Source organism: Carassius auratus, unplaced genomic scaffold (genome assembly GCF_003368295.1).
Source record: "Carassius auratus strain Wakin unplaced genomic scaffold, ASM336829v1 scaf_tig00029453, whole genome shotgun sequence".
Taxonomy (NCBI): Eukaryota; Metazoa; Chordata; class Actinopteri; order Cypriniformes; family Cyprinidae; genus Carassius; species Carassius auratus.
In genome coordinates this window covers 1-65,000 of record NW_020525768.1, presented here as the reverse complement: position 1 = coordinate 65,000, position 65,000 = coordinate 1, and the positions used below count along the sequence as shown (strand labels likewise).

The 65,000-nt window shown below is 38.5% G+C and overlaps 3 protein-coding genes and 1 long non-coding RNA gene across 4 annotated transcripts; 2 read left to right on the top strand and 2 right to left on the bottom strand.

Moving 5' to 3' along the window:
* Positions 1 to 11,743: 11,743 nt before the first annotated feature.
* On the bottom strand, positions 11,744 to 15,552 carry LOC113079846 (uncharacterized). Its single transcript, XR_003281766.1, has 2 exons — positions 14,965 to 15,552; positions 11,744 to 12,627 (listed from the first exon to the last, which is right to left on the bottom strand). It is a non-coding gene; the product is annotated as an uncharacterized LOC113079846 (long non-coding RNA).
* Positions 15,553 to 17,043: 1,491 nt separating this feature from the next.
* Positions 17,044 to 21,704, bottom strand: LOC113079847 (major histocompatibility complex class I-related gene protein-like). Its single transcript, XM_026252071.1, has 5 exons — positions 21,576 to 21,704; positions 20,583 to 20,849; positions 18,470 to 18,823; positions 18,172 to 18,297; positions 17,044 to 17,910 (listed from the first exon to the last, which is right to left on the bottom strand). Exons 1-5 carry the CDS (start codon positions 21,619 to 21,621, stop codon positions 17,708 to 17,710), a joined length of 996 nt encoding a protein of 331 aa, XP_026107856.1. The 5' UTR covers positions 21,622 to 21,704; the 3' UTR covers positions 17,044 to 17,707.
* A 154-nt stretch (positions 21,705 to 21,858) lies between these two features.
* On the top strand, positions 21,859 to 29,259 carry LOC113079848 (major histocompatibility complex class I-related gene protein-like). Its single transcript, XM_026252072.1, has 8 exons — positions 21,859 to 21,984; positions 22,379 to 22,584; positions 22,709 to 23,012; positions 23,176 to 23,276; positions 23,702 to 23,764; positions 26,335 to 26,641; positions 28,139 to 28,248; positions 28,713 to 29,259. The coding sequence occupies exons 1-8, from the start codon at positions 21,873 to 21,875 to the stop codon at positions 28,839 to 28,841; spliced, it is 1,332 nt and encodes a 443-aa protein (XP_026107857.1). The 5' UTR covers positions 21,859 to 21,872; the 3' UTR covers positions 28,842 to 29,259.
* Positions 29,260 to 32,661: 3,402 nt separating this feature from the next.
* Positions 32,662 to 36,555, top strand: LOC113079845 (major histocompatibility complex class I-related gene protein-like). The gene is made up of 5 exons (XM_026252069.1): positions 32,662 to 32,707; positions 34,752 to 35,015; positions 35,112 to 35,390; positions 35,883 to 36,176; positions 36,536 to 36,555. The coding sequence occupies exons 1-5, from the start codon at positions 32,662 to 32,664 to the stop codon at positions 36,553 to 36,555; spliced, it is 903 nt and encodes a 300-aa protein (XP_026107854.1).
* Positions 36,556 to 65,000: the final 28,445 nt, after the last annotated feature.

Here is a 65,000-nt window from a genome sequence, read left to right as displayed (position 1 = left end):
GTCTAAATTTAAACTCACCATCTCCTTGTGGTGCTAGCATTAGTCGCTAATGCTCTCCAGACCACCTTCCTGTCACGCTGCTGATTGTTTATATTTACAGGTTTCTGTTCTGCAGCATCTGAGCTAAAACCCTCCTGTCATCTCACGCTTTTAAATATAACATGAGAAATAGAGAGAAGGTAAAAACACATGTAGTTGGTTGTTTACTTTGAAAAACAGTGAAAAAAGGGGTGATTTTTAGCTGATAGATTTGGTCAACATTATTTTTATTAATTTTAATTGTTTATTGTTATTGATTATTGTTGTTCACTTATACAATTAAATTGTTGATTATTGTTATTATTATTACTATAGTATTAAAATAATATATACATCAATCAATAAATTATTAATTAAATTATTGACAATAATTTGTATAATTTAATTTTGGCATTTTTATTCTTCAAATAAAATAAAAATACTTGTTTACTTATATAATAAAGTTATACTTATAATTATTATTAATGTGGTAATTAATGAAATAATTTAAATTAATATATTTATTTAATTATTTATTATTTTATTAAAATGTTATTAAGGTAGGAAATAATGAAATAAAACTATGAAAGCTGGTTTTGGCATTAGCACTAGTTTGAAAACTGGAAAGGGAGACCAAACGATAACATGACTTTAAAAAAAGGACAAACCGTATACTCCTCAAACTTGCTGTTTCTATGTTCCTCATAGCTTGAAAGTCTTCTAGAAATCATGTGGCAAGCTCTTCAGGAATCTGCTAACGCTCGTCAGATCTTCTCCAGAAGGTGAATGATGGATTCCTGCTGGGTTTCCTCACCTGCTGGATCTGTAGAGGAGCGAAAGTCTCATTATATTTCCTTTCTTCTCTCCTGAAGCTTATAGCTGTGTTTGAAATGTATATATGCTTTCACAGGAGCTCTTAGTGGGAAATGTGTTCCTCTGAATGCCTGAAAGAAAATACTTCTTATGTCTGAAAGCTCAGCCTTTCTCACAGAGAAAAAGTTTGCACAAAAATAGATGCAGTCAGCTTAAAAAAAGTAATATAAAAAAGACTAGAAAGTGGAAAAAATAAGGCAACTGAAATACAACCATTATTTTAAATAAAGTTCTAATTTGCCCATTTTCTATGGTAATTTTTATTTCTTTTTTTTATACTGATATCATCAAGGCCATGCGGGCTATTGATTAAAGTTAATGATACTCATGTATTGTTTAATATTAAAGAAATACGACACGACTCCTTTCTTCCAGTGTCGTGGGGGTTTGCCGCGAGAACGTGGAGACTGGAGAATCTTGAGGCCAACCCCATGGTGGAGCCAACATTGGGAGGAACCAGGGGGGAGCTTTGACAGGAGGACTAGGCGACACCCCAAGGCCAGTTCCAAGGCAGAACCATGGTTTATGACGGAACCAGTGGAGCGGAGTGTTTGACGGACCAGGTCGACATTGCTGGCCTGGAAGCCCAAGGCGGAGCGGCTGGCTTGCATGCCTGAGGTGGAGCCAAGGACTCGGTTGACCAGGACGACGATGGGACGAGCGAGGATGACAGGGAAACTGAAGGAAGGGAGGAGCCAGGTGAAGCCAAAGTGGTCGAGGGTCGAGGCAAAGCCAGAGACCTGGAAGTCCATGGCGGAAGCTGAGCGACGACCGACCGAGGTTTATCTGGATGGATGACGGAGCCCGGTGGAGTCCTTGGGCAGATGGGCCTCAGTGGAGCCAAAGGGATGCAGAGCCTGCACGGAGCCAAAGGGATAAAGAGCCGGCACGGAGCCAAGGGGATGCAGAGCCAGCACGGAGCCTGCGGGCTGACGGGCCGAGGTGGAGACATGGGTCTAGAGGGCCGAAGTGGAGCAGGGGACTCTGCGCAATCCTGAGCTGGTGAACGGGACACCTCTTCAGGGCCTGACTGGACATCGGTAGCTTCTTCGGAGCCTAACGGGAGATCGGGAACCTCTTCGGAGCCTAACGGGAGATCAGGAGCCTCATCAGGGCCTGACAGGAGACCAGGAGCCCATGCTGGGCTTGAATGGGGATCGGGAGCATATCCTGGCCTTGACTGGGCATCTGGAGCCCATCCTGGGTTTGACTGGGGATTGGGAGCCCATCCTGGGCTTAACTGGGGATCTATTGGGCGAAGATCTGTGGACGGGACTGGAGGCTCTTGACACATTTTTTGGTCACTGTCAGAGTCATCGTCTATAGGTTCCCTAACACTTCTCTAAAATGGCGAAATTAAATTCTATAAGGATGAGGTGACCGTAGTCTCCTGAAACCAAAACACTTCGGCTCATCTCAAAGCAGCCCCAGATAATTGCAGGATAATTAACAAGATTTTTGATCTTTTTGTAGGGTATTGATGTGCGTGTTGTTCCAGGACAAGCAAGCATTGTGATAGGAATCCATTGCAGTCTTCCTCCCGGCTGGAGAAGGGCGCTGGTCGAGAGACTGAGTTTGCGATATAAACCAGCATGGAAACGGTGATTGCGGGAGCGTCGTCTTTTGGTTGTGCTGAATTTAACGGTTTGCGTCAAGCCTTCTGTCAGGATATTCACAAGAGGCAGAGGTAAGTGAATTCAAAGTAAAGTGTTTATTTACAAAGTCAAGCGCAAGGTGAATAGTTGGTGTTTCAGGTGTGGGCTAAGTGCAGATCAGATGGGTGCGGGGTTGAAGACAGGTGAGTACTTCCGTTTTTGGAATGTCAATGCCACACAGTCACAGATTGTTAATACTCTTTACCTTCCCTTTCAGACGCAGAAGCTATCGAGCCAACTCGGGGGAAACACAGGAGACTAGAGGGATCGTGGGATCTTTCGTAGCAGGAGAATGCTCAGGAGTCCTGGGGGTAGTAGAACAATGACACAGGTTAGTGTTTCAAAGGTGAGTATACTTTACGTCTTGATCGGGAGACAACAGCGTATGGTCTGTGCCTGTTGGAGACCGTGAACTGGAGTAAGCCGGGGCCTTTATTTACCTGAACTGCAGAAGGTAACAGGCTTTTATTTGAAGCAGGCTTTTATTAGAGACAGAATTCAAAGGTACAGCACGCACTTCCAAAACAATAAAACTGGGTGCTGGGCAGACAAGTAGTTGCAAAGGTAAACAATGAGTCTGCACACCAGAAAATGCTCCTAGCAATTTTAATGATTGCTCACCACGTGTAACATTTCGGGCCCAAGCCCTTCATCAGACATGAAAACAAGTGGGGAGACATACCTCCATATATACAGCCATGTATGTTCACATGATCACATACATCCATGATTAATCACATGACCAATCAAGTTAAAATGCAATTACATCAGGAAAACAGATAAAAATATATATATAAAAACCAACATTTGTAATACAAAAAATATATTAAGTGGCTAAGAGAAGGCCTGCAATGCTTAAAGCATAGCCTAGAAAGTTTTTTAAAAATGTCTCTACCACTGTAGGCAGTCGTGATAGATGAGCAAGAATGTACAGGTAGATACATAAGGGGTACCACAAAAGTGTGTTACATATATCATATATCAAGTCAGCAAAACGATAACACAACATTTACAATATTAACACAATTACAGGAGTTATTTACAGAAATGGCCTCAGGTCAAAGTCTTCATTCAGCCCTTTTGGAGCTAAAGTATCCAGGGTATAATCCAGAATGCTTCTCTTTTGAGTAGCAGACAATTAACATCTCCTCCGCAGGAGGGCTGTTTCACAAGTTCAATGCAGCAATATCTGAGAGAGGAAACGTTATGAGAGGCTTGTGTAAAATGCACCGCTACTGGACTTTTGACGTCATGGTTGCGAATATTTAGTCTGTGTTCTGAGTTTCTTGATTTCAGTGGCCTGGTCGTTTTACCAACATAGGCCAAGCCTCATGGGCATTTAAGTAAATAGATAACATTCTTTGTGTTACAGGTGATCACACCTTTGATGTCATAGAGTTGTCCAGTGCGTGAGTGATTGAAAGTGGATTTTATGTGTGAAGTTGCATTGAGGGCAATCACCACATCTGTAATTCCCAAAGGGAATAGACTGCAAAAAATGTGGTGGAGTCAATGGTGGAAGATGCACTCTCACCAACATGTTTTTTAGATTAGGTGCCCTCTTGTACACAGTGCGGGGTGATGTGGTGAAGCATTTAAGTGCTGGACCAGAGTCAATAATGTGGCAATGTTTTTTAATGATGGATTCGAAATCTCTGCTAAGAGGCGAGTATAGGGCTTGGGCGCCGCGTTGCATTCTGGGACGTGGCGGCCATGTTGATAGCCTCGCGAATGTAAACATACAGCAAGTCGAACGAGAAGAAGCAGAGTTGGGATAAAGAGAAATATGGTAAAATCGCGAAAAGGTTGTGTGATTTAAAAGGATACACAAAATAAGGATCTCAGGGACTGGTATGTGGACAAACTCTGCACTATTAACGGTTTGGATCAATATGAAATTCCTAACAAAGAATGGAGCACCAATGCATCTTTTGCATTACAGATATCCTCAGCTACATTGTTTGTTTCATGAGCGCCTACACTTCAGAACAAGTCCGAAGCTACAAGTCATTGAAGTCTCATGTGCAGTTCACAAATGGATAGGTTCAGGAGTTGCAGATCATAAAGCCGGTGTGGCAAACAGTATACATTAATCTGGACAAAGGTAAGCTGCGCTACACCTTGCTGCTAGTTTGGTAAACGTTAGTGCTAACAAGCATTCACACATGTACTTTTAACAAGAGTGTAGTTAGAAGCTGTCAATCCTCCCGTTTTTTCCGGGGTTCTCAGGTTTATTAGCTCTTTTCCCGCTGTCTTCCCGTTTTAGTATTTTCCTGTAAAATATCCTGTTAGCCCTTCTATCAGACCTGTCAGTCTCTGTACTGTTTTCAAAGCATCATTTTGCTTACTTGAAAGCAACCTTAGTGTGATGTTGGGCTTTTTAAGATAGCGTGGTTGTTGTGAGAGCACGATTTCACGCCAATCTGCAACTAAAGTCACGTTAGACCTAGCTTCACAAATCGCTTAACGTTAGTTAATGCAGCAGTTTTTATAGTACAAATTTTTGCTGTCAGCAGAGTGATAGCAAAAAAAGATGAATGCTGAAATTTCCCGTATTTTGGATGAGTAACTCGAGAAATTTCCCTTATTTTCAATGTTAACTTAAGCTAGATAAATTAATATTCAGATGTTATGGTCTCCGTGGTCGCGCCTCCAAGTAGGAAAGCGGTGTAAAGTTAATCCATTCTCATTTTATTTTCCCCATTATGTGTTGCGCTATTACACCCCACAATACAGCAACGTTTTACCATGGTTGAAATAGATTTTTAATTAATCAAATTAAGTCACACGGATGAGAGGGAGTATGTCTAAACACTGCCCAGTAGTAGAGTTGGGTCCGAGTCCACCTTTGTCGAGTACGAGTCAAGACCAAGTCCACAAACATCGAGTCCAAGTCCGAGTCCGAGTCCAAAAGGGGCCGAGTTCTTAAAGGCCGAGTCCGAGTCGAGTCCGTCCGAGTCCAGAAAGTAATTAAATTAAAAAAGATTATAAATTGGTATTGTAAATTTTTACATTCTATTAATATTTTAACCTTTCAACACATTAAACCAATGGCAATATAAAAATGTAATAAAAAAAAATACCACTGTTACATCTAGTCATTGCCATTGAACATTTTTATCTTATGTCAACAGAACTAGTTCAAAAAAGGTTTCAAAGGTTTTATTGTATTACAAGTGCATGAAAATACAAATGAACCTATTTTATTATTGTATCACACTATATTGTCCTCCAGTTAAAGATGACATTTCAGTTTGTAATGATTATGATTCTATTGATGGTGTGACGTCATTGCTACGGAAGGAACAATGTCTGTGAGTACACCTGTGGACAATGAACAATTTTGGGAGGCTTTTAAATACGGGGGCGGTGAAAGGTGAGGATGCGCTGATGCCTAATAATGAACTGTGAAAGAGACTGAGACGCTGTGTTTGTAAAGCCGGCCGGGTTCACAAAAGCAAGGGATCCGTTGCGTTCGTGGTTGGCTAGCACCACCAGCGTGAAGAAAACCGGGGTCCCACTTATTGGCCCGGAGGTAGACAGTGGGGGGTAAACTTAGATAGACAGGGAAGCGAGTGTAGGTGGACTTGGCAGGCTGTTTGAAAGAAACCTTCTCAGCATTTCCGCGGAGGGGAAGGTTGAGTCCTCACAGTGACGGCAGGGTGTCGTTGGACGTGGACAGGGAAGTCCAAAGTTATTTTATTATTACGGAGTTGTGTGGGTTATGGTTGTACTCAGTCGTTTGTGATTACTGTCCTCCTGAAGTATGTTGATTGCCTGTGCTGGTTGTTTCACAGAGCACGTGATTTAGGTTTGGAGTTTCTAATTAAGTGTGCTGTGTATGAGATTTCATCTAATTTATTGTGTGCTGTGAATTTTGGAGTGAGTACTTGGGTTCTCTTTTAAATGTGTGTCATGGTTTAATGAAATATTACCAGTGTGTGTAATCAGGATATTTAAGTGAGACAATGCCAAATGGCTGCTATTGTTAATAAAAAGTGTATTCTTTGATAATTCTTGGTCTTGAGTGTTTTGAGTGCTCCTCCCGGACCAGACCGGGGTGAAATTAAAGGTGGTGGCAGAATAGGTGTTAGTCTGCTTTACCAGTGGCCCCTAGCGGTGGCAAAATTCGTTACAAGTTAATTAATGCCACTCCCCCACATTTGACAGAGGTAAAGTGCAGCCAATGAGGAGATCCTTAATGATGACATTATGAATTTCTTGTTGTCTTGGAGAACTTGCATCATAAAGTTGCATTGCTTGTTTGGTCAATTGTGGTCTTGCAAATCCTGCAATGCTTAGCTGTGCATCATCTGTTGGTTGCTGCTGCTGTCTTTGGTAGTCGGTTGCATCGGTTTTCGGATCACCAGTACACTGAACCGAAAACCGTTTCTTTCGGAGGCGTCCGATTTGAGAACCGATGAACTGATGATACTGCGCATGCTTGTAATTTATATATATATATATATATATACGTTTTTTGTTAAGATAGGGGCTACATGTTTCTAATCTGTATATTGTAGATTATGTATGGGCCAAAGGGGTTTTCAGGGAAGTTGGACAATAATTAAGACTCTAAAGACTCTAAAGACTAATATGAATAAGGGATGATTTATGAAATATCTGTACTGTATTTATAGTTAATGATGACAGATTCACAAACTGAGTTTGTAGTAAACAGAACATGAACACGAGTAGAACAGCTGATGATACTGAACTGCAGCATGTGCCGGTGTCCTGACATTTTATCCTACCCAGTCAGATTTTCCTACCCGGGTTTTGAGCGATTCTCGTTCTCGAGTCAAGAACCGGTTGTATCAGTTTTCAGATCATCAGTACACTGAACCGAAAACCGTTTCTTTCGGACGCGTCCGATTCGAGAACCGAGGAGCTGATGATACTGCGCATTCGTGATTCAGCATGAAGCCGACTGACTCACAGCGCGTCTGAACCGAACTGATTCTTTTGGTGATTGAATCTGAACTGATTTTGTGCTAATGTAATGAGTGCGGGTAAACCGAGGGCTTGAATGAAGGGCAATCTGACGAAACGTAAGTTCATTTAATAACAAATACATCGCAATGGATTATGTATCCGGTGAACAGTTTTTTTTTTCAACTGGTTTATTGAATCAAACCGTCCGAAAGAACTGGTTCGCATAAAATAATCGAACTTCCCATCACTAATCCACATCGATATCCAGTGAGTGGTGCGTGTGTTTCGTCTGCAAGCATGAGACTTCTGCCTGCCGTTGTGGTGCAGTAATATGACAGAAGGGGAGACATTCATTAATTTATCATTTCAATTTTATGCTGGTTTTATTGTTAGACATGACGTGGACTCGACTGTACTCGGAATATTTTCCGAGTCCAAAATGTTCAAGTCCATGTCAAGTCCGAGTACAAATTCACCCGAGTGCGTGACAAGTCCGAGTTCATTCAAAATTGGACTCGAGTCCGGACTCGAGTCCGAGTCCAAGTTCGAGTACCCCAACTCTACCCAGTAGTCCGAGTAGCAGTCAAGGAGGCCGTCAACGTGGCAGCCACGCCAATGACATAACGACGCCCAAGCCCTATTGGACAATACAGTTAACTCTAGACTCAGAAGTTCTGGATATGATTTTGCTGAGACAATCAGTTTGCGATATATTTTCAAAGCGATAATGTGCTTGGGTAATCTATTCTTGTTTGTATTGCCTCTGTTGGAAAAGTTCTAAATCAGCTGCATGGGCAGAACTACAGATGTGACGAATGCGACTGAACTGAGACAAAGGCAGACTCCTCTTGAGTGGAATAGGGTGAAAAGACTGCCCATGAAGAATACAATTTCTGTCAGTGCTTTTTCGGTACAGGTTGGATCCCAGTCTATTCAAGTCTCTGTAAACAAGGATATCTAAAAAGTTCATCCTGTGCTTGTCACATTCCATTGTGAATTTCAAATGGCAACTGTTAGCATTGATAAACTCATGGAACTGTTTTAACTGAGTCTCAGAACCTGTCCAAATTAAAAAATATATCATCTATGTACCTCCTCCAGTTGGAAATTGAGGGTAGGTGTGGGTTGCATAGTTGATTCAGGATGATTTTATTAGAGACAGGCCTTTATTTCTAATTCCATCTTTTTGATAAGTAATTGTTTTAAATATTCCCGTTTTAAATTAAAGGCGATAGCGTTCCAGTGGACAGAGATCATCACATAAGCACAGAATCAGTTCAGAATCAATCACCAAAAGAACCAGTTCGGTTCAGACGCTCTGTGTCAGTCTGCTTCACGCTGAATAACGCATGCGCAGTATCATCAGCTCTTCGGTTCTCGAATCGGACGCGTCTGACAGAAACACTTCTCGGTTAAGTGTACAGGTGGTCTGAAAACCGATGCAACCAGTTCTTGACTCGAGAACGAGAAATGGTCTGGCAGTGGGCGTGTACGTTCGTTATCTGGCTCTGCTGCACAAATTTTCCCCCGGGCTTTATTTAAGACCGGCCTTTATTTGTCCGTGTTGACCACGCCCCCAGCCACTATAAGAGGCCCAGCGTTTATTTGACTACCGGTTTTTATTTGAGGAATAATGGTATTAAATGTTCCAAATGTTCACTCAAATTAATATATTGTTTGCAGTAAGATAATGTTTTATATTAGATGTAAATTTGACACATAATAAATAGCAATCATAATAATCGAATGCAGTTGTTGTTAAATAAATAACTTTAAATTACTTATTTTTTTTTACATTTAATTCAATCTTTTTTATGCTATAATTATTTTATTAATATATTTAATAATAAAGTATTAAAATAATTTATTATAATTTATTTACAATTTATAATTATTATTAATTAATTATTTTAAATTAAATTTGTAATTATATAAAAATAATTGGATTATTATTTTGGTGTTTTCTTTTTTTTATTGAGTATTTACATACTTAAATGTGAATATTTAAATATACCGATTAAATATGAAATTTTACAAATGTTCACTCAAGTTGTTAATATATTGTTTGTAATAAGATGTTTTACATTCGATGTTAATTTGCGATTAATAAAGCGAGATGAATCTAAGTGCAATTATTTTATGTACATTATATTACGATAACATAATAAATCTTTTTAATAATATATTTTTATTTAAAAATATATATCTAATTTTAAGCTTTAATTTAATTAATTTTTATTTTTACATTTTTACATAATTAATTGCATGTTTATTATGTAGGCTGTATCTGTATATAATTGTAAACATTAAGTTATTTAATTTTAAGTCGTGCAATAATGATAGCTCTATATTAATAATTAAATTAAATTAAATGAGTGCATTTAGCAGACGCTTTTATTCAAAGCGACTTACATTGAATTCAGGCTAACAATTTTCTCCTAACATGTGTTCCCTGTATGTGTTTGTACATTGTGATGTGATTGTAGCCTAATTGCAACCAAAATACAACATTTAGGAAATTTCTGTTTTTAAAACCCAAAGCAAAAAAGTGAGGCGTTCAGATTCGGGGGCTCATGGGAAATCAAGCCACCAGAGGTCAAAGGTCATGGCTCCCATCTGCCTTGATTGAGCTATGGATTGAAATTGATTTCTCTTTATTATAGTTTGTGTAATGAAAGTGCACAGGATTGATTCTCAATGGATTTCAAATGGTTTTCCTAATTTCCTAAACAAATATACAGTTCAGCTTTTTTATTAATGTATGTAATTTTACATTTGTATTTTTGTATGTATTATTTTGTATTATTAATTTATTGCGTTTATATTAAAAACATACTTCAGTTATATAATAATGATATTATTTTCACAATCTGACAGTTGAATATATTATTGAAATATTTTTTGTTATTGTAATTATATTTATTATTAATAATTATTTAAATGAATTGTATAATAAAGGTTTTCATTTTACAAATTGAAAGCTACACTGTTGATAAATTATTTATTAATTTGTTAATTTAATGATATATAATATTAAATACATATTTAATATATTAAATAATAATATATAATTATATTGTTATAATTAAATATATAACTATATATTCAATATAATTATACTTAAAAGCATTTGTGTTTTGTTACATTTGTCATTTAAATTAATATTATAATTAAATTAATTTACAATCTGACAGCTACATTGACGCTAAAATATGATTATTTAAATGTAGTTAATTGTTACATTTTAAATTATTAATGTAATTATGTAATTTATTAATGTTAATTTAGTGTACTTTTAGTCTAAAATGTGTACTTTTCAAATTACTGTTACTAAATAAAATAATTATTATTTCAATACAAATTGATTTAAATTAATTAATCATTTAGCTGAATTAGCTTGAGTTAGCTGTAGTTTGACTCCGTTAGCGTCAGTGATGTTCTGGATGATGCTAACAGTTCTTTGTGAGTTTATTGTAGCACAATCTTACTAAAGGTTTTCCTGCTCGTGAACACATTTGTGTTGCACAGAAACATCAGTGGCGTTCAGTAGAGTTTGGTTGGCATCGGGCGAATCTGCTGACTAGCGACTTTGACCTTTCTGCACCAAACGGGTTAGACATTGGTTATTTTCTCCTGTGATTTTCCCGCGTCTTTGTCGAGCAGCAAACCCTGTAGTTTAGCGCGAGTCAGCTCATTCGCCGTGACATCGGCTCGCGTTATTAAAAACCTTTTAGTTGTTTCAAATATTACTCTTTTTCTTACACGTCACTTTTATTTCTGCCTTTTGTCCCGGCTGGTATTTACAGCCATAATTGAACAGCGTGGGGTCCGCAAGTTCAGTTGCAATCAAAGGGGCTGTGGATATGAAAAATTTGGCTCTTTAAAATGCTAATCAGCGTGGTTAGCGCATAGCTCCTGCTTGGCTGACGAAGATAATTGTGCGAATCTCCATGAGAAAGTGCAGTGCTTGTGTGAAGATGCTGTGGCACGTCCCCAAGGCTCTCAGAAGCCCCAATCAGATGCTAAATATCCTGATTTCCTCTTAGCAAAGCGTCATGGGTGAGAAGTCAGATATCCATCATTCTGAGGAGTTTGGCTGGAGTTTGATCTCAAGCTCTGGTGAATCTGAGCACAGTTTGAGACTTTGTTGAGGTTCTCCTTAAACTCCAGAGGATACACGTGTGAGTTTACCCTGATTTTTTTCCTTTAAAGAGACATCGGTGTGTTGGGAACTCAGAAACGAAGACCAGGAGACTCTTGGGTAATCTTCAGCAGGATTCTTTTATTGAGAACGCTCTGCGTGGCGCTGTAGTCATCAATAGTCTAACTTGTCCTTAAGACATTGTAGTTTTTATACATTCAAGTGGGAGGGATCCATACAGTAGAGGTGGAGACCATTTTAACAAAGCATGCAAATGCAATCAGGAAGATTCCAGACACTGGCAACTTCCCAGCCTTGATCTTATCAGCATAACAGTGTCATTTAAATACAGAGGTGCCTGACAGTATCAGAGACAAAAGGCACATCTGTGTCTTGAGCTTAAAAAAACCAAATGGCAAGGAAGAGCACAAAGACAAAAGGTTAATGTCTCAGACACTTGATTTTCCTGATTTGAGCTTCTTGGATGTCAACTTTATTACCCCAAAAACTCTACTATTATATTGGAACCTAGATTTAACATTTTCTAAATTTGCAATCCCACAGTCCTCCCGTTGAGAGTTCTAATAACTCTCACATAATACAAATTTAAACTTTCATAAGTCCATTCTATGGCCTGTTTGTTAACATAAGCCCCATCTTCAGTCATGTGACTTGAAAAGGTTACAGGCACGTTTAACTTATTCTGTGTCTTGTACTAGATTTACTTAGGTGTATTTTTAGAACCATAACTGTTGACACATATGGTATGGATGGTAACACGTTGTAAAAACTACATGATGACACAGAAAAAATCATGTAGCATAGGAGTGGAAGTCTTGAAGTCCATGGCGTCCGAATAGCTGTGAAGTCTGTTTTCTGTAGTCCATTTCGCACGTAGATTCACTCAGATAACTCTTTGTCCTCATGAAGCTTGTTCACGGATGTCTGAAGTGATGCTTTACACTAGGATGTCACATATGGAAATGACTTCTCATGCGTGCATACCTGCAACACAAGAAAACAAAGAAACAGCAGACCAGCAGTATTCGTGCATAGACAATTTTAGACTTCTGTTGATCGTATAGTGGTTTAAAGTCTGGTGATTGTATAGTGTTTTTCTCAAACTAGTTTTAAGTAATTTGACACCTATGGACCAGTGAGGTGGGGATAAAACTATGGATAGGGGAAACCTATGAGGAAGTCTTCACCACAGGGTTGGCCCCCGAGGCCTGTTGCACTTCGGTTCTTCCCTGGGCTCCTCACTGGTCTGTGTGTGTCCTAGTCTGTCCCTGTAGCTGGTGTGAAAACTTTACTGGGTGACATCTCCATCCTCTAATGAAACATCAGTCATAACAAGACATCATAACCCAAAAAAGAATAGGAGTGACTGGAGTGTGCTTTAGTATAGCTTTGAAGGCTGTGAATGTACTTAACGTTCGCTCAATGAAAGGAAGTGACAGTCAACGTATTTATAAAGGAGGTTTCATCTTTGTTGTACATTACTGGGGAAGTTAAGCACTCACAGCCCTTACAGTTAACACCTGAGCAAGCTGCTCCAACAGTTAGGTGACGTGGGGAGGGGCAGATTCAGTGTGGTAAGTAGACTGAGTAGGAGCTGAGTAAAGCTGTTCATTTCTCTTAATGTCTTCTTGCTTTTTCTACACTCTTTCATCCAGTGTCCAGTTTTACCACAAAAATGACAACTACCCTCCTTCTTAGGACTTCTACGTTTCGGTCGGTTCTCTGTTTTGACCTGAAAAGATGCTGCTGCAATCTTTACTCTGGCTTTGACATCAGAGTTTCTTTCCCAAGTAGCTAAACTGTCTAGATTACTTCGGAGAGTTTTGTTAGACCAAGTTAGATCTAAGAATGGCAAAGCTTTTCTGTACTCAGCTACAAGGCCATCTGACCAGATGCGAACTAATGGTCCCTTGTCCTCTAACACACTTTCATTATCATCAATTATTCCACTGTAAGTTACTGCTGACTGACAAAATCTTTCAGTGTATTCACTCACAGTTTTAGCCTCCTTCTGTACACAACTAATGACCTTTGACCAATCCACTTTTGGTCCAACAATATTCTTTAACTCTCTCAGAACTCCCTCTCTCAATTCATCTTTACGTGCATGTTATAGTTCAGAAGTAACAGCAGACTCAAAACTGTTGAATTCAGATTCAGTTAGAATTTGTGACATCAGCTGTGTGACTTCAGCTAACGACATGTCATAGAGACGCATTTTGCTGATCAATGCTCTTCTGAATTCAGTAAAGTTTGTGCGTGCAGAGGGTAAGCTCTGGGATAGTCTCTCTATATCTTTAGGTCTTAGCCCTTTGGCAACAGTTTGTACTTGGACAACAGAGGAGTTGGCAGGAACACTTTCAGTTCCTTCAATCATCTGAGATCTCCTCCTCGCACCACATACCTTTACTGAATCTACAGTTACATCAGTTACTGACTGGATGGCTACATCTGTTTCAAAGAAAGTTTGTAAATCAGGATAATTGTTATCAGTCTGACTAACTTCTTCCACATCAGTTTTTGCTGCAGCTTTGTTGCGATTCAGTTTCTTAGTCAAAGAGGATACTCTGGCTCTGAGCTCTTTGTTCTGTTCCTCTAGTTCTGAGGTACTCTGAGAATGTTGCGTAGATAGTGCTAAACCAAATTCTCTGTGGCAGCAGATAATGCCTTTCGCATTGTTTTTGCGAATACATGATCCTAGTACCTTTTTACATTCTTCAATTGACCATACTTTTTCTGGATCAATACCAAATTCCTTTATCAACTCCAATCTGACTGACTCTGTCACTATTGAGTCCATGTGCTGTCCTAACAATGATTTGAACTCACTGTCTGTCCATGAAGGAGTAGCTAGTCCACCTTTCTTAGTTGTTGGAATCAGATTAGGATTTCTTCTCAACATTTTGTAATGTCTTTCTGACACAAAAGGACACTTCTAACACAAACTATTAGCACTTAATGCTAAACTTCCCTGTCAGACACAGAGGGTAGCACAATATTAGCATGTGATGCTAATCTTCCCTGCCTAACAGAGGATTATTTTCATCTCTAAAATATCCTTTTTAGAGGGTAACTTAACACAAACTTCTAGCACTTTACGCTAAACTTCCCTGTCGAGACACAGAGGGTAGCAAAATATTAGCATGTGATGCTAATCTTCCCTGGCTAAACAGAGGATTATTTTCATCTCTAAAGTATCCTTTTAGAGGGTCACTTAGTTAACCAAACCCTACAGCTGTCTGTTAACTCTTCTCTGATGGCGCAGAGGCTAACACATTTGTTCTGGTCTTAAAAGGTTCTTTTGGATAGAGGTACACTCACCAACCATTGGTTGTAAAGAAAGATTCAGTCTGGAATGAAGTCTGATATTTGTTGAGGTTGCAGTTTCAATCTGGATTCAGGTGAGAAGCTCTATCCGGGTCACGGCACCAAAAAATGTTGGGAACTCAGAAACGAAGACCAGGAGACTCTTGGGTAATCTTCAGCAGGATTCTTTTATTGAGAACGCTCTGCGTGGCGCTGCAGTCATCAATAGTCTAATTTGTCCTTAAGACATTGTAGTTTTTATACATTCAAGTGGGAGGGATCCATACAGTAGAGGTGGAGACCATTTTAACAAAGCATGCAAATGCAATCAGGAAGATTCCAGACACTGGCAACTTCCCAGCCTTGATCTTATCAGCATAACAGTGTCATTTAAATACAGAGGTGCCTGACAGTATCAGAGACAAAAGGCACAGCTGTGTCTTGAGCTTAAAAAAACCAAATGGCAAGGAAGAGCACAAAGACTAAAGGACATTATCTCAGACACCTGATTTTCCTGATTTACCTCAAAATGTATATCAAAACGTTTTCAGTTCATATGCTATTACATTGGAACCTAGTTTTAACATTTTATAAATTTTTAATCCCACAGGTGTTGTGGAAAAACAAAAATAATGGGTCTCATATATGAAACATTCGTAAATATATGAGTAAATATCTGAGTGATTTGCGCGTGAAGAGAACTTCCCGAAAACTCTTCTCCTGATTCACAAAAACTTAGTAAACGTCAGATGTGATAGTGAAATGTGTGTGCGTGTTAATGAATTCCAATCAGTCGTAAATGGGATGCGCGTGCACGCTCACTCTCAATAACCATAAATCCCGCCTGTTAAATCCAAATGCTGTGTAAATATGTACCCGATTAAGGTGATTTCAAATGCAGCCATATTAATGAGCAAAACGTTCAGACGTTAAAAGCACTATTTACACGTGGCTGGGAGCAGGTGTAGATTTCTTTCGTACCAACTAACATTTGCAAAAATACGAACGTTTTAATGAATCCGAAAATTTACGCCAAAACCACTTTACACGCGATTTACACAAAAATTCGTTATGCTCGTGTTTCATGAATGAGACCCAATGACTTTATTCAACATTTTCCTTTCTCCTCTGTTTCTCTCCATATCACCGTATGCTGCGTATACTCTTCTGTGTCAGCCGCACCACAAGGATGCACTGTTTTCTTTCAAATCAAAGCTAAATACACGTAGAAACAGTGCATAATTGTGGCACTGCTGACAACATTTTTGTTTTCTTTGCTTACAAACAGTATTCTCATCGCTTCACACACACACACACACACACACACACACACACACATATATATATATATATATATATATATATATATATATATATATATGCAAAAACACATTTAAGTGTGCTATCATGTTTTTTTATCAACAATGTGTTTTTCTTACTCTATTGCCATTTTCCCTGTTGATTTAAGCTTAAATCTAACAAAATTATTTCTAAAAAGTAAATTGTTATTATTGTTATTATTATTATTTATGTATAATAAATATATTTATATTTAGAATGCGTGAATATTACATTAATATATTCAAAAATAAGGTAACATATTGTTTTAATTATTTTATTTAGTTATGAAATTAAAATATAAAACAAATATATTTATATTTGAATTAAATAGTCATTGTTTACATTATATGATTAACATTTTTAAATGTTTATTTACAGGTAATACACTTATATTAAAATTTATATAATTTACATTCTTTTTACTTTATGAAAATTGTAATTTATTATAATAATGTAATTTGTATGATCTGTGATTTGTATGAATTATTCCCGCATACAGTATTTAGTCAATCTCTATTAGATGATCTCTTAAAAATATTATATTTACAAATAATGCCATAGACCAAACTCACTCAGAAAAGAAGAGTATAAAGGTGTATTATTTAATATAGCACAAAATAAGGCAAGAAAGACAAAAAATTAAACAAACAGGATAAAATATAAAGAAAATTAAATGTAAATACATGTAGATGGGAACACTGTAATGAACGTCACGTCGTCATTTTTTGTTTCTGTTCTGTTAATCAAAAGCTCAACAACTACTTTAAAATGAGAAACCCTCAGACAGACCAAACTTAACTGATCAATTACTCCAGAACGAGGATGAAAAGGAAATCAGGCACATATATAGTACTAGGACAGATAATTACACAAATAAAATATGTACATAAATATAAACAAATCTGGTTAGGAAAATGCATTCTAATGTCTCCATAAAGATAGTACAAATGGTACTGTCATATCTTAAGATTATTTAAAGGCAAATTTCTGCTATTTGTAAACTCAAGAAATATCCCACCATCCTCCACAGTCGCTATGTACATCTCTTAACGTCTGTAAACTCTTGCATTTCCAAGACAATGACTAATAATATATATTTATTTGTAATATATATTTGTGAAGAGCTCTGTTATCAGACCCACCCACAGTGGAAAATAAACCATATCCATACCAGCTGGGCCATATCAGAAATGAACAGAACGGTTAACTGAAGACAACGGATTGACCCGATGGTGGAAAAGCAGCTAAAGTGATTCATTCTAAATGAAATGCTAAAATCTCAAGATTGGAGATGGAAGAAAAGGAAAAAGTATAGAGGATCATTTTAAGTGTGTACAGGATAGCTGAATGTTCATTGGAAATCTTTAAAAGTATTTTGATGTTTCTTGTACTTTTTGTACTTCTTGTACAAAATGTCTCAGTTGTTGAGTAGTGGTGATGAAGGTCCTTCCTCTGGTGATGAAGACCCTTCCTCTGGTGATGAAGACCCTTCCTCTGGTGATGGAGCTAACGGTTCTGAAGATTCGATGAGGGACTGCTCACTTTGACTACAGTCTTCAGTAGGAGATGTATTTTGGGGAGTGGAATTATTCTCTTTGTAGTATCTGACCTTATTGTAGTCTGTAAAGAGAGATAAACATAGGTTTAATATGCTGTAATGAACTTTAAGAATATTATCAAGGGATTCACATGTCATTTCACACACACCACCAACAGAATTCTTAAAGTTTAATCATAAAAAAAAGCCAGATGTAACTGACAAAACAGCATCAGGTTCACATTCACTGCGCTCTTCTTCATTGTACCACCACACACAGAAACACATGTGAAAACATTTGCACTTATGATGGGAAATATTTATCATAACAAATTAATACTTACATGGTTTGAATTGATTCCTGATGTTCCAAAGTGCATACAATATTATGCAAAATAGAATCAATATTAAAAAAACTAGGATGATAATAAAAATTAAAAGCCCGATATATAAAGGATATGATGCAGATCCTAGAACACACAGATAAACATAAACACAATACGCAATGAATAAAATGACAGAAAAACATAAACAACAACAAAACAAATGAACCTAAAAACACTAGCAAAGGCATTCTGATGCGTTTTGCCTCTAAAATTAGTAAAATGTACAAAGAGGAAAATTAACCAGTTCTAAACTTACTGTTACTCTTGTTGTCAATCACACCTGGCTCAGTCAAAATCTGTTCTGTTGACTCTGGTACTTTACCTGTTTTCTCAAAAGAAGCTTTAGAGTAATGTAAGAGCTCTTTCAGCCAGTAAACACACTTATATCTGTAGTATTGTTTTAGATAGGCAAGTTGTTTTCTGTCCTCGTTCCAGTTCATCACTGTGGGTTCTGCCTGTGGTACAGATGCTGTGTATCTAATCTTTTCCAGGTCCAGTGTGATGAAACGCTGTCCATCATAAGTGTACTTATCAAATCCACGTCTGTTTCCAGTCTCATCATCCAAATCACATCCATACACTCTCTGATATGTGTGAACACCTGAAAGAGCTGGAGAAAATACTATTCTTTATTTATTTTTTACAACACCAAATCAGAAAAAGTTGGGACAGTATGGAAAACGCAAAAAAAAAAAAAAATAGAAAAAAAAAGAAGTGATTTCTAAATTTACTTTGACTTGTATTTCATTGCAGACAATATGAACACAAAATATTTCATGTTTTGTCTGGTCAACTTCATGTCATTTGTAAATATGCATGCTTTCCTGTCATTCAGACCTGCAACACATTTCAAAAAAAGTTGGGACAGTAAAGCATTTACCACTTTGTAATGTTGCCATTCCTTTTCACAACACTTAAAAGACGTTTAGGGACTGAAGACACCAAGTGATGAAGGGGTTCAGGTGTCATTTTGTCCCATTCTTCCTGCAAACAAGTCTTAAGGTGGGCAACAGTACGGGGTCTTCTCTATTGGAGAAAGGTCAGGACTGCAGGCCGGCCAGTCAAGTACCCGTACCCTCTTCCTCTGCAGCCAGGACTTTGTAATGTGTGCAGAATGTGGTTATGCATTGTCTTGTTGAAATATGCATGGACGTCCCTGGAAAAGATGTCTTCTTGAAGGCAGCATATCATGCTCCAAAATCTCTATGTACTTTTCAGCATTAATGCCTTCACAGAAGTGCAAGTTACCTTTGCCAAGGGCACTGACACAAGCCCATACCATGACAGACCCTGGCTTTTGGACTTGTTGCTGGTAACAGTCTGGATGATCCTTTTCTTCTTTGGTCCAGAGCACACGGCGTCCATTCCTCCCCAAAAATACCTGAAATACTGATTCATCTGACCACAGTACACGTTTCCACTTTGTGATGGTCCAGCCCAGATGCCTCCGAGCCCAGAGAAGTCGACGGCGCTTCTGGACACTGTTAACATAGGGCTTCCTTTTGGCACGGTTCAACTGTGCAGTTTTAACTGGCATTTGTGGATGTAACTACGTATTGTGGTACTACCCATGTGGTGATATCACTTCTAGATGAATGAGGATTCTTGATGCAGTGCGCCTGAGGGATCAGAGATCACGGTTGTTCAGCTTAGGCTTGCGCCCTTGTCCTTTACGCACTGAAATTCCTCCAGATTCCTTGAATCTTTTAATAATGTTATGCACTGTTGAATGTGAAATATCCAAATCTCTTCAAATCTTTCTTTGAGGAACATTGTTTTTAAGCATTTCAATAATTTTCTCACGTATTTGTTGGCAAACTGGCGATCCTCGGCCCATCTTTGCTCCTAAAGGATTAGACCTTTCTTGGATGCTGCTTCTGTACCAAATCATAATTACAATCACCTGTTGACATCACCTGTTTCAAATCACATCATTATTTAACCATTTTACCTCATTTACTAGCCCTAAATTGCTCCTGTCCCAACTTTTTTTGAAACGTGTTGCAGGTCTGAATGACAGGAAAGCATGCATATTTACAAATGACATGAAGTTGACCAGAGAAAACATGAAATATTTAGTGTTCATATTGTCTGCAATGAAATACAAGTCAAAGTAAATTTAGAAATCACTTCTTTCTTTTTTTATTTGCGTTTTCCATACTGTCTCAACTTTTTCTTATTTGGGGTTGTATGTACAAGATAATCCTTTGATGTTTCTAAATGTATTATAAGCGAGGGATAATGAACTAATAAAGCCCTTCAGAGTGATACAAGACTCTCCTGATCACCCTGTCGGGGTTTGTTTTGTGATAACTGACTAACCAATCAGAATCAAGCAGAGAGCCATGTAATAAAGTATTGCATCTCACCACGTGTCTGATTGAATTGCTCCATTATAAAACGAATGTTGATTTTGTTGATCTGCTGCACTCGTTCTCTGATCTCAGTGTATTCTTCCCATCTGTCTGTAGATGCAAACTCCTTCATCCAGTCCTGTGTGGGAATCAGCTTCTTTGTCACACTGTCATAATAATCAATCTGCAGTCCATCCAGAATAGTTACAGCAGAAACCTCTGGAAATTCTGCAGCCATCTGTCTATTTACTCCAGTGTATGTAGTGATGAGCGTGTGAGACACTGAGAAAATATTCAACAAACAATCAACATCACAAAACACCATAAAGCTTTTGACCAGGAATAAACTACACATAATATCATGAATCAAAAGACAAGCCGTTCAGTTTTTTTTCTTTTAAAGTCACCATGAAATTAAAATTCAATTTTTTTTAAGGAATATTGCAGTATTTATTATAAAATTATCATTATTTTTTATATTCATGTTCTCTAAATCTATTCCCTGATGAGGAGGAAGGGGCAACCTGTCACTCACATGAGATCCACTGATAGCAAACACAACCATACAATTTTTAAAATCAGTACTTTTGCACAGATAAACATCTTTCACAGAGTCATGGCACACAGATATACCTGTGCAGCAAGTCTATTCTTTAATTTACATTAAACTGTGCATAGATTGAATCATTTACATAAGACTATTCTCAGGCTTGTCTCATTAAGCCTTTTCGTAGATCTGCGTGCATTAGACAAGTACACACCATTGGAAAACAACTCAATTTTAATGCAGCTTCAACAAAACAAACTTCTGCTTTTTAAAAAGGATCAGCAAGCACTGAATCTGTTAACTAGCTCTGTTAGCCTTGCTTTTTAAGATTTTTGAGAAAAAAATTGCATGTCAGATTAATTGCATCTCATGATTTTCTGACTGTTCAACACACGGAAATAGCTGAAGGCCTTTCTGACAGAGAAATCATCGTTTAAATGACTTTACGAAACGAATCTCACCTGAATGAATAAAAGGTACATAGATTAAGAAAATGATGAAGATCATTGTAGATGAAAGTCCATGAATCTGACACACAATACTATATGTGTGTCATTGAAGAGCGCTGCTAAAACTCTGTAGCATTTGCCACACCTGAATCAACAGGACAAAACCGGTAACGGAGCGCAGCCGCAGAACATGTCTGTACAGATCTGGATAAACAATACTAATACGGAAGTACAGGGTGGAAATTTGTACTCACAGGTTGACATGACTCACTCAGTAACTGGTTTTTCCTGTTGATTCAGGTGTTGCAAATGCTAAAGAGTTTTACCAGTGCTCCTCGACGACTTGTGTGTCAAATTCATGGATTTTCATCTGAAATGATCTTCTTCATTTTCTTCATCTACGTACATTTGGTTCATTCAGGTGAGATTTGTTTCGTAAAGTCATTTAAATGATGATTTCTCTGCTAGCAAGGTCTTCAGCTACTTCCGTGTGTTGAACAGACAGAAAATCATGAGATGTGTTTAATAGAATAGATTTGGCTTGGTTGAGTAAAGATCAGAACCGGATTCAATGTCAGAAAATGTGCGTGAAAGAGTGAAACAAGTAGAAATCTGGCCAAAATAAAAACTAAAACCCAGCCACTTCTCCAAAGAACATAAATATTAACCTTTTTTTATTTTCTTTTATATTTTTGGGTTTTGAATGGGACTAGCATCTCAAATTAATCAATTAATATTAATTTGGATTGTGGAATTTAGTTATTTGATTCATGACACTGTATGTGGTCCTTTATCTGTGTTAAATATTTTCTCAGTGTCTCACACGCTCATCACTACATACACTGGAGTAAATGGACAGACGGTTGCAGAAACTCCAGAGGTTTCTTCTGTAACTAAACTGGATGGACAGCAGATTGATTATTATGACAGTGTGACAAAGAATCTGATTCCCAAACAGGACTGGATGAAGGAGTTTGCATCTACAGAAACATGGAAAGAATACACTAAGATCAGAGAACAAGTGCAGCAGATCAACAAAATCAGCATTTTCGTTCCAATGCAGAGATTCAATCAGCCACATGGTGAGATACAATACTTTATACTACAGTTTTAATTTGAAAGATTACGTGACACAATAATAAAAGAGCCACTGTCCCACTGTTTCTTCTTCAGGTGTTCAGAAGTATCAGAGGATGTATGGATGTAGTTGGAATTATGTGACTGGACACATATATGGGTTTGATGAGTACAGTTATGATGGACAGGATTTCATCACACTGGACCTCGAGGAGCTCAGATACATTGCATCTGTACCAGAAGCAATACCCACAGTGATGAAGTGGAACAATGACCGAGAACAGCTTGTCTATCTAAAACAATACTACAGAGATAAGTGCACTGACTGGATATACTTCCTGACGTCAAGGAAGGATGATTTTGAGAGAAGAGGTAACTTGTTTTAGAGAACTTTACTTTGTGCAGCATGATTATTATAAATTATTATAACACGTAATTAATGTCTCTTTCTTTTCTCATGGATTGCGTCATTAAACAAAAACTTTTTAATTTAATTTATTTATTAAGTGTGTTTAAATTGTATTTTATATTTAAGGAGCAACAAATACATACTTCACCGTACTTGTGGGTGTGATATACGCACTGATAGTCATCCTCCTAGTCCTGTATGCTGGTGCTGTATTACTTGTTCGGAAAGTAAGTACATGTTTTCTGCTCTTATTTCTCATCCAAGTGGTTTTATCAGCTGTAGGATGAAGGGAATGTCTTCAGCAATTACACCACCATTCAAACAGTTGGATTTACACTCATATTAAAGTGTTTGATTGTAATTCCAGTAAAGTTGATTTAAAAGTGCCAGTGCTTCACTAATTTAAAAAATCACTATTATTTTTTAAATACTGTAAATTATGCACAGCCTCATCTTCTACAGCCATCACTTCAGTTAAATTTACATGTGATTAACTTTTGAATGCTAGTGTAAACTGACTTCAGAACATCTTCCAGTTAAACCTGTAATTGCAAAAATCTGAGATTTGGAATTGGCCAAGTGGAGTGGTCAATACAAATTGTGTAATTAAAAATATCCTAATTTAATTGATCTTTATGACATTTCTTTACAGATGAGAAGTGGGTATCAGCTAGTTTCATCCTCTGAAAGCGTGATTTACATCAACAAAGGTCTTTGAAGAGTTTCCTCCAGTCATCTGCACTCTCTCCAGATTTCATTCCAGTCAGGAATCTTCAGGATGTGAGAGATCTGATGATTCCCAGCTTGCATGTGTGATGAAACATGTCTAATAGTTGAATAATACAGCTAACAGGAAACATTCTAGTAACATTTTCTAAAGTCTCTCAAAGTTATCAAATACGTTCTGGCTGCCATCGATCCATCAACGTTCTGAAAACAGTAGCATAAAAATATTATCTTTGCATTGTTAGTGGAACATTTGAAAAACAAAATAAGTCATAATTTGTGTAGGAACAATTTGTTTATCCAGTGACACAAAGAATGTAAGAACCAGACAGAGAGAAAAATATTATATAACTAATTGTTCTTAAAGATGTTTTAGCAAACAAATGTGTAATGGACATAAAATGTGTAAATAAACGTTTATTTATGGCCTCTGTAGAAAAGTTAAAACACTCAGTGTACAGATATCTTGTTTTAAATAATATTTCAAATACTTAACACATTTATATCATTGAGTTTCATCAATGAATTTAATGAAATGCAATTCAAATCTTTACATTTTGCATTTGTGCTTAATTGTCAGAAGACAACTTATTTATTTTAATTTCTTTATTGTTTTTGGACATTTGCAATGTAAAGGAATAAATGCACTAGAATGCAAAGGGTACACATTATTTGACCTGTTTTCCCAAACAAGATGACCAAACGTTCAAGCAAACACAGGAAATGAACACTTTCTAACATCTGCGTGGTGTAGAGTTTATAAAAACACACTGGAGACACATCGATGTATAAGTGCAAATCAAATCATCTAAAGAGCATCCAGATACTGTCTAGATATTAAACTTGTTTCTATGAGGTATAATGGGCACCTTAAATGTACTACTGTTTGTGATCTTGTGTTTCACTCACATTTTTATTTATTTGAAATTAAAAGGACATTTTTTTTGTAAATATACAGTTCATTGAATAATAATAGTTTGACAGCTGGTCTTTGTGAGTTTCAAATGAAAGAATAAACAATTATAACAAATTCAATTCTCTGTTCTCCTTAATTAATTATATATGGTTATTTTTTTGCTGCACCGCAACAACAAAAGCTAAAAAAGGCTTTTTAGTCAACTAAAAATCAATAAATACATATTACTTTTGCCAATGTGTAAGTTTCCCGGCTGAACTGGTGAGAAGAGACTTAGTAAAGTGTCAGTGAAAGTGATTACATTTGATGAAAGATTATGAAAACAAGCATTTCCTTCAGAATTACATCCATGATTCAGTCACAGTGTATGAGCAGAATAACACAGACTTGTGTTCAGGAGGTGAAAATAGCTAAAGATCTTAAATAAAGCTACGTTGTCTAAAGTGATGTAATATCTGTATCTAAAATTGATTTCTTTCAAACTGAGCTACATGCTAAAGCTAGTTTGCTAACAATCTCAGTTTTCTCTCGCGCAACTCTTTATGCAATTCTGCTTCTGTCGTGTCATTAATCAAGTCTGGATTTGTCTGGTTAGCCTCATGCTAGTTCGCTAACAGGTTTGTTGAGTGCAGCGACTCCAGACGCCTGAGGCCAGTGTGAGCAAAACAAGTCATCAGTCAACGCTAAAGCCACGCTCTACTTGGACTTCACCTGATGTGAGTGTGAGACTGAGGGGTTTAGAGGGAATTATAGAGGTACAAGTGTGTTTTAAACTTAAATGCTGAAACTGTATGCTAATACAGGAATGCAAATGTTAGTAAATAAGTTGATTGCATATATTTGGTCTGTTTTCTCTTTCAGGTTAAGGACGACAGTAATATATTTATATAACACTTAAAATTTACACCATTTCTTACCATTCCTAGATCCGTTCAGCTGACTGTAGAAAATGTCAATTTCTTGTGTTTCATGTTGACTATAGTTTAAATCATCTTTCACGGAGCTGTGGCACATAGACACCCCTTGAAAGCAAGTCTGTTCTTTAATTTACATTAAAATGTGCATACAGTAGATTCAGTCATTTACATTGAGCAGTTCTCAGGCTTGTCTCATTTAGCCTTTTAGATAGCTCTGCGTGCATGAGACAATTTCAGTGAAGCTTCACCAAAACAATAACCTGCTTTTCAACTCAGATCAGCTAACACGGCATTATCAGATTAAAAACATTTCGTGATCTTCTGTCTGTTCAACACACGGAAGTAGCTGAAAGCTTTGCTGACAGAGAAATGCTAGCCAGTTTTTCCTGACGATTCAGGTGTTGGAAATCCTACAGAGTTTTAGCAGTGCTCTTCGATGACTGCATAAAGAATTGTGTGTCAAATCAATGGATTTTCATCTAAAAATCTTCCTTTTCTTCATCTGCATACCTTTGGTTAATTCAGGTGAGATTTGATTTATAAAGTCATTTAAACAAAGACTTTCTCTGTCAGCAACTCCTTCAGCTACTTCCATGTGTTGAACAGACAGAAAATCACGAGATGTGTTTAATTTGGTCTGATAGTAGATCAATAGTAGACCATAGTTGATCATATGGATAAATGTTAATAAACGTATCTGAGAATTAGGTATTTTCCTCACATTGATCTCAATCTTTTGTAGCTCCTGAAGTGTCTCTGTTACATAAGGACCCCTTCTCTCCAGTAGTGTGTCATGCCACAGGTTTCTACCCATCAGCAGTGAATATCACCTGGTTAAGAAATGGAGAAGAGCACGATGAGGATGTGGATCATGGAGAGCTACTACCAAATGAAGATGAGACCTTCCAGAAGACTGTTTCCCTCCGTGTTACTCCAGATGAATGGGAGAAGCACCAGTATGTTTGTGTGGTGGAGCACGAGACAGGGACTATACTGAGGAATCTGACTGAGGACGAGATCAAGAGTAACTACGGTAAGTAGCTAATAGTGCGGTATGGTGTTATGGTTGTTGTTGTTTTTTAGTACTCGGTATAACGTTTATCCTACCCTCGCAACATTTGGAGGAGGGACAGATATCTCTTAGCGTTCATTTACAATACAGTATGTTTTATACCGTGTTTTATAGAGCAATGAAAGTCTTACAGGTTTGAACAGCACGAGGGTGAGTTAATGATGACAGAATTATCAGTTTTGGCTGAACCTACTCTTTAAGATCACACTGGGCAAACTTATCAAATAGATTTTGTAAACCGAAATCAGATATGAAGAAGGGTATAGTTCATCCGCACAGTAAAAAAAAAGAAAAAGAAAAAAAATTCTGTGACTTTTATGGTAATAAACTGGCATCCAGAACTTTATCGTAAAAAAAGATGGTACCAATATTTTAGGTTTTACAATCTTAAATTAAATTCACAATAAAATACCGTATTTCATTAACTGATGTAATGTTAATAAACAAACATATTGAAGTGTTAATATCTGTTTTAAACCATTGTAATGCACTGATTAACCAAAAACTGCTGTGATGAGAAAGTCACATGATGAACCAAAGCTCATCACAAACCGCTTTTCGAAAAACTGAGGAGGACAATACTTATATATAGAAGATGCACACAGTGTCATTCACAAAACACTAATCCCCATCACGGTGACACACATGAAAAATAATGCAATAAACATTAATTTTACCAAAATTACATGCAAGATTAAACCCTAATGTACATATCTTATAAGAAAAAACTAAAAACGCTATTTCAACAAAAAAACATCATATATGAAGTTTCATGCGTATGGTTTTTCACTTTAAATTATACAATTACTTTTTCTTTTTCACTTCCAAAAAATGTATTTTTAACAGTATTTTAAATGTATTAAATGTATTTTATTACATTTATTCACTGTATATAGTATGGAAACATATTGTTATCCAGCATTTTTACAGTGTTTTACTGTCAAAATCACAATCATTTTTTACAGTGTGAAAATGATCACTCTGTCATAATTATTTCTCGTCGTTCAAACCTACACGACTCTCATCTGCAGAACATAAAAGACAACATACAGCACAATGTCACGTATGATCTTCTTTCATACAATGAAAGTGACTAGGAAAAGAGTTTGACACATTATGAAATGAGTCCATATGCCATTGTCCATATTTCCAAAATTCATATTATAGCTTTGTTTGTTTGTTGTTATTCATCGCAGTAGACAAAGGAAACATAGCTAAATTTTATTTAGTAATCTAAAAAATTTTAAATCATATATTTGTTTTTAATTTGATTTTAGCTTTATTTCCAACTAACAATTTCATTTTGTTAATGATAATAACCCTGGACCTAACTAATTAATAGCTTGTTATTATTAGTATTGGTTTTTATTGTATCACTAAAATGTTTCAACCTTATTTTGCTGTTTCTGTGTATTTTCATTTATTTATTTATTACGTGTTTTTTTATATGTGTTTAAGGACCTACAAAAAAATACTTCACAATACTTGTGGGTTTGACAGACGTGTTCACTGTCATCCTCGTAGTCCTTGTAGTCCTGGTTATTGTTACTGCATTGATTGTTTGGAAAGTAAGTATATGTTTACATCTCTCTTTTTTTGCTCTTATTTCCAGTTTCGTTAGCTGTAGGATTAATGGGAATGTCCTCAGCAATTACTCAAGCTTTCAAACATTTGGGTTTACACACATTTTAATGTGTTTGATTGTATTTCCAGTAAAGTTGCAAAACATCTTCAAATGTTGAGAAATGAATCCAGTTTTCAGTAATTTCCTTTACATGGACCACAATAGTCCAGTCTAAATGAAAACGGTCTCATCTAACCATTTCATTTGGAATAAATGGACGTAATATTATTTAATTTGGATTAAAACTATTTTCTGTATCTATAAAAATATGTATTTCAATATATTTAAACGTTTGTGTTCAAGCAACATTAGAGATTTGCAGGATTTGCTGTTTGTATAATTTCAGTGCGTAATTGGTGTAATTAAACGTATAGTAATTTAACTAATTTTTATTACATTTCTTTGCAGATAAAACGAAGTGGGTTAATAAGAATTTCAGACAGTAATGATAATGATGAGTCTTTAAAGGGTTTCCTCCAATCAAGTCTCACAGATTTTGGTGAGGTTATCAGTCTTCAGGATGTGGAGATCAGATGATTTCCAGCATGCATGTGTGACCAAAACATGTTAAATCAATAAAAGATGCATGAGTATGGACGTCATGGACCTGTTTTCCCAAACAAGATGACCACATGACCAAAGAAACACAGAAAAAGAACACCTTATATCATCTGTGTGGTGTTTCATCTATAAAAGCAGACTGGAGACACATCGATATGAGATGCAAATGCCAGTCAGCTAAAGAGCACCCAGATACTGTCTGGTTATTAAACTTATGTTAATATCAGGTGTAATGAGAGCTTTGAATGTACTACTGTTTGTTATCCTGCCGTTTAACACTGGTATTTGTATATAGTTTAAATCAAAGGAAACCTTTTTTGTACATATTCAGTTCTCTGAATAAGAATAATTTAACAGCTATCTTAAATGTAAAAAAAAAATAAACTAAAACTTTAATAGCACATGCAGTTTCTTTCTTCTTCAATAAAACTTATTTAAAAATATAAATTTGAAAATAGGAAAAATATGTAAATTCTGGCAAAATATTGAGTAACTGTGTGTATACACACACGCACACACATATATATGTGATTACAAATGTTTGAATGCTAAAAGACTTTGCTATGTTTATGGAACAAAGCCAAATGTTTAGGCAGCATTTGAGAGAGATTGTTTGCAGAGTTTTGTCACATGCTGCTTTAGTGTAATTAATAAGATCTTCTTTTGTTCTTTATGAGATTCATTTTCAGAAACCAACATCTGAGAAAGCATTTCAACTCTTAGCAAAGTTTTCCTATTCCTGTATATTTGTTTTTCAATCCAAAATATACAAGTACTTTTACAGTTTTTAGCTGTAGCTGCAGGATGATGGGAATGTCCTTAAAATGTAAAAAGGCAGAATTACAAATCTCAATGAATATGTACAACATTACTTTGCAGCCGTGAAATGTATGAGCTGGCAGTCGGTCCGAACAAAAAGCAGACCAAAGTCTTTTAAGAGTTTCCTCCGTTCATCTGTACAGCACAGGCCCCAGATTCCAGTCTAGTTGGTAATCTTTAGAACAAAAACATATCTCAGTCTAAAATAATATCCACAAGGACGTCATAAACCTCTATCAGTTGTTGATTTGCTCACTTGGTGACTTGGGCAAGACATGACATGAAGAAATATTGTAAGAGGAAACACTTTCTAACATAAAGTATGCGTGACGTTGGGTCTGTCCAACCACACTGGATATGAAGGTACCAGATACTGTCTGTATATGAAACTTGTGTTTATATGTGTTACTGGGTGTGATCTTGTCTTTCCATTTGTACATTTTTCAAAAGGAAATGCCCTGTAAGAGTCCAAATTACTTTAAAATCATAGTAATGATCAGATGACAAATACATTTGGATTACTTTTGCCATCATTTGTTTATAGATTTGGGATTAATTGAAATGTGATTAAGGTTATAAAGAAAAAACTGTATGACCATTAATTGACATAAGAGAGCATGCAAATGGACTGTTAAATTATTGAAATATTAACTTTAGGTAAGTATATTTTAGTTTTAACTGACAAAAAGCAACACATCCTGCATCACATGACAACATTTAAGAAGAGTGAGAAAGAAAAGAGAATTAGGGAGAATCAATAAATTATTAATAATTTACTGTCATTGTTTGAATAAATTGTAATTATGTAATCCAGAAAAGTGATTGTAATCTGATTGAACATTTTAATCTAATTACATAATCCAGATTACATGTAATATGTTACTATCCAGTACTGCCTGTAAATTTACAGGTACATGTTTGTTTGTTTTTTTAAACCGTGAATTCATTGATTTCTGTTTGATGGGTTGCTTTTGTAAATTTAAATTTCAACCGTTGTAAGAAAACCTTATACAGCTGAAAATATAAACATAAATATTGTACGTGCAACATCAGCTAAATGTCTAAAATGACTAAAGTGTTTTTAAAGCTGCAGCCACCAATCTGAGGTGCATTTTCCCTAAAGCATTGTTAGATAATTATGATTGTAAGTTCTATTGAACTCTGCTGTTAACGAAGGAACATGCGACCATAGTTGCTTTTGATAAAAGTATGTATTTATTCATACAGTGTAGACTATCCAGTGTTAAACATCCATATTGAAACTGTTTATATAGACCTGCAGCTTCACCTCAGTAACCACTTCTTCCTGTGGATGTGGTGACATTTCTGAAGAGTGTTTGCAGTGCTTCAGGAATGTGACGAGTCTGCTTACAGAGAGGAAGCTAAAGAGCTGGCTGTCTGGTGCAGTCTTAACAACCTGGAGCTTTACATGTAGAAAACAGTTGAGATGATAGTGGACTTCAGGAGGAACCCTCTGCTCTCCCTCTACTCACTATCATGTACAGCTCTGTGGCTGCAGTAGAGTCATTCGAGATCAGCCACCAAATCAGACATCAGAGACTACATGGGAGAGTCAGGACTGCTGAAGATTATTGGTTCAACCTTCCAAACCTCCAAGATCTTTAGACCTCCAGAGTGAGGAAAGGGCTGGTAAAAACACTCTGGACTCCACACACCTAGAACACTTCCTCTTTGAACTGTTGTCCCATTGCCAGCGCTACAGAGCATTGTGCACCAAAAAGGCCAGACACAAGAACAGTTTTTCCCCTCAGCCATATCACACCTGAACAACACATAACACACCTCCTACATCTGTAAATAACTTCTAACACTTTCCATCTGTAACTAGCACATTCATAATTATATAACTGGAACCTTTTTGGTTATCTTACAACCATAAACATTTGTACAGATGATGTTGCTTATTTTCCACTTCATAGGGCTGGTATGACTGAAGCTGAAACTCTATTCTTGGTAATGAAAATTAAGACAAGAGTTTGGCACCTAATATGCTTTTTGGCTCATGAGATGCAATGGAGCTTTGGAGCAACAGAATTTTAGCACAGGATTGCATGTATTATGCATTATTTTACTTATTCCCACAGGCTCTGGGCTCGTAATGCAGGTAATTTCCACAAGCATTTCAGGGTGAAAGATGCTCAGGACATTACCTATAATGTGTATCTATATTATTTAAGTCTTGCCAATGTTAAGAGATTTTACACCATTCATGTGCAAGAAGATGCGAAAGAGAACTCAGTTCAGTGCTCGCATTCTCTCTGAGAGACGGTTACTGCCTCTACACACCCAAAGCGTGCACACATGAAACCACTTCTCAAACAGGTATTGACTACTGGACAGAGGTTTTTTTCACTGAATGTTTCACGTAAAGTTTCTAATACGCACAAAATTGTCAAAATGCCCATCATGGTCAGTATTCACACAAACACAGTCGGTTATGTCTTAAATTTGTGTAAACGGTTGAAAAGGAAATGGCTTAGTATATTAGATTTGTGCATTAAGTCTTAAAGTGACAGCAGCCTGATGAACCTGCTGCTGTCTGTGTTATAAATGTTAATCAAAGAGCAATAATAGATAAAGAGCCAGTCACTCACTTGTCTGTGTTTATACAGTGAAGACTATCCAGTGATATTTTACGTTTGATTACTTACTTTCTTTACCTGAATATTAGTGTTAGATCTACCTGTTAGTAAAATGTCTGAAGTAGGCTATCAAAATAAAGATTTAACAGAAATGATCGAATGTCTCTCTGGAAAAAAACAAAAAACAAATTGGTGTTGTCAACTTATGAGTAAAACTTTCCTCCTCAAACATCCGTATTGAAACTTTATATAGACGTGTAGCTTCCCTCATTAATCACTTCTTCCTGTGGATGTGGTGAAGTCTAGAGAGGGCTTGCAGTGCTCTTTGACAGATACACTTATTTGTGTTTCAAATGCATGGATTTTTGTCCAAAATGAAGCTCATCATTTTCTTCTTCTGCGTGCGTTTTGTTTGCTCAGGTGAGATTAACGATTAATCATTAGGGATGAATTCTCTATCAGCTAACCAAATAAATCCAAATTAAGTTTTGGGGATTTTACAACAACAATAACAACAAAGATTTAAATACCTCCTTAAGTTTTACCTTTGAATAATTAAATTTGGCTCTTGCCATGAATAAAGCCACATAAAAGAGCATGGTATGAAAAGGAAAGATTTCTGTCAGCATGGCCTTCAGCTACTTCCGTGTGTTGAACTCTGTGGTACTTTAGTTTTTATTAATATTTTGAATCAGTGTTTATTTTTGGATGTTTCTTTTTCTTGATAATTTTTGTTTTAATAATAATCAATGACAGTTTAGTTAATTGCAAGGCAATGGTTTTAATCTTCAAGTTTTCAATTAATGTTCCTATTATATGCATGAACACTGGCTAAATTTCATACAACCGCACAGTGTGGAGGACTGCTCAAAGTTACTGTACTGTGATTTAACTTACAGCATCATACTGTGGAATATATCACAGAAACTTACTTCCCAATTAGTGTGCTTTATTTTGTGACACGTGAACTTTTTCACCCTCTGAGTTTGACAGGGCAGTTGAGCTCAATAATAACAGTCTAATTTGGCTTTATTCTTTTAGCTAACTTACCAATGTTTCAAAGATCTTATTTACCTGTAGAATTGGCTATATCATAGGCTGATATTTACTCACTGTAGGCTTGTGTGGTGGCACTGGCCTGTGACTATTATTATTATTATTATTATTTTTAATTAATAGATAAAATAGCAAACTATTGTTCCATGTGGGTCATCTGTTATTCAGTTGCTTTTCCTGTTGTTTAAGGTTTTTGTCATGCTATCGTTTCAGTAGTATTGTCTATCAAGATATTTTAGCCAGCCATTGACAAAAATATCTTGATATCACAAATTGAGCTTTCAAAAAGGTTTAAAGTAACATTTCCATGATTATGCCATATAAAAACTGTTTTCCCAGGAAGAGTTTTGAGTTTAAAGCATTTCAGTGATGCCTAATTAGTGAAAAAACTACAGAAATGCTATTTCTGACTGAGTAAAGCTTTGTTTAGAGTGTCAGTCCAAATATTTTTTTTGTGCATATCTGATTGAAATCTGATTTAAATGATTGACTATCCACACTATGTATCGCTACTGTTCAGATTTGTGTGTCCATTTCCATTTGTCCATTTGTGTTTCTTGTTTTGGACTGCTTTTCGGTATGGTGGTCCCCATTAAACACTGCAACTGGATCTCTTGTTTTGTGTGTGCATTCATAAAACCTTATTTCTGCACAGACATTCAGCAATTTGAATATGAATTAATCTATCCATCTATCAGTAAGTTAAATCATGTTAAAACATGATAGCTGTGTGCTAAATGATGTTAGAAGCGATAAAATATGCTAACGGTGTGCAAATCATGCTAGAAAAATGGTAAAGCATGCTAGCGGTGTGTTAAATGATTTTAACAACATGCGAACATGTTATAAACATGCTAGTAAAGTGTTAAAACATGCAAGAAACAGGTTTGCAAACATGCTAAGACCTTGCAACTACATGGCAACTCCCTAACAACCACACATAATCCCTTAAAGACCACTTATCAATGGTCTCGTCTAACCACAGAGAACACCCTGACAGCCACCTATCAATCAACATTAACACCATAGCAACCACTTGGAATATCCTCGCAACTGCTTAGCTACAACCTAGAAACCATCCAGAGTACCCTAGCAACACCCTAGAAACCAACTAATAACACCATAGCACCTATTCAGAACCAGCAAGAACAGTTACATCTGTTTAAAAACTTAACCTTCAAACTTTGAGCTTTTAAAACAACTAATTATATACTTAATATTGCTTCAAACTTTTTCAGACTAGGCTTTCTCAAGCAAACCTTCAGTTTGTCTTGACAAACATTATCTAGTTTATGGTGAAACTGCAAAAGTGGTGATGTGAAGAAAAAAAACTGAACGACTCAATCAGTAATTTGATTTATGGCACTGTATTTGGTGTTTAACTGTGTTTGTTTTTTTGCTTGCTCAGAGAGGCACACCTTCACCATAGCTTACACTGAAATAAATGGACAGACGATTGCTGGATTCCCAGAGATTTCTGCTGTAACTACACTGGATGGACATCAGATTGATTATTATGACAGTGTGACAAAGAAGCTGATTCCCAAACAGGACTGGATGAGGTATGCATCTGAAGACATCTGGGAAGAATACACTGAGATCAGAGAACGAGTGCAGCAGATCAACAAAATCAACATTACTGTTCTAATGCAGCAATTAAATCAGTCACATGGTGAGTTACAATACTCTATACTACAGTTTTAACTGTGAAAGAATGATCTTTTACAGTAAGAAAGAGCAGATCTTAGCACCTCCTTTTCTTCCTCAGGTGTTCATGTGTATCAGAGGATGTATGGATGTGGTTGGGATGATGAGACTAATGAGTCAGATGGGTTTGATCAGCACGGTTATGATGGAGAAGATTTTATCACACTGGACCTGAAGGAGCTCAGATACATCTCAGCTTTACCACAGGGAATATCCACAGTGATGAAGTGGAACAATGACACTGAACAACTTGAATTACTGAAACAATACTGCGATAAAGACCGCATTGACTGGATCAAATATTTCTTGACATTAGGGAAAGAGGCTTTGACTAGAAGAGGTAGCTTTTCTTCAAGAAATGTACTTTGTTTTATATAGTAGATGATTTTTGATTATAATATATTAGTCATTGGTGCGATTGTTTTCTTCGACCCTTTGGTTCTCTTCGTTCACTTTTGACCAAAGAATTTATCATACATTTAAAAAAATAGTAGCTTCATGGTAAAACTGGATTTTAAATGCCTAGTCTCTATTTTATCCTGAAATACTGTATTAATTGAAATATATATATATATATAAATATATATTTTCAATGGGTAAATGGCATTAATTATTGCATAAATATTAGTTAGCACCATAAAATTCTCTCATAATACAATATATATATAAGGAAAAAAAAGTGTCACTTTTGATGATGAAATTACAAATGTAATTCTAAAATGAGCACCGGAGGGTTAAAACAAAATATACCTGCATTTATGTTTAAGTTGATCTTTTGCATACATTTGAAGTATTAAACTTTCATATAAATCTCTCTTTTTTTTTTTTAAAGTCTCTCCTTCAGTGTCTCTGATACAGAAGAATCCCTTCTCTCCAGTAGTGTGTCATGCCACAGGTTTCTACCCATCAGCAGTGAATATCACCTGGTTAAGAAATGGAGAAGATCATGATGAGGATGTGGAGCTTGGAGAGTTTCTACCAAATGAAGATGGGACCTTCCAGAAGACATCTACCCTCAATATCTATCCAGACAAGTGGAAGAAGGACCAGTATGTTTGTGTGGTGGAGCACGAGGGGATGACCATCCAGAAGAATCTGACTGAGGACGAGATCAAGAGAAACAAAAGTAAGTTAATAATGCGGTATTGTGTTTATGGTGTACCCATAATGCACTGTGAGGGTCGTGCCAAGTAAATAGCCACATCTCGTCAGAAGATGATGCCTGCTTTTTCTATTGTTTTATTTATTTTAAGGCATAATGCACACCCTCTCAAAATGCATAATTATCTGAAAGACTGGCTAGTATTACCGAAGTTTTAATATTTCACTGTAACAGTAGTCAAACAGTTTTATATGGATTTATATAGGATCTATATGATGAATAATTCATTAAGAATAAATGTTTTAATGCTATATTATTTTCATTATTAATATTACCATTCATTTTCCTTTATTTCATCTTCATTGAAAATGTCTCAATTCCAGCTTTGAGCACCTGGTGGTGATTTTGTGAATGAGTTTAACGTGACTGGTTTGTGTTTATCGCCGAACTGGTAACAGTCATTTTGGTTGACAACCTGTTGTATATCATTCAAATTTCTCCAGACAACTTGAAGATGAACCAGTATTTTTGTGTGGTGGAGCACAATGGAAAGACCGTCCAGAAGTGATCAAGAGTAATGAATGTAAGTTGCTAATAGTGAGGTGTAACGTTATTATGATTATGTTTGAGTGAACTATCCCTTTAAATGTACCACATAGTGATGTTAAAAGATTCAGGTCAGTATATACCTTATTGATCATGCATACTATATACAAGCAAACAGATGAACCCAGAAAATGAGCATAGCACATATTTCCCTTTCAGTCAGTCACGTTCTACGTTATGTCAGAAAGAGACTGACGAATGGGGTCTCGCCTGAGAGCGCAATCACCTTCGAGTGATAGCAAAACGAGCCAATGATACACAGACTACCTTGGCCTGTGGGGGTATATAAGGAGCAACTCGCACTCAACCGTTTACGGTCACCAGAGTGTTTACAAGCGAATCAGCTGGTGATGGTGTGATGGCGCGATTCAGTGGTTCGTCTGGGCTTCCTGCATTCAGCTCCCACGTTCCCCTGAGTGCTTATGCACCACTGAAAGAGCTTTTTCTATCTCTAAAAGACCAAACTTTTGGTGGTCCAGGAGCACCACCTATGGCTTAACCTGGCAGACATGAGGGAGTCTGATTGGACTCAGCTCCTCAACTCTCCGGTCTCTCAGGCTGTCCTCTTCTGCGATGTGGTGGAGAATTTTGCTCAGCAGTTCTCTGCTGCCCCCACAAGCAGTCTGAGGCCAACAAACACATCCTGCCCTGGCAGGCCCGCTGCTGCCTCCACACTGCCGCCGAGGCGGCCACCTTAGCTGGCTCATAACTGAGGACACCCCCCTGCGGTCTCCTCCACTCCCGCTCGGCCACAGCAGCAGCTTTCACCCCGGCCGCAGCGCAGGCTGGCCGAAGTTGGAGATGTCAGCTCGTCAGGAGATGGAGATGGACCACTGCTTCCCCCGGAGGAGGGCCGTGGGAGAATCCTTTGTTCTCGTTTTCTTTTTGTTCCACCAAAACCTTCACTAAAAGAGATGTTTCCTCTACCTCAGGGCCCCAAGAGGCCGCCGACGACAGTTGACAAAATGTTTCCTCGACGCTCTCGTTCCCCTCTCCCAGTTTCCATGCAGAGCTGGTTCGAGAACGCATTGCTTTCTCATGCCCTCTTTGCCACTTGGAATCAGATGAGTGCTCGCACTCTGCCCCCGCTAAGGGACACTCTGGCTCCCATGCTGGGGTTGTCTGTTCCACCTCGCTGCCCCACTGTGGGTATGCCTGTAGTTCCCTTGACCCGCTGGATCATCTTCCGGTAGCCTGTCTAGAGCTCCCCAGGCCATCTCGGCTACATGATTCAGTTCGCCCTGGCGTCCCCCCAGTTTTCGGGGTAGTCATGCGATGATGGTGGGCAAGGATGCTCCTGTCATGCTCCTGTCATGCACGCAGAGGTCACGACCATGCTGGCAAGGGGTGCGATAGAGCTGGTCCCGGTCCCAGCCGACATGAAGTCCAGCTTTTACAGCCCATGCTTCATAGTATCCAAGAAAACAGGTGGGTTACGACCAATCCTGGACTTGCGTGCCTAGAACAGAGCTCTTCACAGACTTCCGTTCCAGATGCTAATACCCAAGCACATTGGATTGGTTTGCAGCAATCGACCTGAAGGACGTGTACTTTCAAGTCTCCATTCTTCCTCGACACAGACCATTTCTTCGGTTTGCTTTCGAGGGGCAGGCATTTCAGTACAAGGTTCTTCCTTTCGGGTTGGCCCTGTCTCCCTGTGTCTTTATGAAGGTCATGGAGGAAGCCCTGGCTCCTCTCAGGGAACGAGGTGTCCATATCCCTGTCTGGGTCTACAGGTCAACTGGGAAAAGAGCAAACTCTCCACTGTGCAGAGGATAACTTTTCTCGGTATGGAAATTAGGGCTGGGTAAAAAATTTTTTTTTCGATTAATCGTTTTTTCAAATGTGGTCGATTCAAAATCGATTCTCAAAGGCCATAAATCTATTTTTTCCATATTTATTTCCGCAGACATTGAACGTAAGATTAGAATAATTAATCTAATTACAAATCTTCTCAACTAGATGTCACCCTCTTATGTGCCTTGTGCGATTTTACCAACGAACCTGTCATTCATTCATTTAGTGCTTAAAGCAGTGGTTCTCAACCTGCGGCCAGTCACAAATTCAAATGCGGCCCACCATATGCTGAACACACACACAAACTTTGTTTTACAATTAATTTTATTATAATTTTATAAATGTAGGCTACTAAAGAAATATAAGCTATAGCCTAATGTTTTTATGTGAAATTATTTTCAGACATGAGCAGACTTACTCACATAACATTATGAACACATACAAGCACGCACTTATTCAGTTCAAATAGACATCAACAGCATTTAGTTTGGTAAACTGAACACATTAAAAAATCAATAAAGACAGCGATGTGCAATTGTTTGTTCACATGTTTGTTGCAGAGCGGACCATCAGTGTATGCTTTGGGAAGTATAAATTGAAGAAGTCCACATCAGCGCTGGCCGTGTCTGTCCAGATTGCTCATCCGGAAAGTATAACACAGGCTTTACAATCACAACTTCATTGTGCTGTTACTACATTGAGACGAATTTCACAAAATTGTTCAGCTCCAGACCGAATCAGGTGTTTTATTTATGGGGAGTATAATTATTTATTAATTTCAATTAATCTAATCGATTAGATATCATAGTATTTAGGCTATAATATTATAAATCAGGTTGGTTTGTATTGGTGATGTAATGTTTAAATTATATGCGTGTGGCCCGCGAGACTTGTACTTGGACCATAATGCGGCCCGGTGGAAAAAAAGGTTGAGAAGAACTGGCTTAAAGGGTTTCAGGTGCTTTGTCAACATTGATGCCACCTTCACATAAAAAGTCTGGGGTATGGAAGCTTTTTTTGATTTCGTAAGCAAGACGTGGACATGAACAAAGCATTTTTCATCTTGCATCAAACTTGTATTTATTTAACATAATTGTATGCATTTGAAAATTAGAGATGGGTTCTGTTTTAATGTACCCAAGTGTACCTAAAATAAAAGTTTAATATACAGGTTTGTGGCTCTTAATTTCTTTTTATTAATTACCCAATTGTAAACTTATTTTCACTGTTCTTTTTTATACATAAAGTATTTGTTTCAAATCTATATTCATTGACTTGAATCGAAAATCGAGTATAGAAAATCGAATTGAAATCGAATCAAGAATCAAAATCGACTCGATCTGGAACATCTGAATCGATACCCAGCCCTAATGGAAATAGAATTGGTCGCCATGTTTGTGCAGCTTACAAATCAGTGCGCTCAGTCACTGCTGAATTACCTGAGACAATTTGAGGGCAAGAGAGCGGTTCCACTGAAAATATTTCATAGTTTCCTGGGGCATATGTCATCTGCAGCGGCAGTCATACCACTCGGGTTGCTCCATATGAGACCGCTTAAGCACTGGCTTCACGACCATGTCCCGAGATGGGCATGGTAACAGAGCATGCTCCGAGTGACCATCACTCCAGCCTGCCTCCGAACCTTCACCCCGTGGTTGGACCTCTTGTTCCCCTAGAACCTGTGTCCAGACATGTTGTGGTGTCAACAAATGCCTTTGCCACGGGCTGGGGTTCCATGTGCAATGGGCATGCTGCGTCAGGTTCCTGGACAGGACCCAGACTTCAGTGGTATGACAATTGCCTTGAGTTGCTAGCAGTACGGCTTGCTCTGCACCGCTTCAGGGCCCTGCTGAAGGACAAGAATGTTCTGGTCCGTATGGACAATGCTGCGACCATAGTGTAGATCAACCATCAGGACATTGTGCAAGATCAGGGAGGATGAGGAGCAGGTCCTCATGGTTGTGCCTTTTTGGCCCGGCCAGACTTGGTTCCCCGAACTTGTACTCCTCGTGACAGCCCCTCCCTGGCCAATTTCTCTGAAGGAAAGACCTTCTTTCTCAGAGACGGGACACTCTCTGGAATCCACGTCCCGATCTTTGGAACCTACATGTGTGGGTTCTGGATGGGTCACGGAAGGTTTAGGTACCTTGCCACCTCAGGTGGTAGCTACCATCACTTCAGCTAGAGCCTTGTCTACCAGACACGCCTATGCTTTGAAGTGGAACCTCTTCATCACTTGGTGTTCTTCAAACAGTGAAGACCCCTGGAGATGCCAGATCAGGTCAGTGCTTTCCTTTCTTCAGGAAGGGTTGAAATGAAGGCTGTCTGCTTCCACCCTGAAGGTCTATGAGGCTGCCATCTCGGCTTACCATGACCCTGTTGATAGTAAGTCTCTTGGGAAGCATGATCTGATCATCAGGTAAGGTTCCTGAGAGGGGCCAGGAGGCTAAATCCACCTCGCCCTCAGCAAGTTCAGCAGTGGTTCTATCGGCACTGCAGAGGGCTCCCTTTGATCCTTTGCTCTCAGTAGAGCTAAAGTTTCTATCATTGAAAACTGTGCTCCTGATGGATTTGGCTTCAGTGAAGAGGGTCAGGGACCTGCAGGCATTTTCAGTTGATGGAGCGTGCCTGGAATTCGGGCCGGTCAACTCTCATGTTATCTTGAGACCCCGGCCTGGGTACGTGCCCAGAGTTCCCACCACTCCTTTTAGAGATCAGGTGGTAAACTTGCAAGCGCTGCCCCTGGAGGAGTCAGACCCAGCCCTGGCACTGCTCTCTCCAGTATGTGTGCTCCGCACTTACGTAGACAGAACTTAGTACCTTAGGACCTCAAACCAGCACTTTGTTTGTTACGGGGGCCAGCAGACGTTATCCCACTGGATAGTGGATGCTATTATCCTGGCTTATCAGGCTCAAAACCTGCCATGCCCCCTAGGGGTAAGACCTCATTCAACGAGGAGTGTAGCCTCCTCCTGGGCACTGTTTTGTAAGGGACCCCATTCGTAACTCTCTGTCTGACGTAACGTAGAATGTGACCAACTGAAAGGGAACGTCTAGGTTATGTATGTATCCCTCATTCCCCGAAGGAGGGAATGGAGACATTATGCCCCTTTGCCACATCGCTGTTCCACTGAATGGTCTGGTCACTGGGCTCGGCTCCTCAGCGAAGACATGAGTGCGAGTTGCATTTTGTTACCACCCGAAGATGATTGGGCTCTGTTCAGGGAACGAGGGTTACATACGTAACCTAGATTCAGGATTATTGAAATAAATTAAAATGCAAAGACTCATCTTCAACAGCCATCACTGCAGTTACAGTTCTGGGTGATGATAAACTTCTGAATGCTAATCTGAATTTACTCCAAAGTATCTATATATATAGTACATATACTGTTAAAAAAGTCATCAGTAGCTGCCTATACATGGAACATAATCAGATCTTATTCAGAGTCTCGTGTAACCACATCAGTTGGAATAAACTGGCCAAACCTGATTGAGATTTCATATGGATTCAAAATTTGCTTGTTTTTAAACAGTGTAATTCTAAATATCCACTTTTAATCATTATGACGTTACTTTGCAGAAACCAAAGTTTGAACAGAAAATCGGTCAAAATAAAAAGCTGACCTGCAGTGACAAAAATCTTTGAAGAGTTTCCTTAAATCATCTGCACTTTCCCCAGATTTCAGTACAATTGGAAATCTTCAGGATGTGGGAGAACAAATAATTCCCATCCCACTTGTGTGATCAAAACATTTATTGTTTTTAAAAAAAAATTTCATTCCTAAGCTCACTGATTATGTGTAGTTTGAGCGCTTTCACTGTTTGAAATGTAAAAAAAGTAATAAATAAATGCGCATTCAAAATTCAGTACGTCTTGAAGTTTTCTTTGTTTTTTTTTTTGTTTTTTTTGATCATATATATATTATATATATATATATTATAGTTTTATTGTTGATAGTAAAATCTGTTGAATTTGCCTTTTACCCAGAAGCCATTAAACATTAAATCTGACTTGAAACTATGGTAAGAGTTTTTATGCTTGGATGCATTGTTCCTTTAATGAATACAACACACCACCATATCCATTTGATCGTTGACACTAGTATTGTTTGTAGCAATAATAATACTTATAATATTTTTTAATTTGCTTTAAAATTCCCCAATTACTCAACTTACCTTGTTATAAGCAAATTTTTTTATCTTTTAAGTTTATAGTATATTATATAACAGGTCTCTCCTGCCATCACTTCCCTTTCTTTCATAAAACTGAACTCTGGTGTTTCAGATAATAAAGTGTAATGAAATTAAAGCGACACTGAGCTGTTTCTCTGTGTGCTTGGGCTCACCTCCTCTTGTCTGAAACAGCGAGGGTCCCCATCTCTCTCCTCCCAGCAGGTTTAATCTCACTTTCAGGGGCCAGAGCACTTGCTGTGTGATTCCAGCTGCCATTAGCTCGACGAGAGGTAGGGAAGATGAGCGTCCCGGTGAGTAAACACACATATACACACTCCGCCCCTCCCCGCTGCTCGCCGCAGGCTCCATCTAAAACAACACTGGAGATTTCCACATCTTCAGTTTCTCTCATCCAGCGGCCCACGGCTCGAGGAGCTTCACAATGTCATCTCTGACCTCTGGAGAACTCCACTTACCCTCTCAACACAACAGTTGTGGGTGATTGCTAGGTGTTTTCTTCCCCTCTCTGGTCTCTAGATATATAGTAGCATAGTCCCCCCATCAATCTAACTCTATTGTAGTTTGTAAGATTTCTATTGTGCGGCAGGATAATTAGAGGTATATTCATGTGTGTGGCTCAGATGGTGAACTGAAGTCTAATAGACTAATTCATTTTGCACAAACTGAACCTGAAAATAGTCATTCTGGAACACCTCACAATGATCACAGTGTTAAATTTCAACGATTCTGCTACGAGCTGAACTCAGTGCGCTCAATTTGACTGGGTGTGAAGTTATTATTATTATAATTTTTTGTCTTCTCACATCCGGAGTTGAGAGCTATCACTGTCATTGATTGCTTGTCAACACCTTGAGGGTTTTAACAGGAAGAGGAAATCAAGGATCTTAATGAACAACTTAGTGATGGCCACAAATCCATGTGTGAAAATAACACTGTATGTGTTTCATTGGACTAGCTATACTGTCCAATATTTGATTGGTGAATGCGGATGCGGGCGGCAAGATATAATGTGTGGGTTGCGGGAAAATAAAGTTATTTGCGGGACTCCCGCAAAGTGGAAATATCTAGCAAAATAAAATTACTAAAAACAGATAAACCTTTATTTATAATAGACTAAAATAAAATAAAATAGACTTTGCGGAATGGGAGGATGATGATGAAACCATGGCAGCGACGTAATTCCATTCCGAAATAGCGAGAGATCGAGTGGTGGAAAAGGCGATATCAAGAGTTTCCAAGATTAAGCAAAATAACACGCCATGTAGGCTACTTTGCATTCCAGCTTTAGTAATTGCGGTTGCATAAGTGGGCAGAGACGGATTAATCTGAAGCCCTCATCAATGAAGGACATGCTATTACTGCACGGACTACATTAGTAGTCGTAGTCTACAATATTTTTTTTAATTCCGTTTATTTTTAATTATCTATTTATTTTGTTAAATATTTAAAATTGGTCTATTTTGTTATTGAGGAAAAATTATTTATTTTTTTCGTTTAATGTTTGAAGAAAAGAAGGCATTCTTAAGCAGTAGACTATAGGCTAATTTTCCTTTGAACATGAAATAAATCCAGGTTTATTATTATTTTTATATAATTCATATATATATAGTATAGCCTAATAGGTAGGCTTGTTCGTTCCTTTCATCCATTTAATTAAATGCAAATAAAACGAAACATTTGTTTCTTTTTTAAATTTATATTCAACAGGGGAGGAATTAAAAAAAATAACAGAGTAGCAGGCAGAATATGCAATGGATTAAACAAAAAAAAAACTTATAGGCTACTTTACCCGCGGGATTTTGCAGGCGGTAGCGGGACGAAACTTGATCATTTGCGCGCGGGAGGGGGAGAAAATAACATATATTTTTGCGGGAGCGGGACGGAAAAATCTATCCCGCGCGGTCTCTACACTCAAGCGCCAGCATGCTTAGCCTTTTCCTGCCCAATCGAGGACCGCAGCTCTCCTTTGATTATTCCCAACTTTGAGAAGCTCCGCTCACCAGAGTCATTGGACACCATCATGCACAGATAAATGCGCTAACCAATTTCGACATATGGAAACGTCTGAGAAAGATTTAAAGAGGACAAAAGCTCGTACAAGCTCTGTTGAGTCACAGTTAAACGGTTTAAAAAGTCATTTATTTATTTACAGTATATTATCAAAATATTTAAAAAGGTTTTCCTGCATGGTTAATAGGCTATATATATTTCATTTTTAAAGTTTTTAAGAGAAAACAATTATTTCATTCAGAAATATGCAGACACAAAATGTTTACAAACATTAGGCTATTTTTTATAATCATTTGTTATTCAAATACATCGCACATACGGAAACTTTGATTTTGTGTCCAATGAGAAACCCAGTGTTGGTTTCAGTTTCGTTTTAGTCTAAATTAATTAGTTTTGGTTTGTCGTTAATATTGCTATAGCCTCTTATATTTGTAATTCTTGTTCTTTTATAAATACTGTTAATTGATTTCTTGTTGTTGTTGTTGTTGTTGTTGTTGTTGTGGAGTGAGGGGAACTAAAATAGCCTAGCGGAGCTTCACTAATTTCCCAGAAGCTGAACAGTTTTCATTTTCTATTAACCTCAATTTGAGGTCCTCAAAATAATTATTAAATGAAATTTGGAGTCTGACTGTCGGACGCATAGCTATACAGCGTTACTTATTATACATTTACCATTATTCTATATTCTTTATATTAAATAACATTTTATAGCAGATATGTCGGGAACATGGAAACATTTGGATTTGTGCCGATTGAGAGAGGTAGGCGTCAGCTTCAGCTTAAATTAATTTGTTTTTGGATTGAGGTTTTTATAGCCTAAACTTTAGAGGATTTGATTTGAAGAGAAACTAATAACTGTTTTTATAATGTTTTAAAACATTTTGCTTTAGACTACAGGTATTTTAGCCTTCATTATTTCGGAAAGTAATATGGCTAATAAAAATGCAATGAGCCCCGACTTAATTTTATTTTTATTTTTTTTTACTCTCAAAACGCAATCTTATACAAGTGTTTTTTTTTTTAACAATGAAGCAAACATTTTTAAATATCTTAAAAATACTTAAAGTGTTATTTTATTTTATTTTTTAAGTAGGCCTAGCTTACATTTGTACAAAATCTGGTGCAAGCTGTAAACTGTAAGCGTTAGATCTCTAAGGAAAACGTTATACTTTATTATTATTATTAAATTATTATTATTATTAGGCAAATTATAGGCAAAAAATATTGCTCTTAAAAAATAACGTTATTAACCGGTATTTCTTCCTCCCGAACCGGTTTCGGAATGGTAATAATATCAGAGGAACGCAGAACAGAAACGTTAAAATATCGATTCTGCTGGAGTGAACCGATTGAATTTTTTTTTTTTTTTCGTTTTCAAGCCCTGATTGTAATATTAAATGTTCAAACTGTAACTTAAATAAAATAAAATAAAATAAAAAGAATGGGGAAAATGCATCATTTTGGTTGTTCATGGCACGTAACTGCTTCGTCACGGTGAATGCTTATTGGTCGCTGAGTAAACTTGTTACATTTGATTTGCAGAGGGAGCGAAAAATCCATTTCAAGTTGAAAAACAATTTGTCCGTCTATATTATAGACATTTGTTAGCAGCTAATTGTAAAAAATTAATTAATTAATTAAAATGGATTTACGAAAATGGTTTAGACCTCCGCAGGCTCGTCAATCGGACTTAGATACTCCGGCCACGACCACCAGTACCACGGTCTATGAGAGCCCAGCTGGCCCTTCATCTGCGAATGCTAGTTTCGGACAACCGACAAAACATTTAACTAGAGCAGCCATAGACCAACAATCTTCAAGTCCTTCAAGTCAGCGGACAGCGGTTGATGATATCGGGACTGACAGGCCTGTCCAAATTGTGTTAAAACAGTATCCTGTAACCGTTTACAGTGGCAAGGGGCGATCCTTCGTTGATAAATGGTTTCACAACAGAGAGTGGTTGGAGTACAGTGTCAAGGCAGACGCGGCATTTTGTTTTTGCTGTCGGATGTTCAGCTTTACTAGAAAATCTGTAACATTGGATACCTTCGCGAGTGTGGGATATCGTAACTGGAAACACGCTATGGCCAAAGACCGTGGATTTCATAAACATGAAACTTCGAGGGACCACCTGTCTTGCTTTGCAATGTGGAAAGAGAGGGAGATGCGTCGCAATACGGGGAATGAGGTATCAACGCTTGTCAATGCAGATCAACTCAGGAAAAACCGGTATTATGTGTCCTCACTAATACAGTCTTGTTCAAAATAATAGCAGTACAATGTGACTAACCAGAATAATCAAGGTTTTTCGTATATTTTTTATTGCTACGTGCAAAACAAGTTACCAGTAGGTTCAGTAGATTCTCAGAAAACAAATGAGACCCAGCATTCATGATATGCACGATCTTAAGGCTGTGCACTTGGGCAATTAGTTGAATTAGTTAAAAGGGGTGTGTTCAAAAAAATAGCAGTGTGGCATTCAATCACTGAGGTCATCAATTTTGTGAAGAAACAGGTGTGAATCAGGTGGCCCCTATTTAAGGATGAAGCCAACACTTGTTGAACATGCATTTGAAAGCTGAGGAAAATGGGTCGTTCAAGACATTGTTCAGAAGAACAGCGTACTTTGATTAAAAAGTTGATTAGAGAGGGGAAAACCTATAAAGAGGTGCAAAAAATGATAGGCTGTTCAGCTAAAATGATCTCCAATGCCTTAAAATGGAGAGCAAAACCAGAGAGACGTGGAAGAAAACGGAAGACAACCATCAAAATGGATAGAAGAATAACCAGAATGGCAAAGGCTCAGCCAATGATCACCTCCAGGATGATCAAAGACAGTCTGGAGTTACCTGTAAGTACTGTGACAGTTAGAAGACGTCTGTGTGAAGCTAATCTATTTTCAAGAATCCCCCGCAAAATCCCTCTGTTAAAAAAAAGGCATGTGCAGAAGAGGTTACAATTTGCCAAAGAACACATCAACTGGCCTAAAGAGAAATGGAGGAACATTTTGTGGACTGATGAGAGTAAAATTGTTCTTTTTGGGTCCAAGGGCCACAGGCAGTTTGTGAGACGACCCCCAAACTCTGAATTCAAGCCACAGTACACAGTGAAGACAGTGAAGCATGGAGGTGCAAGCATCATGATATGGGCATGTTTCTCCTACTATGGTGTTGGGCCTATTTATCGCATACCAGGGTTAATGGATCAGTTTGCATATGTTAAAATACTTGAAGAGGTCATGTTGCCCTATGCTGAAGAGGACATGCCCTTGAAATGGTTGTTTCAACAAGACAATGACCCAAAACACACTAGTAAACGGGCAAAGTCTTGGTTCCAAACCAACAAAATTAATGTTATGGAGTGGCCAGCCCAATCTCCAGACCTTAATCCAATTGAGAACTTGTGGGGTGATATCAAAAATGCTGTTTCTGAAGCAAAACCAAGAAATGTGAATGAATTGTGGAATGTTGTTAAAGAATCATGGAGTGGAATAACAGCTGAGAGGTGCCACAAGTTGGTTGACTCCATGCCACACAGATGTCAAGCAGTTTTAAAAAACTGTGGTCATACAACTAAATATTAGTTTAGTGATTCACAGGATTGCTAAATCCCAGAAAAAAAAAATGTTTGTACAAAATAGTTTTGAGTTTGTACAGTCAAAGGTAGACACTGCTATTTTTTTGAACACACCCCTTTCAACTAATTGCCCAATTGCACAGCCTTAAGAGCGTGCATATCATGAATGCTGGGTGTTGTTTGTTTTCTGACAATCTACTGAACCTACTGGTAACTTGTTTGCCATGTAGCAATAAAAAATATACTAAAAACCTTGATTATTCTGGTTAGTCACATTGTACTGCTATTATTTTGAACAAGACTGTAGATGTGGTTGGGTTCTTGGTTGAAAACCAGTTACCATTACGGGGGATGATTGACGCTTTTGATGACATGTCGGAGGGGGGTCTGGACTTTTCCTTTCCATGCTTTATTACACTATCCAAAAGGATCCTGAATTGGCTAATGTGGTGAAGACAATCCCTCGCAATGCCACTTACACCTGTCATGATATGCAAAATGAACTTATAAGAACACTCAGTAATGTGGTGAAAGAGGCTATAGTGGAGGAAGTTGGTGAGTCCTATTACACTTTGAAAGTTGATGGGACGCGTGACCCCACAGGATGTGAAAATATATCGATTGTGCTTCGATTTGTGAATGAGTCTTACGAAGTTACAGAGCGTCTGCTGTGCATCGCTACGGCTCAGAAAGGTGACGCACAGACATTAACTGACACCATTCTGACTGAGCTTAACAAGGTTGGCTTGGATAGCTCAAAAATTCTGAGTCAGGTATATGAAAGAGCTGCACTTATGTCGGGGAAACGTGGTGGTGTTCAGAAAATTCTACAGGACAGACTTGGACGTGAGATACCATATGTGCACTGCCTTAACCATCAGTTGCATTTGGTTGTTGTTCATGCCATGTCTGCAGAGACCGCACTTTCAGAGTTTTTCGAGGGGTGCGATTCCATGTACAAGTTCTGTAGAAAGCCAACTGTTGCTATGCATTATAAAGGTGCGCATCTTAAACGTCTACTGCAGCAGAGATGGACAGGGCATCTTGCCACTGTATCAGTCGTTCTTAAGTCATTTAATGACATTAAATCGATTCTGACCGATGCTGACACTGTGCTGAACTATGGCTCAGAGACGAGAATGGAAGCTACAGGTCTGCTGCGTGAGATTTCTGAGCCAAGTTTCATGTTCCTTGCCAACTTAACCCACAGAGTCCTTTCTCTATTGGACCCACCGAACAAGCTTCTCCAGAGAGAGGACACTGACTTGTTGACAGGTTTAAGTGTTGTGGCGAGTGCAACAGCATGTGTTAAAAAACTCAATTGTGATGAAGAGTTTAAGCAGATGCTGGATACTGCCACGCACACCAGCGAGTCACTGAGACCCGGGCCAAAGCGGAGACGCATAGAGAGCACACGGATGGATGGTTACATCGTTCAGTTTGTTCAGTTCACTTGCTGAAGCCAGCCCTGGCTTTTATAAGGCCTACGAAGCAGGTAAATTGTTAATGAATGTATGTGGGTTCTAACTGCATTTGTGTTTTATATTTGGCTATCTGTAAAGATATGTGGGCTTATGCCATTTCTGCTTACTGCATACACTGCTGGGAGGTGTGTAACCCAGGTTAAAAACAAGTATTAACATAAATAGCAGAATATACATTTATTTTTGTTCTTTATTTATTTGGTTTAGATTAGTCCTTTAGAGTATTTAAAGTCCTTGAACCCCTAAAAAAAACGGTGTTTAAAGAAATTATTAAACCTTATACCTGGTGTGAGTGGCTCATTATTGTTGTGACATCCTTATTTTCTGCATGCGAATTTTAGTCTTCTGATTTAACTACTGGTCCATACGCAGACATTTGTCTGATGATGTCCAACTCGTTTTATGAAGAAAAAAGCCTTAAGTTTTCAGAAACATCTATACGAAAGAAACTTGTGTCTGATGGGGACATTTTTTTTTGCCGGTTTTTTCAAAGCTTCAAATTGATTCAGTGTTTTATTTTTGTCGTCATAACTCCCGAACTGATTCAAATGATTCGCTATACCGCTACGAACTCCCGAATTAATTCAAATGATTCGCGATCCCGCACGTACCGAACTCCCGAACTGATTCAAATGATTTGCGATCGCCGAAGTGACTCAAATGATTCGCGAACCCGCTTTGAACTCCCGAACTGACTCAAATGATTCGCGAACCCGCTAAGAACTCCCGAAATGATTCAAATGATTCGCTATCCCGCCACGAACTCCCGAATTGATTCAAATGATTCGCGATCCCGCACGTACCGAACTCCCGAACTGATTCAAATGATTCGCGATCGCCGAACTGACTCAAATGATTCGCGAACCCGCTAAGAACTCCCGAAATGATTCAAATGATTCGCTATCCCGCCACGAACTCCCGAACTGACTCAAATGATTCTGGAAAAATGAGCGGCGTCGCTTCCATTACGAGCGCGCATACGGTGCACTTACATTTGAAATAATGATCTTGAGAGCGCAAAAGATGCGAAATGTGAACTGCCCCTTACTTATAGCCTTGTTTGCTGCTTTTTAATTTCATTCTTTGTCATTTATGTGAAATTATGTACCACAACTTGACAGTTTTGCTTTATGGATTAATTTTTTTTTATCCGTTGAACACCAAACATGAACAAAAATAAGTAATAAACTCATTATTTTCATTAATTTTACAAAGTAAACAATTTGTTTGCATTTGCGCTAGTGTAATACTCCTGTAAAGGATGATATTAAATGAATGAGCATTCAAGCGATGTTTCTTCACCGATGCTTTATCATTTCAAATGATGTGAATTGCACAAGTGCATAGTCTTGATGAATTGCAAAAATGCATAGTACCAACACAGTATTGACTTAGATGCTGTTACTGTAACCACAAATCAGTTTATGACACAAGGCCAGGTATGTAAATAGGTCCACTCGACTACATAGTCTTTTCAGGGTGTCATACATACACTATCAGTGAATAAGCATGAAATAAACTCATAACAGAAGGAATAAGGAATAACAACATATATAATGAATAAAGTATAACATGAAATGCATACAACAGTACATACGTTTTACTTCATGTCCTAATAACCAGCGTGCGAGCTAATCACGGCACATTTATGCTAACCATGTGATTAACCATTAAATCCATAGACATCATATAGGTAGACGCCCCATCGAACGCTACTGCCTATTGGCACGAACCATAGACAGTAAAAGAAATGGACACAGCGACCCCATTGGAACTCAATTGAGACAAATGAAGCCCAGTTTTAGCGTTTTTTTTAGCACTTCCGTTTCTGACGCGCAGACTCAAAGGAAGCTTGACGACGTCAGCAACCTGTCTGACAGATGTAAATCTTCTAAGTGGCTGTGCGTGAAAACTGCCATCGTTAATCTTGCAGAGACGGCGAGCTTGAGCGGGGAGTTCTTTGTCATGAGTGAGCAGGAGTAAGTATTCTGATTAATTATTTTGTATAGTATTTTAAACTGTAACGCCAGTACGCCATATTAAGTTAATTGTCTGCGAGCTTCTCCTCCTGTCTGTACGGTAATGCGACAGAGAGCCGAGTGGTTATGACGCAATCGTTAGCCTATTTTTTTACAAAAACTGTTTATACGGGGCCATAATGTAACATAGAAGGTAATGGAGCACTTTATACATTGTCGTGTATCTTTAGAAATAAATAATGGACAAACAGAGTCTTTAAACGCCTCAGATGTAAAGTTATTCGCTGTCAAAGTGACGCCAAAATGAATGGGAGTCAATGGGAATGCTAACGCAAGTGAAGTTCTGCTAAAAGATGGCAGCCCCCACCCGACTTCAACTTCCGGTCGAGTTCCTTGCCCCTTGGCACGAACGAGCCGTGGAGCCGCCATCTTGGACCGGTCGCCAGCTCTACTCAGTGTAACTTGTTTGCCAGGTGCAATGAGCTGTCAGCGCATTAAATTAATCATAGCTCACTGAATACGTAACTGATTTTGACGCAGATTTTTTTTTGCTGCAAAGGTCATTCATGCAGCTATGATATAGGACACATGATTCGGCGTATTATAATATTCATAATAGGCTTTACAGTTACATATTCTATTCTGATAGATCTAAATGACCAGACGCCCAAAATATAAATATGTGAGGTAGAATATTTATAAATCACACACTATAAATATGATAAAGAAGCAGAAACAGATAGTTGCAGTAAAATAAGATATTTAATAAGTTGAAGAAACAATTTATTATAATTTGTGACATATACACTGGTTCTCTCTCTCTCTCTCTCTCTCTCTCTCTCTCTCTCTCTCTCTCTCTCTCTCTCTTTCTCTCTCACACACACACACTCTCTCTTCTGTGACTGTTGACACCTGAGGAGCTTGTATTGCTGAAGCTTGGCGGATCACCCTCTCTGCAGCTCTCAGCACCTTATAATAAGAATACAAATTATGCATATTTATTAGCGCTTTACACAGTACTCAAATACACTATAAAGAACAGAGAAAATATGAACAAAGCAACCTTAATATACATTACTTGCTGATATCACGTGCGCTAACACAAATAACAGTTATGTTATGTCGAACAATGTATGTACTCAGATTGGATTGTGTTGGTATTAGGCACTTAACGTTACCTAACGCTAAAAGTAAGTTTCGTGCATCTAACATGTGTTTTTTCGAACTTCTTTCTGATCTGAATAGTAATAGTAAGTTATGTGAGAAACACTTGAGTTGAGATACATAGTCTAACTAATGTTAGCTAGCTACGATTTCAGTACAGTACTATCAAAGATCCTTGCTCCTTCTCAATTCTCTGGATTTAAGGACAAACTACAATCAATAGTACAATAATAATGTTAAGTCTTACTTGTGAAAAGTAATCCCGAGCCGTACTTGCGATGCTCCGCCGATTAGAACAGGAAAATGCTGCACAGTGCTCTGGCATCTTAACTGCTGCTACGCAACGAAACTAGGAGTACGACCGGTTCAAGATGGCGGCCGCAAATCTCGTCGGCCAGCGGCCAATAGGGCGTCTACTTATATGATGTCTATGATTAAATCAAGGGGCAAGGAACTCGACCGGAAGTTGAAGTCGGGTGGGGGCTGCCATCTTTTAGCAGAACTTCACTTGCGTTAGCATTCCCATTGACTCCCATTCATTTTGGCGTCACTTTGACAGCGAATAACTTTACATCTGATGCGTTTAAAGACTCTGTTTGTCCATTATTTATTTCTAAAGATACACGACAATGTATAAAGGGCTCCATTACCTTCTATGTTACATTATGGCCCCGTATAAACAGTTTTTGTAAAAAATAGGCTAACGATTGCGTCATAACCACTCGGCTCTCTGTCGCATTACCGTACAGACAGGAGGAGAAGCTCGCAGGCAATTAACTTAATATGGCGTACTGGCGTTACATTTTAAAATACTATACAAAATAATTAATCAGAATACTTACTCCTGCTCACTCACGACAAAGAACTCTCCGCTCAAGCTCGCCGTCTCTGCAAGATTAACGATGGCAGTTTGCACGCACAGCAACTTAGAAGATTTACATCTGTCAGACAGGTTGCTGACGTCGTCAAGCTTCGTTTGAGTCTGCGCATCAGAAACGGAAGTGCTAAAAAACGCTAAAACTGGGCTTCATTCGTCTCAATTGAGTTCCAATGGGGTCGCTGTGTCCATTTCTTTTACTGTCTATGGATTAAATCAGCAGACGGGGATCAATCTCTTCTCGACCGTTGGAATTCAAAAACGTGCACTGCACTCGCGAGACAGCGCAGCGTGAATATGCTAGTGTGGTATCCTGAATAATTATCATAATTATTATTATTATCAGTTTATTCTTGTGTATATTTCATGTGACATGATGCACAATTATCAATATCCATTTTCTTTGATTTGAATTAGATTTTATTTCTATAATTTCTATCGTATTATAAATGCTGTGTTAATCAAAATACATGTTACAACTATATCGGGATTTTTCATAAGAGTTATCGTTCCGATTTAATATGTATATTATCATAGCTGGAGATGGATGTGTGTGATTGGTTGAATGAAAAGGTGCGCGTCACTGCGTGCGGGAGTTCTCGCGATATGCTTCATTCATGATAAAGCATCGGTGAAGAAACATCGCTTGATCATCCTTTACAGGTATAAAATGTACACAAGGCACACTATCATTGCTGTAATCGTTTTGTAAGAAAGACTTGTTCTCTATATTAATTGATATTTATCAATATATTAATTAAACCCATTAGTAATTAAGTTGTCAATGTTTCTACAGCGGATTTACACTAAAACACGAAAGAGCCTGAACCGAGACAGTGTCACAAGTTGCCTTACATCCATAAGTTTTGTTGTGCTTGTTGCAAACTGTTAAATTAAGAGTTTTCCGATCCTAAGCTTAGAAAAAAAGATGCAAGACTTCAAACTTTCCAGTACTCCTGTGTACTGATAATCCGGGTTCCACCCAGTCCCAGGAGGTTTGTCTGTTTTATCCTTCTTCACTAAAATGTCTTAAAATTGCTTAGTTATTGACCAGTAATGCTAGGAGATTGTATATATACAATAGGAATTTTGTTATTTACTACTTTTTTCAGATTATATTAAACCTGGAAAATATTGGAGAAGATCAATTAAGTTTTCAGGAGCACATTACTGTGATAAATGCTGAACTATGTAAAAGACAACCTGACTACACCAACATATCAAAAATCGAATGAGATGCGCTCTTTTTAAAAGGGTTGATTTAATGACAAAATCAACATGAGAGGTCATGGACATGTTCCCATTTCTTCGGGTTGCACAAATTGTGAGTATTTGTTTTTAGTGTTGTTTCCTTTGAGTTCAGTATTTCCACTGCATTTTTACATTTTTTTTTTTTTTTGTATGAATAAAAAGTCAAAATTATTTTAATGAATTTTTCTTTCTTTTTTTTGGTAGCTGCTGCATGAAGTGAAGATGCGGTTTGGGAAGGAGCTTCATCTTAATCTAGAGACTGCTCTTCAAGTTAAATTAAATGAAATTTATGCATTTAGCAGACGCGACTTACAGTGCATTCAGGCTATCAATTTTTTACCTATCAAGTGTTCCTGGGGAATCGAACCCCCAACCCCACAATGCTCTACCAATTGAGCTACAGGAACACTTACTGTCTACTTTAGCAAATCGACACAAACGCAAAAAGTGTTCTTTTTCCTTAACACAACCATTAGTTGCTTGGTTTGTTGAATGGTTACTCTAATAAATCTATTTATACCATGGTTTGTCTGAATATTTGATTCTGATTGGCTAAAAGGTGTGCATTAAAATAATTTGATTCACAGGTAGATCCTGTGTAGTTTAATTACAATTAAAGTTAAATGTGCTGCTGCAATGACATACATGCAAACAAAACACTTGCACACGAGATCGGAGATTAAAATAATGTGAACTGTGACATTTTGCATTTATACTGACTCATATGATTCGCGAACCCGCTTTGAACTCCCGAACTGACTCAAATGATTCGCGATCCCCAGACTGACTCATATGATTCGCGAACCCGCTTTGAACTCCCGGACTGATTCAAATGATTCGCGATCCCCAGACTGACTCATATGATTCGCAAACCCGCTTTGAACTCCCGGACTGATTCAAATGATTCGCGATCCCCAGACTGACTCATATGATTCGCGAACCCGCTGTGAACTCCCGAACTGATTCAAATAATTGGCGATCCCGCTCCGAACTGACTCAAATGAATAGCGATCCCCAAACTGACTCATATGATTCGCGAACCCGCTTTGAACTCCCCAACTGATTAAAATGATTCGCGGTCCCGCTCCGAACTCCCGAACTGACTCAAATGAATAGCGATCCCCAAACTGACTCATATGATTCGCGAACCCGCTCCGAACTCCCGAAGTGATTCAAATGATTCGTGATCCCGCTTTGACAATTCGAACACTGCTTGACGGTGTTTAACGTAGTATGTTTATAAGGTCATGGCATTGTTTGCATATCCTTTGCAATGTTTTATGAACATATATAAAACATCAGATCTATAAACAAATAATTTGTTTCTTTGGTACCCATAACGTTTAACTTAAATGTACAAAGTACATTTAAAACTAAAATGTTTCATATCTTTAGCAAATCAAACCTATAAATTAACAAATTTTCACTGTTTGATTTATATAAGCAGATTGTTATTTTAAAACTAAAAGAAATGTAGCAGAAGATTATATTAAAATTACATTGTAATGATGTTTCAAAGCTACATGTTACAGTATTTTCACATTGTTTTATAATGTTATATGCTGTTTGTATAAAATTAAGATGTTTTCATGACTAAATTAAACATTTGGCTGAAATGAACAGCTAATGATTGCCACGTTAAAGACCAGAGAGAATGAGAAGATGAAGGATCTCAAGCTCCTCTCAGGTGGGTGGTATTTGATTAATCTGATTTATCATATCAGTGACCAAACCATCATTAAACACACGTTTATTACATACAGTATGAGCCCGTGAACAGATTACAAGGCTGTAGACCGCCATCAGAAGCCATTTGTAAAGAGGACGAGACGTTAAACGCAAAGAAATGTGGCAGAATAGTGCCAGGGGCTGGTAAATATAGATTTTCACCGCACAACATGTATTATGAATCCAGACAAATGGGCTTTTGCTGTCTCTGCTGTACAGATGAGTTCATAAACCCTCGTTTAGCTGCGAAACAACAGCCTTGAGTGTGTTTATGAGCTTACAACAGGGAAAGATGATTGCAAGACACTCTGGTCCCAGCAAGCACAAAACAGACACGAGGGTGAAGAAGTGAAGACACACCATTCATTTCTAGATGAACTAGTCCTTTAAAAGAGGATTATGGGTTTATTTTACGGCCTACCCATCGGCTCCTCCATTTCCTATGATTTGGAGGCTTTCAGAAAGCATTCCTTGCTGGTTCCAGCTTAACTCCTACTAATTATGTTGTTTTAGATCCAAAAAATATATATATATATATATATATATATATATATTCCAGGAACATTGCTGCTTGTTATTTTCTATATCCAAACAAAATGGTCCAGGAACTACTTTTTGTAGTAAAATTACATTAGAATTATAATATGACATAAATGCTTAATCCTCTTCGAGTAAACTTCACATCAAACCTATAAACAAATGCATATTTTGTTTCCTTTAATGTTCAATTCAAATGTGCGGATTGTTACTATAAAGCCAGATTAAATGTTTCTGAAACGTTGCAGTTTGGTTTTTGTAGTAAAATTACATTCCAATGATGATATGAAATGTATTTATGACAAAAATGCCTAAATTTACTACATTAAATCTTTAAACAAATGCATTTTTTTTATGTTTCATTCAAATCTGCAGATTTTATTGCCATTTGTTTTTATAGTAAAATTACATTAGAACCCTGTTTTGAAATGTGTTTATGAATTATTTTCTCCAACAACTTTACCACATCAAACTTAAATTGTCCCTGTTTAGTTGAAATGTGCAGATAAACAACGGCCTCGTGTGTGTTCATGAGCTTTAAACTGGTGAAGACGATCGTGAGACGAACTGGTGTCACAGAATGAAGTAAGACTTGTTCAATCACGTCCAACAAGCACAAAACAGTCACGAGGAGGCTCCAACATTTGTTATGATTTGGTGGCTTTCAGAAGCGATTTCTTGTTGGTTTGGACTCGCATCTTTCTATGCCCTCGGAGGGTAAACGCGGGAAGATGAAGTGGACTGTGAGGACACTTCAGCCAGGCCTTTTGTCTTGTTTTGTTCCTGAATAAGAGTGTGATGCTGAGAGGAAATACATCACCGTTCCAATAAATGTGATTAATTTGTAGATACAGAGGTATTTGTCAAAGCAGGATGAACTGAAGCAGTTTAAGCAGAGACGGCCATGTTGGTTTCTGCTCTGGTGTATCTGGGTCATATTTTATTCAGGGTAAAAAAAAAAGATTGACAAAAAAAGAATATCTTTAAAACTGTTTAATCAATGTAAAAACTTCTTATATTTAAATTATAGAAATTTTAAATGCTATTTAAATGTAATTAAGAATTATATTTATTTGTATATTTATATGTTTTTGCACATTAATAACACATACAATTTCTTTATTATCTATATAAGTTATTTTATCTATATTTTTCATCTAATATCAAATTGACGATAAAATCTAAAATTTTGAAAAATAAAAATTTATTCTTTAAAACTATTTTTTAAATGTTAGTTAAATGTAACTAAGAAATATGTTATATATTTTTTCACATTAATAGAAGACTAAATAAAACAATAGAGAATTATTTTATTTTAACCTATAATTTTATTATAAAATAAAAATAAAAATCTGCATGTTTTTATATGTTGCACAATCATGTATTACATTATCTTTTAATGTATTTTATTTAGATTTATTAAATTATTGCAGTTTTCTAAAATTTACAAAAATATATAAAAAAAACTCTAAAATGGTTTAATTCAATTTTGAAATGTTAGTTAAATATAAAAAGTATAATTTTATTCTTTTTGCATGTCAATAGAAATTAAAAATATTTAAGATAATAATTTTTTTTTAGATTAATTATATATTATTTTCTATATTTTATTTTATATTGTTTTGTGCACATTGGTATTTTTTCACCCTTGTCCAAATTATCATAGGCAGACTATTTCTTATTAATAATTAATACAAGGGATTCTTTAGTGTAATTATTCTTTTAATTATTGTTTTAAACTTAAAAAATATATATATATATTTAAAAACATTTTGTGAATTCTATGTGTTTTCAAATACATTATTTTTATGCTTTTTATATATGATTTGTTTTTAAATATACACTGAAATATATTATCAATTGCATATTACATATTAAATGCATTTTAAACATGATCATATTCATATTTTACATACTTGCTTTTAAAAATGTTAAGATATAGTTGTATATTTATTTTTTTATATTTGTAGTTTTTCATGTAAATTTCTTGTTAGATAATTTGTAGTTACATGTATTTTAAACTACATTTCATATTAATATATTTTATTTAATTTTGTTTTAAAATATGTTGTAATATATTATAAATATTACTAAATACATATATTATACATTATGCACTTTGTAAATTAATTAATATATATGCATTTTAAATATTTTACATTTTTATAATTTTGTATTTTTTATAATTTTGCAAATCTAGATTATTAACTAAAGCAAAAATCATAAAAATGTCATAACTTGCAATAAAATAAACTTGAACTGAAATAAAATATAAGAAAATAAACTTATTTCAGCTAGTTGCCAATGAAAGTCTGATTTTCATAAAAAATATAAATAGACATAAAAAAAATGACAAAAACTAATATAATAAAAAAAAAATCAGAATACTGACAAAAATGAATAGTATATCAGTAATTCTAAAATAACAGTTCAATGCATAATCATGTGTGAGAGTGTGTTTGTGTGTGTGTATTTGTGTGTGTGTGTGTGTGTGTGTGTGTGTCACACCCTCAGCTCGTTCCCTTAGCCCCAGTCACCATTGCCAGTCACCATCCACTCAATCTCCCATGCACCGCTCACGTGAACCGTCACCTGAATACTGATTACCTGCACCTGCACCAGCAATCACCACACCTTTAAATACTCACCTCACTCATTCACTCACCGGCTGGAATCAAGATTACATGGACGCTCTTTGTGGATCTTCTGCCTGCTTCTTGTGGACCGTATTGTGACTCTGTGGAGATTCAGTTACAGCGATTAAGGGAAGTGACTCTTTGTTGTCTGGCCTAGCTTTGTGCTTGAACTCACCTATTGATCAGTGCTTGAAGATTCACCGTCTGTGACCACACTTACCTGCTCTGTTGAAATCCTATGTTAATAAAGCTTCACGAAAGTACTTACCCGTCTTCTCCTCTCCTTGTGTGGATGTGACAGGATTCCAGCCCCGAAAACAGAACTTCATATCTCCCATGGATGTTAACGCTGCTGCTCAGGGAGCGGCTTCGGACCCGTTCACCGAAATGGTGACTGCTCTCCGCCAAGTATTACAGTCAGTTTCACCACCCACCGAAACTAGTGCTACCACCACCAACAGCACGCCCCTTGCACGTCCCGCGTGCTATGCGGGTGAACCGAGTGGCTGCAGTGGGTTTATACTGCAGTGCTCACTGTTCGTCAACGCGAATATCAGTAAATTCCCCAATGATGCCACCAAAGTCGCCTTTGTGATCTCTCTCCTCACCGGACGAGCGCTACAATGGGCGGAGGCTCTTTGGAACTCCCAGAGTCCGGTTCTATCCTCATTCGATGCCTTCGCCACCCACCTCCAGGAAGTGTTCGGGATGGCTCTAACTCCTCTTTCAACCCATGATGAACTCTTAAATCTCCGCCAGGGAGCCACGGAAATTCACGACTACACTCTCCGTTTCCGGACATTAGCCGCCACCAGTGGTTGGAACCAAACTGCCCTGCTAGCTGCATACCGTAAAGGTTTAAAGCCCCAGATCAGAAAGCAAATGGTCATTTACGACGATAATGTCAATCTCGAGACATTCATCAGAAAAACTATAAATGTTGCTCAGCACCTCTCGGCTTGTGCCTCCCCGGCTTCATATACCATCTCTCCATCAGCCAGAACGCCCTCGCCTCAACGAAACCAGGAGGAGCCCATGATCACCGACTCCTACCGCCTAGATGCTTCTGAACGGAGACGCCGCATCCAGCAGCGGCTGTGTTTATACTGTGGCGAGGCCACTCACCTGATCCACGCCTGCCCAGTCCGTCCGCCTCGCCCAATGGTGAGTACAGTTTCCATTACCCCATCAGTATCTCACATACCTCATATCAAAGCCCTGATAACAATTAACTCACGTAATCTTTCCATCCATGTCCTGGTGGATTCCGGAGCCGCAAGCAACTTCATCTCATCTCACTTCGTAACCAAGCACCGTATACCCATCACCCAGAATGAGACCACCTACCGTATCACTACCATCCAAGGATCACCGTTAGGGGGAGGCAAAATAACTAGAAGGACACACGAGCTGGAACTCGTTCTGCCCCACGGACACCGGGAACAACTGGCCCTCCTCGTACTTCCTCGCGCTACCGTGGACGTCGTCCTGGGTAGGCCGTGGCTGGTCCAACATAACCCACAAATCAACTGGAGCACAGGGGAGATCCAGGCATGGGATCCGGGATGCCAGAGTCACATTCACCGTTCACCAATCCAGAGTTCACAGTCCAAGCCACCGCACCTTCAATTGCACTCCACCTCCATAGGAAGACCTGCCCTTTACTCCTCCTACTCCGATGTGTTCAGCAAGGAACAAGCCACCCGATTACCACCACATCGACCCTGGGACTGTTGTATCGACCTGCTGCCAGGTGCCAAGCTACCACATGGGAAAATATATCCACTCTCCCGTCCTGAGCAGGTGGCGATGGAGGAATACATCCAGGAGGCTCTCGATCAGGGGTTCATCAGACCGTCCACATCTCCAGCTGCGTCCAGTTTCTTCTTCGTCCCCAAAAAGGATGGCGGACTTCGACCATGCATCGACTATCGAGTGCTAAATGACGCCACCGTCAAGTTCGCCTACCCATTACCACTCGTTCCGGCGGCTCTGGAGGAACTGCGTGAAGCCAAGGTGTTCACCAAACTCGACCTCCGCAGTGCCTACAATCTGATCCGTATCCGAGAGGGAGACGAGTGGAAGACTGCTTTCATCACCCCTGCCGGGCACTACGAATATCAGGTCATGCCTATGGGCTTGCTAACAGTCCATCCATCTTCCAGAGTTTCATGAACGAAATATTCCGTGATTATCTCCACCAATTCGTCATTGTCTACAATAGACGATATCCTGATCTACTCCCGGAACATAGAAGAACACCAAACTCATGTCCACCACGTCTTACAACGACTCCGAGACCACCACCTCTACCTAAAAGCTGAGAAGTGTGAGTTCCACTGCACTACCGTCTCCTTCCTCGGATACGTGATCTCTGCGGAGGGAGTTCAGATGGAGTCAGCCAAGGTAGATGCTGTGGCCAACTGGGCGGAGCCCACAACGGTGAAAGAACTCCAGCGTTTCCTTGGCTTTGCCAATTTCTATCGGCGCTTTATCAAGAACTACAGCCTGCACTCGGCCCCTCTAACATCCCTTCTAAAAGGAGGTCAACGCCGGCTGCGCTGGACACCCCAAGCTCGAGAGGCCTTCAGCCATCTTAAACACCTCTTCACCTCGGCACCCATTCTTCGACATCCTGACCCGTCCAAGCCGTTCGTCGTAGAGGTTGATGCGGCCAATCACGGCATTGGAGCCGTGTTGTCTCAAAGGTCTGGTGAACCTTGCTCACTCCATCCGTGTGCGTACTTCTCTAAAAAACTCTCTCCTGCCGAATGCAATTATGGAATCGGAGACCGTGAGTTGTTGGCCATTAAACTTGCCCTTGAGGAGTGGCGGCACTGGCTAGAGGGAGCTCAGTTCCCATTCACTGTTGTCACCGACCACAAAAATCTCCAATATCTGCAGAATGCCAAAAGACTCAATGCTCGTCAGGCTCGGTGGTCACTCTTCTTTGCTCGCTTTAATTTCCAGATCACGTATCAACCCGGTCACAAGAACACTAAAGCAGATGCTCTGTCCCGTATGTACTCACCAGATCCAGACACCAACAAGCCTGATTCAATTCTACCACCCTCCGTTTTCCTCGCGCCTATCCTCTGGCAGATCGACGAGGAAATTCGAGCCGCCACCCTCGAGGAGCCTGCACCTCCGGAGGTACCCACGGGTCTAATGTACGTGCCCACCAACCAGCGACTCCCCCTACTGGAAAGTACGCACACGTCACCTGGCTCAGGACACCCCTGGCAGCAGGCGAACCCTCTTCGCTCATCCAGCAGAAGTACTGGTGGCCTAACATGGTTCGTGACGTTACCCGGTACATCCTCGGATGCTCGGTCTGCGCGTTACCACCACACCTCGTCAACTTCCCGTGGGTAAATTACAACCACTACCCCATTCCTCGCCGACCCTGGGACCATCTAGGGGTGGATTTCGCCACTGACCTTCCCCCCTCAAAGGGGGTACACTACCATTCTAGTTGTTGTTGATCGTTTTTCTAAATCTCTGCAAACTAATTTCCCATTAAAGGGCTTCCCACAGCGTTCGAGACCGCCGAAGCCCTCTTCACCAACGTGTTCCGGAATTATGGCACTCCAGAGGACATTGTCTCGGACAGAGGACCTCAGTTTGTCTCCAGGGTCTGGGCGAGCGTTCTTCCAACTCCTCGGAAACATCCGTCAGTTAATATCTTCTGGATATCACCTCAGACCAACGGCCAGAACCGAGCGGAAGATTCAAGAGATCTCACGGTACCTCCGTACTTACTGCTCCCAACACCAGGATACCTGGAGCCAGTAATCTGCCGTGGCTGAGTATGCCCAAAACTCCCTTCCCAAACACCACTAACAGGCTTAACCCCTTTCAATGTGTTTTAGGCTATCAACCACCGCTGTTTCCCTGGTCAGGAGAAGTCTCTGAAAGTGCCCAGCGTAGATCACTGGTTCCAGGAGAGCGATGAAGGGGTGGTGGGACTCAGCTCACGTCCATTCTCCAGCGGGCATTCCGGAGGCATACAGAGACCGCTAACCGACGCAGGATCGCCTAATCCCGTCTATCTACCTGGAGACACAGGTTTGGCTCTCCACTCGGGATATCCGCCTCCGACTGCCCTGCACAAAGCTGAGTCCCGCTACATAGGGCCGTTCACCATCCATCTCAGATAAATCCCAGTCACCTACCGCCTGGACCTCCACCGACACTACCAGGAATCTCACCCACGTTCACGTCTCACTGCTAAACGTCACACTGATCCAGTTTCTCCTTCCTCCACAGAACCAGAAAACCGCGCTCCCCCTCCAGACCACCCGAAATCCTCGGAGACAACATCTACCAGGTCAAGAGATCCTCGACTCCCCGGCGGCGGAACGGCCCACCTGGAATACCTCATAGATTGGGAGGGGTTCGGGTCCCGAGGAGAGGTCGTGGGATACCACGCAATGACATCCTGGATCCGGCTCTCCTCGAAGATTTCCACCACAACACCCGGACCGGCCCGCGCTCCCAGAGGTCGTGGTCGTCCCCGGTCGCCGCTCTAGGATGCCTGGAGTCACCGTGGGGCACGGGGGGTAGTGTCACACCCTCAGCTCGTTCCTTAGCCCCAGTCACCATTGCCAGTCACATCCACTCAAATCTCCCATGCACCGCTCACGTGAACCGTCACCTGAATACTGATTACCTGCACCTGCACAGCAATCACCACACCTTTAAAATACTCACCTCACTCCATTCACCTCACCGGCTGGAATCAAGATTACATGGACGCTCTTTGTGGATCTTCTGCTGCTTCTTGTGGACCGTATTGTGACTTCTGTGGAGATTCAGTTACAGCGCGATTAAGGGAAGTGACTCTTTGTTGTCTGGCCTAGCTTTGTGCTTGAACTCACCTATTGATCAGTGCTTGAAAGATTTCACCGTCTGTGACCACACTTACCTGCTCTGTTGAAATCCTATGTTAATAAAGCTTCACGAAAGTACTTACCCGTCTTCTCCTCTCCTTGTGTGGATGTGAA

Bases quoted from the DNA above. Each gene is read 5' to 3' on its own strand.
- LOC113079845 (XM_026252069.1), top strand. From the start codon at position 32,662: ATGAAGCTCATCATTTTCTTCTTCTGCGTGCGTTTTGTTTGCTCAG. The intron at 32,708-34,751 runs GTGAGATTAACG...TTGCTTGCTCAG, and splicing joins CGTGCGTTTTGTTTGCTCAG to AGAGGCACACCTTCACCATA. The intron at 35,016-35,111 runs GTGAGTTACAAT...TTTCTTCCTCAG, and splicing joins GCAATTAAATCAGTCACATG to GTGTTCATGTGTATCAGAGG.
- LOC113079848 (XM_026252072.1), top strand. From the start codon at position 21,873: ATGCTAAAGAGTTTTACCAGTGCTCCTCGACGACTTGTGTGTCAAATT. The intron at 23,013-23,175 runs GTAACTTGTTTT...TTTATATTTAAG, and splicing joins GGATGATTTTGAGAGAAGAG to GAGCAACAAATACATACTTC. The intron at 26,642-28,138 runs GTAAGTAGCTAA...TATGTGTTTAAG, and splicing joins CGAGATCAAGAGTAACTACG to GACCTACAAAAAAATACTTC.
- LOC113079847 (XM_026252071.1), bottom strand. From the start codon at position 21,621: ATGATCTTCATCATTTTCTTAATCTATGTACCTTTTATTCATTCAG. The intron at 20,850-21,575 runs GTGAGATTCGTT...ATATTTTCTCAG, and splicing joins TGTACCTTTTATTCATTCAG to TGTCTCACACGCTCATCACT. The intron at 18,824-20,582 runs GTGAGATGCAAT...TATTTTCTCCAG, and splicing joins GCAATTCAATCAGACACGTG to CTCTTTCAGGTGTTCACACA.